The sequence below is a fragment of the Schistocerca cancellata genome, chromosome 1 (genome assembly GCF_023864275.1).
Source record: "Schistocerca cancellata isolate TAMUIC-IGC-003103 chromosome 1, iqSchCanc2.1, whole genome shotgun sequence".
NCBI lineage: Eukaryota > Metazoa > Arthropoda > Insecta > Orthoptera > Acrididae > Schistocerca > Schistocerca cancellata.
In genome coordinates, this window is record NC_064626.1 from 432,142,464 (window position 1) to 432,214,552 (window position 72,089).

Sequence of the window (72,089 nt, forward strand, 5' to 3'; positions counted from 1 at the left end):
TCTTCCAGAATATTTACGTATATTGTCTGTATTTAATTTTTACGTAATTTTGATTTATCTGGTATATTTTGATTTAAGCAATATTTGAGCAGGAAGACTTCGAGGATAGGGTTTGTAAGTTTTTGAAGAAGAAAAATGCTTGCGATGAATGCTTCACATGGACTCATGTTAAACGGACTTTTTTGGTTACCTTTGGACAAATCCCTGCTTCTGCAACTTCCTGTTGTCAGAAGTTGTTGTAGTGGTCCTTTCTTCTGCATTTCTGTGATATGAAGACTTATCTTGACATGCTAGTCTATTTGAAACATTTTTTTGTACTAAACGTTTTTCTCGCAAACTCGACAATATAAAACAAATCCGCCATATGTAAATGTTCCAGGATGATCAGCTATCCACGAAACGACTTTTCTTTTTTCAGGTGGCATGGCGCGCTGCAAGTTACACATTACACGTCGTAAACACTTTCGACTGTGTACAAGTAAATAGAAAACTAAACTGAAACAATGGACGTGCGACTGAAACCTTTAATTTAATTGTAGTCGACGGGTACAGTATGACAGCGAAGGGGACTAACCAGGGGTGCGGGCGCAGGAGCATTGCCTCTGCGTACCTCGGCAGCTGTCCTAGCTTTTGAAAATGTAGGCTGACACACTAATACCGAATCGCTTTTGACGACCACAAGCTCTAGTAACTTGTGGATTCACATGTGCCCAAATAGGCGAACTGTGGATATTTGAATGTCACTACACATTCCTTCTCCTTTGAGCAACCACACACGTATATGTCAACTGCAATGCTGCACTCAGAACTGGGTTTTGCAATGTCTTGGTGGCACTCTTGTGGGCAATGTTTTCGTTGGCCGTAGTGCTGTCGCCGCATGTCTTTATGCTGCTGCATCAAGGGACCCACAATAACGTTCATCGTGTTGACACTCCGTAGGCCTCAGACCTCATCGCACTGTTCACATGGATACTTGTTTTACTGTGCTGCCTTGTCATTCGCATGGCAGTCCTGACACTCTCACTATCGAGAGCAGTAATACGGTGGAATGGTAAGCCCCAGTCACGATAGAGCACGAATCTGCTGCTTCCGAATCTCGACACGGACTGGAACATGTTACCTACTCTTACACGAGACATCACACGATCTTCCCACAAGCAACCAACAAACAGTTCGGATTTCTCAATGTGGAACGCACTATGTAATCTTTCCTGGTATGCGAACTTGCTTTTTATCCACAGCGTCATGTGTTTTTCCTTCATTATTTTCTATTTTTGAGTGTTCAGTCACCTGACTGGCTTGATACTGCCCGCCACGAATTCCTCTCCTGTGCTAACCTTTTCTTCACAGAGTAGCAACTGCACCCTACACCCTCAAGCATTTGCTGGATGTATTCCAATCTCTGTCTTCCTCTACATTTTTTCCCCTCTGCCGTTCCCTCTAGCGCCATAGAAGTTATCTCCCGATGTCTTAACAGATCTCCTGTCATCTTGCCCCTTCTTCTTGTCTGTCTTATCCATATGTTCCTATCCTCACCGTTTCTGTGAGGAACTTTCTCATTACTTCCATTATCAGTCCACCTAATTTTCAACATTCTCCTGTAGCACCATATTTCAGATGCTTAGATTCCCTTCCCTTTCAGTTTTACACACTACCATACAATGCTGTACTCCAAACGTACATTCTCAAAAATTTCTTCCTCAAATGAAAGTGTATGTTTTATATTAGCAGCCTTCTCTTGGCCAGAAGAGTCCTCTTTGCTTGTCATAATCTGCTTTTTATGTCCACCTTGCTCTGTCCATCATGCGTTATTTTGCCGCCTAGATAGCAGAATTCCGTAAATTCATCTACTTCGTGATCCACTATTCTGACGTTAAGTTTGCCGCTGTTCTCATTTCTGGCACTTCTCATTACTTTCGTGTTTCTTCGATTTACTCTTAATCCGTATCCTGTGCTCGTCAAACTGTTCATTCCATTCAACAAACCCTGTAATTCTTCTTCACTTTCGCTGAGGATAGCAATGTCATCAGCGAATCTTATCACTGATATCCTTTCACATTCAATTTTAATTCCTATCTTGATATTTTCTGTTATTTCCGGCATCATTTCTTGGATGTACAGATTGAACAGTAGGGGCGAAAACCGCATCTCTGTGTTAGTCCCTTTTTAATCCGAGCACTTCGTTCTCGGTCTCCCACTATTATTGATCCCTCTTGTTTCTTGTACGTATTGTATATTACCCGTCTTTCCCTAAAGCTTACCTCTATTTTTCTCAAAATTTCGAATCTTTTGCTCCATTTGACATTGTCGCACACATCTAGCAGGTCCACGAATCCTATGAAAGTGTCTTGATCTTCTTCAGTCTTCCATCCATTATCAATCGCAACGTCAGAACCGCATCTCTGTTACCTTTACCCCTCCTAAAGCCAAATTGATCGTCATCTAACAGATCCTCAGTTTTCTTTTCAACTCTTCTGTACATTTTTCTTGTCAGCAACTTGGATGCTTGAGCTGTTAAACTGATTGTGCGATTATTCACGCACTTGTCGGCTCTTGATATCTTCGGAATTATGTGGATGATGTTTCTCCGGAAGTGTGATGGTATATCGCCAGTCTCGTACATTTTGCACATAAAAGAGAGTAGACGTTTAGTTGCCACTTCTACCAATGATTTTAGAACTTCCGATGTAATGTTATCTTCGCTTCTACTTTATTTGATCTTAAGTATTCCAGAGATTTTTTAAAATTATGATTCTAATACTGCATCCCCTATCTCTTCCCTGTCGACCCCTTTTTCTTCCTTTATCACGTCACTAGACAAATCTTTCCGCTCACAAAGGTCTTTCCACCTATCCGGTGTCCGCCGCCGGTAGCTGAGTGGTAGCCGGCACGGTAGCTCAGCGTATTCGGTCAGAGCTGGTTGGCCTCTGTAATAAAAAACTGAGTGAAAGGGTCAACAACGAACTTGAATGGATGTCATGTGACGTCCGCAACGACCCAACACAACGATCAACAACGGAAAAAAAGGTGGTCAGAGTGACAGAACGTCAATCTTAGTGGCCCGGGTTCGATTCCCAGCTGGGTCGGAGATTTTCTCCGCTCAGGGACTGGGTGTTGTGTTGTCCTAATCATCGTCATTTCATCCCCATCGACGCGCAAGTCGCCGAAGTGGCGTCAAATCGAAAGACTTGCATCCGGCGAACAGTCTACCCGATGGGAAGCCCTAGTCACACGACATACATACCTATCCGCTCTCTCCTCTGCGTCTAATAGTCGAATTCCTATTGGAATCTTAATGTTATCGCCCTTGCTTTTAATTTCACCGAAGGTTGTTTTGACTTTTCATACTCCGAATCTGTCTTTCCGACAATCGTTTCTTTTACAATTTCGTCACATTTTCATGCAGTCATTTTGCCTTACCTTCCGTATACTTCCCATTTATTAGGTTTCTAAGTGACTTGTATTTCTGTATTTCTCAATTTCCCTGGACATTTTTGCACTTTCTTCTTTTAATTTGTTATCCATGGTTTCTTCGCAGTTGTCTTCCTAGTACCTAAACTTTTAATTCCAACTTCTGTGATTGTCCTCTTTAGAGATGTCTTTTCTTCTTCAACTCCACTGCCTGCTGAGCTACTCATTATTGCATTGTCTGTAGCCTCAAAGAACTTCAAGCGTATCTCTTCAGTCCTTAGTACTACCGTAACCCACTTCTTTGTGCACTGATTCTTCCTGACTAGTCTCTTAATCTTCACCTTATTCTTCATCGTTGAAAATTGTTATCCCAGTCAATATCTTCTTCTTGATACTGCTTACAATAAAATATCTGATCACGGAATCTCTGCCTGACCATGATTTGAGCTAACTGAAATCTTCCAGTATCTCCCAGTCGTTCCAAGTATCTCTCCTCCTCTTTTGATTATTGAACAGAATAATTGCTGTTATAACTGATATTTATTGCAGAACTCACTTAGCTTCCTCCACTCTCGTTAGTACTACCCAGCCCATCGTCCCTCCCTTACAACCACTTTACAATCCTCCATGACCATTAGCTTTTCAGATCCCTTTATGTAGTGAATTACCCGTTCAATATCTTCATACACTTTGTCTATCTCTTCATCCTCTGCTAGCAACGTCGGCATGTATACCTGGACTGTTGTCGTTGTTGGTCTGCTGTCTATTCTGATGAGAACAGTCTTATCACTGAATCGTTCGCAGTAACGCGCTCTGTGCTCTACCTTCCTATTCATAATAAGCCGCGCGGTGTAGCCGTGCGGTCTGAGGCGCCTTTCCACGATTCGAGCGGCTCCCCCCGTCAGAGCTTTGAGTCTTCCCTTGGGCATGGGTGTTTGTGTTGTCCATAACCTACGTTAGTTTAAGTTAGATTAAGTAGTGTGTAAGCCTAAGGGACCGATAACCTCAGCAGTTTGGTCCCATAGAACTTACCACAAACTTTCAATTTTTCATAATGAATCGTACTCCCATTATACCATTTTCTGGTGCTGTTGGTATTACCCTATACGTGTTTGACCAGACCTCCTTGCCTTTCTTCCATTTCACTTCATTGTCCCCGGCTATATCTAGATTGAGCCAGATTTTCTTGTTTCGTTACTACATTCTAACTTCTGACATACTACACCCCGACTCGTAGAATGTTATCCTTTCGTTGGTTATTCAATTTTTTCTCTTGGTCACCTCCCCCTTAACAGTCCCCTCCAGGAGATCCGAATTGGGTACTAGTCCGGAATCTTTTGCCAGTGGAGAGGTCATCATGACACTTTTTCAATTACAGACCACATTTCCTGCCGATACACATTATCTTTCCCCAATGCGATGGTTTCCATTGCCTTTCGTTTCCGCATACTGTTGATCATTCCTGAATGTTTCGCGCCGGCCGCTGTGGTCGAGTGGTTCTAGGCGCTTCAGTCTGGAACCGTGCGACCACTACGGTTGCAGGTTCGAATCCTGCCTCGGGCATGGATGTGTGTGATGTCCTTAGGTTATTTAGGTTTAAGTAGTTCTAAGTGCTAGGGGACTGATGACCATAGCTGTTAAGTCCCATAGTGCTCAGAGCCATTTGAACCATTTAAGTGCTAGCGGACTGATGACCTCAGATGATAAGTCCCATAGTGCTCAGAGCCATTGGAACCATTTGAATGTTTCGCCTTTAGTGTCAGTTTCGCACCCCAAGGGCAAGAGAGGGTACTGAACCTCTACCCACTCCTCCGCTATCTTCGACAAATCCGTTGGCTGAATGACGGTGGCTTTTTATGCCGGAAATCTTCAGTCACCTTTGCTGACGATTTTTGTTCAATATTTAAGCGATGGCCGTGTTCGATCCCGGGATCGAGGACGTTTTGATTAGTAATCAAACACACTACCCGTAGACCACAGGTGCGCACATTTATGTCACATATACTGCATACATCTCCTCGTCCCCCACCTCTCTTTCTAACTCATCCTTCCCACTCCCTCTGTCCACCTCTTCCTCCCCCTCTCTGTGTTGATCTCCTCCTCCTCTTCCTTCTTATCCTCGTCTTCCTCCTCCTCCTTCTCTCCCCCTCCTCTTCTATCACCACCCTCTCTTTCTCCTTCTGTTCATCTCCTCCTCCACTCCCTCTCTGTCCATCTCCCACTCCTTCCCTCTGTCCATCACGTCCTCCACCCCTCCACCCACTATGTCTCTCTCCTCCTGTCTTTCTTCTCGAGCCCCTGCCAACCTTCACTTCTTCCATCTCTTCCTCATCCTCTCTATGCTCATTTCCTCTTTGCCTCACTTTCCGCCTACAGTGTCACCCACAACGCAATGGGAGCTTTACCTCGCTTAACTGCTATGCTGAGCTATTTACAGTTTGTAGTGTTCAACTGCGAATGGCGATTTCACAGATGATTTTTCCAAACGTTCCAACACCTATGACTCAACCTGTTTGTAGCCTGGAATCGTCCATCAGCTAATGCGACATTATCTTCAGCCACCCCATTGCACAGAACTACATCAGTAGGTTTTCTTCCATGATATGTTACCAGAGTTGTTAGATAATCTGCACCTATTTTCTCTTCCAGACTATGTGGAGGACTCGCAAGAAGGCGCCAGTCTATTTCCATATCATGTCCTTGAGAATCCAGACAACTGATCTCCTAACCCATGACTGGAAGGCGATGGATGGCTTGTGCGATCATCGGAGCTCATTCTTGTAGATTTTATTTCTGCTTTTCTGTGCATATACATGTAGTGTTTGGTATATAAAGTTCCTCTTTAAACTGTTTAAGACGTGGTTCATAGGACACTACAAGTCTTGTCATACAACAGAAATCTGGGATACTTGACAAAGTGAAGCAACATTTTATGGCCAGTACAAACATCTACTCTTGCGCGTTATCGCTATGAAGTGAAATAGTTCAGGCAAACATGTCACCCTATATTCTTTTCTTCTTTGCATTACATGTAACTTTTGTTAAACTAAAAGTTCTTTTTGCAGTAATCTGTTTTAATTCCCGAGGGATTTTTGAATTAGCAATAGATTTAGCATCGGTATGATTCGGGCCACCAGCCGAGGTTATGCGACTAACACAATATTTTGGAGTAATGTTTTGGATTTTGTGATGTTACAAAATAAAAGTGATGTTGTTATTCAATGGAAAGTTGGAAATTGATATTTAGCTTACTGTTTTATCAATCACAATTGGCGTAAGAATCATGGATTGACCATTGTCATAAAATATTGCATTATGAGATGTGGATAGTTTTTACTTGCAGTTTCACGTGGCTTGAGGCAGTCACATTGATTAAGAAATTGCGTTATCGTCTTTCTAATTACTTCATGATCGTAGATACGATCATAGCCGGTTGTGAAGTTATTGTTATGACAAAACAATTTCCTAAGGGACCAGAAAGTTCTTAAGGGCGCAAAAACAACTGTAACATCACACAAAAGGGAAATTCAATATTAAAGCTGATGCAAGAAGACGATAAAACAGTTTTCTTTTTATAAATTTAACATGCACATTGGACTGCTGATCTTGGTGTCTGTAATATTAGCAAAATGCATAATTAAAATGAAAATAATACTGAGGAGATAATAGGAATGAGCACTGCTAAATGATTCAGTATTCCCAGAACAAATATTTATTATAACTAAAACCTATATCGGACCTTAAGCTTAGTACTACAATGACGGTAGATTTTTATGTCCGTATCATGTCCATTGAGCGCTCTTTTATATAGCCATTGTCTTCTTTGAGTCACTCGTGCGTCGTCACGGTCAGTTATAACAGTTCTTTACACTTCAATCAAACTTAGACATAACACGTTTTTATACATTTAGTAAAAATTAGATCAGACTGTCACAAATCTGCGTCCGTCTTACATGAGAAAAACAGTACAAGACTTTAGCGCTCAAGGCTTCATTTGTTCTCCAGCGAACAAAATAGTGAAGGATCGCATATCTATCCGTATTTTTCTGTTTATATTTCCGCCCAAAGACGACGAATTACATTATTTAGAAAATTCCACCGTCACCATGCAACGCCTCATTATACATTAATCATTATTTATAAACAAGTATTTGCCTTCTGGCTGAAAGTATTAACTACTCGTATTTGCTATTTTAATGAAGTCAAAAATAGCGAATATCACAATTTATAAGGTAACATTTAAATATTTTGTGGCTCTTTTTATAAAATTGTTAAACTTAAATATTAAACTAGGATTCGATTGGCTATTATTTTAAGAGTTAATTATATAGGGCGTCTGGGTTAAACATAAAATAATATAAAATATAGTAACTATGACTTAATTGATGTATTTACTAGCGATTTCCTCTTACAAGTATAGTAACACAAAATTTTTCTATGCTTGCTTGCGGTAGCGTTCACACCTCAACAGTGGAAGGTGTTCTGTGTGCTTTATCTCTCGGGGCTAAAGTCTGTTAAACTGGTATAACGTTGTTTTCCGCGTGAGTACGGCTTGCAACCAGTTGACGATGTTCCCACTTACGTAGCAATCAAGAAGTGCGACTTGCGGCTACGGGAAACTGGGGGTTAGCTTTCGATGTCGATGCCAGTGGCACCTGTACATTTAATCCGTACGCCATTCAAGCGGAGCCCTCGTAAGTCAGTCAGAAAATCAAGTGTACCAGAAAACAGTTCGTAATCTACTAAATCCGCGACATCGCATTTGTGCAGCTAACACAAATATTATGTCTACAATGCTGAAAAACACGTGGAGACAAGTGGAGTACAGATTAGTGTCTGTCGCGCCAGTAATGGTGCGCATCTCGAGGTGTATTAGGTCATCATCATCATCATCATCATCATCATTTAAGACTGATTATGCCTTTCAGCGTTCAGTCTGGAGCATAGCCCCCCTTATACAGTTCCTCCATGATCCCCTATTCAGTGCTAACATTGGTGCCTCTTCTGATGTTAAACCTATTACTTCAAAATCATTCTTAACCGAATCCAGGTACCTTCTCCTCGGTCTGCCCCGACTCCTCCTACCCTCTACTGCGGAATCCATGAGTCTCTTGGGTAACCTTGCTTCTCCCATGCGTGTAACATGACCCCACCATCTAAGCCTGTTCGCCCTGACTGCTACATCTATAGAGTTCATTCCCAGTTTTTCTTTGATTTCCTCATTGTGGACACCCTCCTGCCATTGTTCGCATCTACTAGTACCCGCAATCATCCTAGCTACTTTCATATCCGTAACCTCAACCTTGTTGATAAGGTAACCTGAATCCACCCAGCTTTCGCTCCCATACGACAAAGTTGGTCGAAAGATTGAACGGTGCACAGATAACTTAGTCTTGGTACTGACTTCCTTCTTGCAGAAGAGAGTAGATCGTAGCTGAGCGCTCACTGCATTTGCTTTGCTACACCACGCTTCCAGTTCTTTCACTATGTTGCCATCCTGTGAGAATATGCATCCTAAGTACTTGAAACCGTCCACCTGTTCTAACTTTGTTCCTCCTATTTGGCACTCAATCCGTTTATATTTCTTTCCCACTGACATTACTTTCGTTTTGGAGATGCTAATCTTCATACCATAGTCCTTACATTTCTGATCTAGCTCTGAAATATTACTTTGCAAACTTTCAATCGAATCTGCCATCACAACTAAGTCATCCGCATATGCAAGACTGCTTATTTTGTGTTCACATATCTTAATCTCACCCAGTCAGTCTATTGTTTTCAACATATGATCCATAAATAATATGAACAACAGTGGAGACAGGTTGCAGCTTTGTCTTACCCCTGAAACTACTCTGAACCATGAACTCAATTTACCGTCAACTCTAACTGCTGCCTGACTATCCATGTAAAGACATTTAATTGCTTGCAAAAGTTTGCCTCCTATTCCATAATCTTGTAGAACAGACAATAACTTCCTCCTAGGAACCCGGTCATATGCCTTTTCTAGATCTATAAAGCATCGATACAATTCCCTGTTCCACTCATAACACTTCTCCATTATTTGCCGTAAGCTAAAGATCTGGTCCTGACAACCTCTAAGAGGCCTAAACCCACACTGATTTTCATCCAATTGGTCCTCAACTAATACTCGGACTTTCCTTTCAACAATACCTGAGAAGATTTTATCCACAACGCTGATTAAAGAGCTACCTCTGTAGTTGTTACAATCTTATCTGTTTCCTTGTTTAAAGATTGGTGTGATTACTGCTTTTGTCCAGTCTGATGGAACCTGTCCCGACTCCCAGGCCATTTCAATTATCCTGTGTAGCCATTTAAGACCTGACATTCCACAGTATTTGATGAGTTCCGACTTAATTTCATCCATCTCAGCCGCTTTATTGCACTGCAATCCATTGACCATTTTTTCCACTTCCTCAAATGTGATCCTATTTCCATCATCATTCCTATCCCATTCTACCTCGAAATCTGAAACATTACTGATCGCATTTTCACCTGCATTGAGCAACTCTTCAAAATATTCCCTTGCCCAAGGCATCCACAGGATTCACCAGCAGGTTTCCTGACCTGTCCAAAATACTTGTCATTTCCTTCTTACCTCCATTTCGAAGACTGCTAATTACACTCCAGAATGGTTTTCCAGCAGCTTGACCCATAGTCTCCAACCTGTTTCCAAAGTCTTCCCACGATTTCTTCTTGGATGCTGCAATTATCTGTTTGGCTTTGTTTCTTTCTTCAACATAACTTTCTCTGTCTACCTGGGTTCTGGTATGTAGCCATTTTTGATACGCCTTCTTTTTCCTTTTACAGGCTGCCTTGACTGCATCATTCCACCAAGCTGTTTGCTTCATCCTACTTTTACACACTACTGTTCCAAGACATTCTTTAGCCACTTCTAGTACTGTGTCCCTGTACCTTGTCCATTCCTTTTCCAATGACTGTAATTGACTACATTCAACTAACTGGTACCTTTCTGAGATCGCTGTTATGTACTTGTACCTGATTTCCTTATCCTGAAGTTTCTCCACTCTTATCCTCCTACATATGGACCTGACCTCCTGCACTTTCGGCCTCACAATCCCAATTTCACTGCAGATTAAATAATGATCAGTGTCATCAAAGAATCCCATGAATACACGTGTGTCCCTCACAGCCTTCCTGAATTCCTGATCTGTTATTATATAGTCAATGACAGATCTGGTTCCCCTGCCTTCCCAAGTATACCGGGGAATGTTCTTATGTTTAAAAAAGGAGTTTGTGATTACTAAGCCCATACTGGCACAGAACTCCAAGAGTTGTTTCCCGTTCCTGTTGGCCTCCATATTCTCTCCAAATTTACCCATAACCTTTTCATACCCTTCTGTTCGATTTCCAATCCTGGCGTTAAAATCACCCATGAGCAGAACACTGTCCTTGTCCTTTACTCTAACAACTACATCACTGAGTGCCTCATAAAAACTATCCATCTTATCTTGATCTGTCCCTTCACAATGCGAATATACTGACACAATCCTAATTTTCTTGCTAGACACTGTCAAATCTATCCACATCAGTCCTTCGTTTACATACCTTATTGCAACTACGCTGGGTTCCATTTCTTTCCTGATGTAAAGCCCTACACCCCATTGTGCTGTTCCTGCTTTGACTCCTGACAGGTAGACCTTGTATTCTCCCACTTCCTCTTCTTTCTCACCCCTTACCCGAATGTCACTAACAGCTAAAACGTCCAGCCCCATCTTACTTGCAGCCTCTGCCAGCTCTACCTTCTTTCCAGAGTAGCCCCCATTGACATTAATAGCGCCCCATCTCATTACCATTTGTTTGCCAAGTCGTATCTTAGGAGTGCCTGGTTTGTCAGTTAGAGGTGGGACTCCGTCACCTCCAAAGGTCAGAGGCATTTTGCTCTGATTGTTGCCAGCATCATATTTAAAGTAGGTGTGTAAAAAAAACTTTTGAATTATCATAGTTGGAGAAGCAAACCGCCAATAAATATCTCAATTACATCTCAAGTTATTGCATTTACCTGAGTGCTGTCATCTGAGGTCTTTAAACGCAAAGAACTTGGTGTTATCTCACTACTTTCCGAGGAACCTACCCCGTGATATCACCTGACTGACTCTACATAATTTATTTGTTCGTATATCTCTGCTCTCTCAACCGGGAGAGTGATGCAGTAATAAGACTTCGGGAGAATTTCTGTTCAGACACCCCTGCGGTTATCTGGATTAACAGACTTCAATCCATACCGACACCATCAATCGTTTTCTCTACAGTTTGGAGTAAGTCTACACCTGTCGTAGTCGCTTTCAAAGGCGCTAACTCCAGAACGTCTTCTGTTACACGCAGAGAATCATCGACACATCGTATGTATATCACTACCATAACCGTATCTGTAAAATCTGTTACTTCATCCAACAGAGGAAGTGACGATGTCCTTAGCCTTATTTATTAACTGCCTGTGATCATAGCCGGCCGTAACACTTATACGTCGTGTCATTGTTTGTTTGGAAAGGCCAATTTCTTAAAATCTGCTAACTTTCGTGGGATGCAAATGTTCTGCAGCATCAATGAGACAGTCTTTTACAAACACCCCTTCGCAAAACAGTTTCCCAGGTCTTGCCACTCTTGATGCAGTTACGAAAACTTGCTCGCAGTGCAGATGTAGTATGATTGTGATTCTGGTTCAAATGGTTCCAATGGCTCTAAGCACTATGGGACTTAACATCTGAGGTTATCAGTCCCCTACACTTAGAACTACTTAAACCTAACTAACCTAAGGACATCACACATCTGACCCTGCGACCGTAGCAGCAGCGCGGTTCCGGACTGAAGCGCCTAGAACAGCGGCTTGTGATTCTGAAAAACTGAAAAAGTATGATGTACAGTTAAATAGATACGAATGTACACAAGAAATGAAGATTTTAAGATGTATGCCGTCTATTATTCGGCGGCACAGCAATCACTGTGAGTTTTCACCTACAGCTGTGAAACAGAATTGCAGTTTCCAGCCGTTTTTTAAGGAGTGAGAACACAGATCATCCGTTCTTTGCTTTTTTGCAATACTCGTGATTTTCCAGTACGTCTCATGCAAGGCTAGGGTCGCCAGAGGGAAGCAAGACTGGGTGTGCTTCGGTCCTCCTGGTACCGCTTAAACAAGGAGGAGGAACCGTCGCCGCTGATTCGGTATACGTCTCTATTCACAGAGGTCGCTGTTCCGCTTTGCCCGCCGGCTGAGATGTGTGCAGCTGTGCCACATTTCCGCACTTTTGCACATTGCGCTGCTTTTGGCCAGCGCTGCCCATAGGAAAACGCAGGGCCCTTTACAGCAACATGGCGTTGCCAGCCGATTACGTTATCACTACTGGAAGTAGACTGTTGTCTGTGAGTACACTTCAAGCATGTTCCAAAGGAGTACAGTCGCCGATAATTACCTCATAGCTATTTGCCGTAGTAGTTATTTAGAACGCCCTTGTTCTTTTTCCCTCTCTTGAAAAAGGATGTTATGTAATCTGTTATGCAAGGTGAAACGAAATACGTGGAATCGGACACCACAGCGCGATTCGCTTCATACTAACAGCACATAAAAGTCTGTGATAGAATTCCGTCCCGTACAAATTTTCGGTTGAAAATGACCGTCAAGTCACTACATTCAGTTCTGCCCAGTAGGTGCAGCAGGTAGAGTTCTGCGTCATAATACTCGAGTTAGAGAGATTTCTAGACGACACGTAACTTTTCTTCTTATTTTCCAGTTTTGATCTGTGCAATAATGCTGTAGCATGCACTGTTTCTTAAACTGTACATATCCTACAGCTCAAGTTTTTTTCTGTATTGGACAAAACAATTATTTCAGAATGAAATTTTCGTTCTGCGGCGGAATGTGCGCTGATATGAAAATTCCTAGAAATTAAAACTGTATGCCGGACGGAGACTGGCACTCAGGTTGTAACCTCCCTCTCACTTAACGACCTTAATGACAGTGAAAAATTAAACCGCGTGTACCTAATGGAAATTTTGGAAAAGCAATCGTCACCGAAGTTAATCTGCCGGTAAAGAGGGAGGAAAGCGTTACATCTAAATGAAAGGAAAAATGCAAATGAAACTGGTGGAAATTAATTTTGAAAAGGAGTAAAATTAATAAAGAAAGCAAATCTGCGGTCGTTACGTTAACAATTAATTGGCGTTAATTAGATATTTGAGATTTGGAAAAAATTACGGTCGCCAGTCGTAAGGACAATTACTATAGTAACTGAAAATGAAAGATTAATGCACATATAATTAGCACCAAAAGCGTGGCAACTGAAGGTTGACACGTGTTGTGTGAAAACTGAATGTTTGTCAGAAGTAATAAATTTCGCTACGCTCTGACTTAATTGAGCAAAAGAATTAATAAAACCGGAAAATTGAAAGTTAATTTAGTGACTGAAATTTGTTTCTGAAGCACTACGAAATTCAATAAAATAAGGTTAGTCTTGGGCTACCTCAACAATCATTTCAAAAGCTACTTGAATCTACGCAATTTAGAAGTAAGAGATTTAACTTTGAACTTGTATTAAATGATTCTGAACAATTAACAATAGTAAAATTTAGTACGTACCAAGCTGCGCTGCAGTCACAGGTAAGCTAAAATATAGTAACAGAACTCGCACTCATAATTTGTGATTGTGTAATCGAAATATAATTCTCTTTGGTTATGGTAGCCAGCTATGAATACTTTAACTGAACTTTGAAACTGAAGCAGTGAAATCGAATGATATTATTTTAATGCTAGCATTTGAATTTCAACGACACGCGAGTTGATTTCGGAAAAGGAAGGGACCCTGCTTGGTAAAGCAACTGGGACAATGAGCAACAATGGTTCATGCTAAGCTGCTGTAATTTTGCGAGGCAAATGGAACAATTTTAAAAGCTGAGGTCTGCCATACAGTTCTAAAACTTTACGTGCTTCCAGTCTTCCTTGTTGGTTGATTGAAGGTTTGAAGTCGTCGGTCGAGGAGGTGGCGACAGTCACTCATTGTCAGCCGTCACTGTTGCAGAAGCTGGATATTGGCGCGCCTTTTTCTCGACACAGTCACCAGGCGAAACGGGCTCTTGATGTGCGCTAGCTAATGCTTCCCGTCCGCGACACCGTGTCAGAAACTATCATAGCAAGTTGAGCGCAATTACATGCTGCCAAACCCCGGAAACGCGGCAACTCGCGGGAGCGTCACACAACACATCTGCTCCACAGCCCTACTCCAGCCAGACTCTCTCTACCCGCGCTCCATGCGGCAGAGTTAACACTACCAAAGATCCTAAACACTTTGGTTCTCCACACGACCTATCGATGTAATCGTTCGATAGCACAGTTTTCCCTAGGCCAGACCCACCGTAAAAATACAAATATTTACAAAACAAACCAATTATACATCGACATAAATATATATATATATACACACACACATCAAATACTGACAAACCGATTCCACAGACCGAACGGGTGGAGAGGGGCTAGTGTAATTGTTTAATACAAACCATACAAAAATGCACGGAAGTATGTTTTTTACACAAACCTACTTTTTTTAAATGGAACCCCGTTAGTTTTGTTAGCACATCTGAACATATAAACAAATACGTAATCAGTGCCGTTTGTTGCAATGTAAAATGTTAATTACATCCGGAGATATTGTAACCTAAAGTTGATGCTTGAAACCTCCGACGTTCAGTTGCGTGTTGTAACAAACACGGGCCACGGTCGGCGAGCAGCATCTGCAGGGACATGTTTACGATGACGACCGTGTTTACGAGTGTGGCTGTAGTGCACTGTTGTGGTTTGGTCTAGCTGTCGCAGTGTCCGCATGTAGCGCTTGCTGCTATTGTTATTCTGCATTCGTCTCCGCACGCAGACCAACTGTAGTACACCGTGTTACCAGACCTCTGATAGTGTAGCGTTGTAGGAACTGTGACCATGGTGTATTCGAACTCTGAAAAGGCGGAGATGATACTGATCTATGGCGAGTGTCGACGAAATGCAGCTGACGCCTGCAGGGTGTATGCAGAACGGTACCCGGACAGAGAGCATCCAACGTGCCGCACATTGCAAAACATCTACCGCCAACTGTATGCAACAGGTATGGTCGTAGCACGCCAACGGGTCCGTAACAGGCCCGTCACAGGAGAAGCGGGTGCAGTTGGTGTGTTAGCTGCTGTTGCCATGAACCCACACATGAGTACACGGGACATTGCGAGAGCCGGTGGACTGAGTCAAAGTAGTGTCATGCGCATACTGCATCGTCACCGCTTTCACCCGTTTCATGTGTCGCTACATCAGCATTTACATGGTGATGACTTTAATCATCGAGTGCAATTCTGTTAATGGGCATTAACAGAGAATGCGTTGCAGTTCTACCTGTTTATCGATGAAGCGGGTTTCACAAACCACGGGGCAGTGAATCTACGGAACATGCATTACTGGTCCGTGGACAATCCTCGCTGGCTCAGATAGGTAGAGCGACAGCGACCGTGGATTGTAAATGTATGGTGCGGAATCATTGGCGACCACCTCATTGGTCCTCACTTCATTGCAGGGGCCCAAACAGCTGCAACATACATCACGTTTCTACAGAATGATCTGCCAACGTTGCTCGAAAATGTCCCACTGGAAACGCGTCGACGTATGTGGTATCAGCATGATGGTGCACCTGCACATTCCGCAATTAACACTAGGCTGACCCTTGGCAGGATGTTCGACGGGCGTTTCATAGGACGTGGAGGACGCATAAAACTGCGGCGTGTACGACATTCATTACGCCAGAGATTGCAATTGTGTGCAGCAAATGATGGCCACCACATTGAACATCTATTGGCCTGACATGTCGGGACACACTCTATTCCACTCCGTAATTGAAAACGGAAACCACGTGTGTACGTGTACCTCACCCCTCATGGTAACGTACATGTGCATCAGCGAAAAAGACCAATAAAAAGGGGTTAGGATGTGGACGTAATGTGCTGTTCCAGTCTCTTCTGTACCTAAGGTCCATCACCGTTCCCTTTGGATCCCTACGTAATTCGGTGCTCTCCGATACACACGATCGAACAGCGGAGGAGTGGTACTCAAGCGTCAACTTTAGGTTACAATATCTCCGGATTTAATTAACATTTTATAAAGCAACAAACGGCACTGATTACGTATTTGTTTATATGTTCAGATGTTCTAACAAAACTAACGGGGTTCCATTTAAAAAAACGTATGTTTGTGTTAAAAAACATACTTCCGTGCATTTTTTTATGGTTTGTATTAACCAATTACACTAGCACCTCTCCTCACGTTCGGTCTGTGGAATCGATTCGTCAGTATTTGATGTGGTTTAAGAAATATATCCAGCGGTAATGTTAGGTGACTCACCCTGTATATATATATATATATATATATATATATATATATATATATATATATATATATATATTACAATATATAAAGACACAGAAATGTCATAACTTCAGGCAACAAAATAAGGAAAAAAATTTATAGTGCAATAGATGGAAATAGGAGGATATGCATTTCCGGCATTACAAGGTCCTTTGCTTTTCATGGGCAAGTCTCGGTCCGTCACATAATTTTAATGTGTCAGGAAGCTCCATATCAGCGCACACTCAGCTGTAGAGTGAAAATTTCATTCTGGGAACATCCCCCAGTCTTTGATAAATCCTTGTCTCCGCAATATCCATTCTTCCAGGAGTGATAGACTTGCACGTTTCGCAGGAGAGCTTCTGTGAAGTTTGGAAGGTAGGAGACGAGGTACTGGCGGAAATAAAGTTGTGAGGACGGCTCGTGAGTCGTGCTTGGGTAGCTCAGTTGGTTGGGCTCCGTGATCATCGTTTACCAGCCCTCGACCTTCTGCAACGGACACAACATGTAAATGTATATTTGATGACACGTATCCCCCACGTGCCACAGATATTCTGTCATTCATAGCCCACCGCATGTTAGCAACATTGGGTTCACACGTTTGCCACAGTTTGCTGTTCAACATTCGGTATGATACCCCCACACATCAGTCGATCATGAAGACCAAAGCAAAAAGCAAATCTTCAACTTCTGGTCTAGACGGCCCTTCAGCACTGACCGACCGACCACCCGCTGTGCCGTGCTCTGACAATGATGATATCTGGATGTTGTCAGGAGGAATACTTCCGTTGTCCAGCGGTAGCGTCTTTGGTTAGCTAGCGGTCCTCGCTTCCAGCAGCGTCAGTGCCTCAGTTTTAAATAAACATTATCAGCTATGGCGGCTGAAGGCTTCTGACATCAGAAGTCACCCTCGTTCAACCAAAGTTTTTGTCAAAGAGGCCGGAGAAGCGAATAGTGGTTTAGGACACTCTCTTGCCCTTGTGGTGGGGAACTGCATCTAAAGAGCGGAAGAATCACCAATGATCAACGACATGAAGATACACAATGCAATGGAAACCACTGTACCAAAAACTTACAATGTGTATCCGCAGGACATGTGGCCTATAATTGAAAAAGTGAAATGATGATCTCTCCATTGGCAAAATATTCCGGACTAGTCCCCCCACTCGGATCTCTGGGAGCAGTTTGACGCAGTAGAAAAACTAGAATATTTGAAAAGGGAAATTCAAAGGTTCATTCTAGATATAGGTTGGGAGGGGTCAGTGTTGTGAAATGGAAAAAAGATATGGAACTCTGGCCGGAAGAGTACAGAGTAAAATCAACACCAGCAGGAAATCATACAACGGGAGTAGGATTCATTATGAATTCCAAGGTAGGGCAGAGAGTGAGTTACAGTGAACAGTTCGGTGATACAGTTGTTCTCATCAGAATCGAAAGAAAACCAACACTGACAACAATAGTTCGCTTATACATGTCGACGTCACTAGTTGAGGATGAAGAGACAGAGAAAATATACAACGAAACTGAATGGGTAATTCAGTACGTAAAGGGAGACGGTAATCTAGTAGTCATGGGGGACTGGAATGCGGTTGTAGGGCAGTAAATAGAAGAACGGTTTAAGGGAGAATATGTGTTTCCTAGTAGAAAGAGAGAGGAGAAAGACTAACTGAGTTCCGCAGTAAAAATCAGTTAGTAATAGCGAATACTCTGTTCAAGAATCACAAGACGAGTAGGTATACCTGACAAGGCCGGAGGACACGAGAAGACTTTGGTTGGATGGCATCACGGTCGGGCAGAGATTTCGAAATCAGATATTGGATTGTATGGTGTATCCAGCAACAAATATTTGTAGACTCAGATCACATTTTTGTAATTATGAAGAAAAGGCTGAAGTTGACCAGACTAGTCAGGAAGGATCAACAGACAAAGAAGTAGGATACGGAAGTACAAACGATGAAGAGATACGCTTGAACTTCTCTAAGGCTATAGATATTGCAATAATGAATAGCTCAGTGGGTAATGCAGTTGAAGAGGAATGGACATCTTCAAAAGGACAATCACAGAAGTTGGAAAGAAAACTATAGGCACAAGGAAGGCAACTGCGAAAAAACCAAGGGTAACAAGAAATGTTTGAACTCATCGGCGAAACAAGGAAGTACAGAAACGTTCAGGAAATTCGGCGACACAGAAATACAAGACACTTAGTAACGGAATAAATGAGAACTGTAGGGAAGGTCGACCAAAATGGCTGCATGAAACATGTGAAGAAACCGAACATGAAATGATTGTCCGAAGGACGACTCAGCGTATGAAAAGTCAAAACAACCTTCGGTAAAATTGTAAGCAACGCCGTAACATTAAGAGTGCAACGGGAATTTCACTGTTAAATGCAGAGGAGAGAACGGACAGATGGAAAGAATACACTGAAGACCTCTATGAGAGGAAGAACTTGTCTGGTGACGTGACAGAAGAATAAACAGGAGTCGACAAGGAACAGATAGAACATACAGTTTAAGAAAGTAAAAAAGTTGCAGATCACTTGAGATTAAATAAGTGAGAAGGCATGGATAACATTCCTAAAATCATTAGGGAAATGGCAACTAAACGACTATTCACATTTTTGTGTATAATGTATGAGACTGGCGATATACCATCAAACTTTCGGAAAGCATCATTCACACAATTCCGAATATAGCAAGAGCCGACAAGTGTGACATTCATCGTACAGTCAGTTTAACAGCTCATGCAGCCAAGCTGCTAACAAAAATAATATACAGTGGAAAAGAAATTTGAGGATGTGTTAGATGACGATTAGTTTGGGTTTAGAAAAGATAAAAGCACCAGAGAGGCAGTACTGACGTTGCGATTGATAATGGAAGCAAGTCTGAAGAAAAATCAAGACACTTTAACACGATTTGTCGACCTGGAAAAAGCATTCAGCAATGTAAAATGGTACGACATGATCTTGTAGTGCCCGCGTTGTTCTGAAATACTATGCAAAATTTCTTCAGATTGCAGTATCGTATTTGTCCACCGGAATGGGCAAGCGACTTTCAATTAAAAAGTATCCCCTGTACGTGAATACACATAATAGATATACGAGTGCACTCTGTAGATACATGGCTGATGACATATGGAAGTTTGGATATGGTCGTGAGTCGTACTCGAATAGCCTAATGGTAAAGCGACCGCTCGCGATGCGTGGGAAATAGTGGTTCGAGTCCCGTTCCAGTACAAAATTGTCTTTGTCATTCCATTAAACAGCTAATGGTTACGCATACTCGCAGTTGCGAATAGATTTTAATGTAAAATGGTGCAAAACATTTTAAATATTGAGAAAAATAGGGGTTAGCTGTAGAGAGAGATGGCTAATAGGCTAATACGCAATACGTACAAGAACCAAGAGAGAAACAACAATTGTGGGAAACCAAGAACGATGTGCTCACATTAAGAAGGGTGTAAGGCTGGGACGTAGTTTTCACCCCCACTGTTCAATCTATATAATCAAAAAGTAATGCCGGAAATAAACGAGAGTACCAAAATAGGGATTATAAGTCAAAGTGAAAAGAAATCATAGCTAAGATTCGTTGATGGCATTGCTATCCTCAGTGAAAATGAAGAAGAATTCAGGGTCTATCGAATGGAATGAACTGTTTGATGAGCACAGAATGCGGATTAAGAGTAAATCGAAGAAAGACGAAAGTAATGAGAAGTGCCAGAAATGAGAACAGCGAGAAACTTAATGCGAGAATAGTGGATCATGAAGTAGATGAATTTACGGAATTCGGCTACCTAGACTGCAAAATAACCCATGATGGACATAGCAAGGCGGACAGAAAAAGCAGATTAGCACATGCAAAGAGGACTTTCCTGGACAAGAGAAGTCTACCAGTATAAAACATAGGCTTCAATTCGAGGAAGATATTTTTGAGAATGTACATTTGGAGCATTTGACTATATTGACTGGAATACCATCTTTCAGATTCTAAAGGTGGCAGGGGTAAAATTCAGTGAGCGAAAAGTTATTTATAATTTGTACAGAAACCAGATGGCAGTTATAAGAGACGAGGGGCACGAACGGAAATCAGTGCATGCAAAGCGAGTGAGATAGGATTGTAGCCTATCCCCGATGTTATTCAATCTGTATATTGAGCAAGGAATAAAGTAAACAAAAGAAAAATTTGGAGTAGGAATTAACGTCCAGGGAGAAAAACAGAAACTTTGAGATTCGCCGATGAGATTGTAATACCGACAGAGACAGCAAAGCGCTTGGAAGGGCAGGTGAACGGAATGAACAATATGTTAAAAGGAGAATATAAGATGAACATCAACAAAAGCAAAACGAGGATAGTGGAATACAGTCGAATAAAATCAGGTGATGCTGAGGGAATTAGAGTAGGAAGCGAGACACTTAAAGTAGTAAATGAGTTTTGGCTACTTGGAAAGCAAAATAACTGATGATGGTCGAAGCAGGAAGGATATAAAATGCAGACTGGCAGTGGCAAGAATAGCGTTTCTGAAGAAGAGGAATTTGTTAACACAAGTGTAGATTTAACATCAAGAAGTCCTTTCTGAAAGTATTAAACGGAGTCTAGCCATGCACAGTAGTGAAACATGGGCGATGAACAGTTTAGACAAGAAGAGAATTGAAGCTTTCGAAATGTGGTGCTACAGAAGAATGCTGAAGATTAGATGGGTAGATCACGTAACTTACAAGCAGTACTGAATAGAAATGGGGAGAAGAGTGGTTTGTTATACAACCTGACTAAAGGCAGAGATCGGTTGGTAGAACATATTCTGAGGCCTCAAGGAATCACCAACTTAGTACTGGAGGGAAACGTGGTGGGTAAAAGTCGTAGAGGGAGGTCAAGAGATGAATACCGTAAGCAGATTGCAGTAGTTACTCGGAGATGAAGAGACTTGCACAGGATAGAGTGACGTGGAGAGTTGCAACAAACCAGCCTCTGGGGTGAAGACCACAATAACATCAACGTGTGGAGCACAGCATTGTATGGTTGCGTGGAAAAACAGGAATAAAAGGGAATGTAAGATTTTAGACATGATGCTGCAGATGAATGATGAAAATTAGGTAGACTTTATAGTGGTTTACCTTCTTTATTTCTTCTTTTGTTGTCCCTGGTGTCGAAGTACTGGCTGAGAAAAATACAGGGTGGAAGTGCAGTACTGCCTAATGAAAATGATGTAGCCAACAGGTACACATTTGGGTTTCACAGTAGTTTACTTTCACTTTTCACAACCCCCCATATATGTATTTAATATGGCTATTGCACTATTATTAATTTTTGATAAGCCTCATTGATAGTTTTCAGGCGAACATCCACATACTGCTACAACAGTTTCCTGTTGAACATCTATGAGTAGTAGAAACCTTAACACAATGTTCACTGTTCTTGAAGAATAGAAAGGTATGAATAGAGCAGACACAATCGTTGTTTTAACACACGGCCTAATGGTGTAATACTTATTTCACAGTTAAGTTGAAGCACTGTTGTTCTAACCAACACAGGTTTCTCGTCTGAAACTCGGCCATGGACTGACTATATCAGGATCAAAAAACGGGCCCCTATATAACCTCACAGTAATTGGTGCTGAAACTACACATAGTTCGAAGTTAAATTCACAGAAATTACGATTAAACTTAACTCATTAAATTAATGGAATACATCGAAAAATTGGTTCTTTTTAACAGTTTCTTCTACTACAAGAGTTAGGCCAAATTATTTGTTTAAATCATAAAATTTACAAATATCATTATGCACACAATACTTTTGACGAAACTAGAAATTACTTTGGTATTAATTAAGGGCTGGCTTTGCTAACATGTTTTCGAATAGAGCCAAACAAATACTTTAAGAATACTATTAGTTCGTCTTCCAAATGTTTATAATTAGTATAGAATTTATATTTGTTTATATGTCAACAATAGAATTTAAGTTACAAAACAATTACTGATTTCATCCTATAACATAAGATACTAACTAGAAATAGTCGAAATAAATTAGGAAATCAATTACATACATAAAACTAATCACAAAATTAGATTTGGTGCTATATTCGTTAAAACTGAGGGCCAACCTTTTTCTTTTATGGAAATGCAGATTATACTTGCATATGTTAGCTGGACAATCAATGACCACAAGTGACCCCAGAGAGTGGGTTAAAATCTACACATAGAAAAATATTATATACGAAATCTTACCAAAACTACAGTACATATATTTTTGAAATTCCAACTTAAATGAATTGGCCATACGAAAATCCCGATACAAAATATTTACATACTGTGTATTGTACATTTGAACAAAATATCTGCAAGTTATACTTTTAATAAAAATTAGGCATCTGGGTGATGTCCTTTTTGGATAAACAAGGATTACATTCAAAGATACATAACACTTTGTACAAGTCCTGTCTTGCTTTAAAAAGTTAAATAATGATAGGTTTCAAAAAGTTAAATTACACTGTGCATTGCAGTTCACTTTAGACAGACAGAATTTTAGACAGAAAATTTCACTTGTTCAACCTCTAGTAGTCTTCACAAGCACTTTCACTCGTTTAATGAGCTTTAACACACTTTCTCACCGCGTTGTTCACACCTTCAATAGATCCAAGAGGCAGTTAGTTAGGAAATACACTGCTAACAGTTCCCTTGGAGGTGGTTCTCCTCTGCCACAGTGCATGAAAAAAAGACACAAAATATCCTACTTTAGTACATTTACTTTTACTTCTAACTTACATCAAAGAAAAATGTTTAACAATAATGGCAAATAATAGTCATTACATCATAAATAAACACATTACATAGTTCTCATAACATTACAATAATTGGCACTAAAATCTACTATAGTACAAATGGTGTGGACTCTTAAAAATTTAAAATCAAGAGCACATTACACTACAAAACATTACTTTAAGTCATAACTGGTTAAACTTGAAAGAATTTGGTTTCTTTCCCATTGCAAAATAGCAAAAACTCAAGATGTGCAGTAGCACAGATTTACTAATCATTATGTAATGAAAAGAGAATAGACTCACTATTACAAAACTTAATTACTACTCATACCAAAATTAAATGGATGGAAGTTTTTCCAAATCATAGCCCTACTTCTCTACTCAACTCTGAACACTACTCTCATTCAACCAGAAAATTAAATCCTTACAAAACTAAAAAATGGTACCAAATAGTTACCTGTCAGAAATATTCACATCAGTCTAGCACTACAGTTACAGTTATCATGCAAAATTACTTTTCTTCATCACAGTATTACCAATTTCAACTCATAATTCCTCAGAACACAAATATAAGTTTTTCAGATAACCTACAGATCCAATGATGCACCATTATACAACTTGTACCTCACTAAAATATTGCTGTTAAGCTCTCATTCCCAGATGCAGTGTCATGAATTGCACAATATACACAGTACCCAATGTTGCCTAGTTCACAAAGAGATCCTCAGTACAGTTACACCACATTTGTTTACACACAGTTAACTTTTGCATTCATCATGTCTGTCAGCTCCATTATTTTACTTACCTTTATTACCCCATTAACTAGTGGAGTGCATTCTCAAAAAATATCCCTACTGCAGAGACTGGCTCCCTAGCCATTAATACCCTAACATTATTCATTGTTTTATTATTTCATTATTGCTTCATTATCTAATAAATAAACACCTGCTCTGCTTATCTAATACAAAATTGATTCTACTCAAAAACACTCCGCAATAACATATCCTTATGCTAAGGCAAACTTAGCTCTCATTACAGATGAGACAAAATTATCACTCTGAAAAACTGTATTTCACTGTATTCCATCAAATTGCTTAATATTCTAGCAGGAAGGGCGATGTACATACGAATCTTGCTTACTGTTTCCACACACATTACTCCAGGCAACTATGTTTAAAGTTGGAATTCCTTAATGTTGGAAAAGGCTGTACCATGTCACACTTCTGTGGGTAGGTAGTTATCCCGATACACTGACTGCACTGAACACAAAAATTTCTATTATACCACAAATAATATTAATACATATTATTCAATATGGTTTATACTGCATATTTCAGCTCCTGCTACACCCATGAACTGATTACTTCAGATGTTAATTATCCTCCACATATGTTGACACCTTTCATTTTCAGTTTACCTTCCCTCTTTATGGAGGAAGCATTATTGTCACATAATGAATCCAATTCAGAATGTACAACCTCGCACTTGTTAATTGCACAAGACATTAGTCCCAAATATCATGTCAATGCTGAGATTTTGGATCACCAAGAAATTGCCCTCCAATAGGTGTACTGTCAGTTCCACAGTTAATAGTATCTCTTGTTTCACACTCTTTGATAGCTTACCAGTAGCACCAATAATTTGTATTCCAGAAACACACATCACTACTATACCTTCTCTGTTCTTAATAGATTAAAAAAATGCCTGTGAAATGTCATTCACCACTGTCCAGTAAACACTTAACATGTATCCCTTGTAGTCTTGCTGTTATTGCATGGTGCCACACTTCCTTTTTACTTACCTTATGATCTTCTTCATACAATAAATCCTCATTAACTCTGTCTGTGGAAAAGCTATCATCCTGCTTATCAAAATAGTTATCAGACACACTGTCACTTTCTCTATGCTTTACATTTTGTACTACTTCCACCTTTTTCTCTATTTTAGTCAATTTTGAATCTACATTTTCATCTACTTTTACTAGTTTTTCCTCTACCACTACTGCACACTCGGTTTTGTACCTCAGTTTCTAAATCATTTTTAATCTGGTCGATTTGGTTCTCAAGTTTAGCTCTATTTTCAGTACACTGTTTATTGGAAACCTCCACCTTCATACTATTGCCATCACAAAGTTTATTTTCTCTTCCACACATTTACGACTCAATGTTAATTTCTCATTAGTATTATCATAATCTTTAACTATTGCATCAAATTTCTTATTTGATTCTGAAAGATTAGCGCTAACTTCTTTAATTTCCTTTTTAATTTCTTTCTTCAGTTAGTCTTTTAGGGTAGTCATGTCAGATTTATTACTACTAAGATTTTCTTTCGTACACATACTGCTCAAACAACTCAAACTACTCATAATTTGCCTTAACATCGCTTCCAAATTTCCGTCTACCATAAACTTCTGCTCTTGCTGACTTTCACTACTAGGTTCCTCATCCTTAACCTTAATGATCTCATCCATTTCAGTAACGTTTTCGTCCATTTCGCTCTTTACAATAAACTTTCGTCCCCATCCTTCAAAGTTACATTCTTGTTTGACTTATGATCACCATTGTCTACAGAACCAGTCCCACTTAGGTCTTTCTGTTCAGTTAATAACATATAACATAACCTCTACAGATTTGTTCACAGTCACGCTGTCTTGTTTATTAAGGCCACTCATTATGTTTTTTTTTTTTGTTTTTTTTTTTTGCCATCAGTCTACTGACTGGTTTGATGTGGCCCGCCACGAATTCCTTTCCTGTGCTAACCTCTTCATCTCAGAGTAGCACTTGCAACCTACGTCCTCAATTATTTGCTTGACGTATTCCAATCTCTGTCTTCCTCTACAGTTTTTGCCCTCTACAGCTTCCTCTAGTACCATGGAAGTCATTCCCTCATGTCTTAGCAGATGTCCTATCAACCTCTCCCTTCTCTTATGTGTTTTTCACATATTCCTTTCCTCTCCGATTCTGCATAGAACCTACTCATTCCTTACCTTATCAGTCCACCTAATTTTCAACATTCGTCTATAGCACCACATCTCAAATGCTTCGATTCTCTTCTGTTCCGGTTTTCCCACAGTCCATGTTTCACTACCATAAAATGCTGTACTCCAGACGTACATCCTCAGAAATTTCTTCCTCAAATTAAGGCCGGTATTTGATATTAGTAGACTTCTCTTGGCCAGAAATGCCTTTTTTGCCATAGCTAGTCTGCCTTTGATGTCCTCCTTGCTCCGTCCGTCATTGGTTATTTTACTGCCTAGGTAACAGAATCCCTTAACTTCATTGACTTCGTGACGATCAATCCTGATGTTAAGTTTCTCGCTGTTCTCGTTTCTACTACTTCTCATTACCTTCGTCTTTCTCCGATTTACTCTCAAACCATACTGTGTACTCATTAGACTGTTCATTCCGTTCAGCAGATCATTTAATTCTTCTTCGCTTTCACTCAGGATAGCAATGTCATCAGGGAATCGTATCATTGATATCCTTTCACCTTGTATTTTAATTCCACCTCTGAACCTTTCTTTTATTTCCATCATTGCTTCCTCGATGTACAGATTGAAGTGTAGAGGCGAAAGGCTACAGCCTTGTCTTACACCCTTCTTAATACGAGCACTTCGCTCTTGATCGTCCGCTCTTATTATTCCCTCTTGGTTGTTGTACATATTGTATATGACCCGTCTCTCCCTATAGCTTACCCCTACTTTTTTCAGAATCTCGAACAGCTTGCACCATTTTATATTGTCGAACGCTTTTCCCAGGTCGACGTCGTTTTGTTGCGACTTCCCCCAATGATTTTAGAAATTCTGATGGAATGTTATCTATCCCTTCAGCCTTATTTGACCGTAAGTCCTCCAAAGATCTTTTAAATTCCGATTCTAATATTGGATCCCATATCTCTTCTAAATCGACTCCTGTTTCTTCTTCTATCACATCAGACAAATCTTCACCCTCATAGAGGCTTTCAATGTATTCTTTCCAGCTATCTGCTCTCTCCTCTGCATTTAACAGTGGAATTCCCGTTGCACTCTTAATGTTACCACCGTTGCTTTTAATGTCACCAAAGGTTGTTTTGACTTTCCTGTATGCTGAGTCTGTCCTTCCGACAATCATATCTTTTTCGATGTCTTCACATTTTCCCTGCAGCCATTTCGTCTTAGCTTCCCTGCACTTCCTATTTATTTCATTCCTCAGCGACTTGTATTTCTCTATTCCTCATTTTCCCGCAGCATGTTTGTACATCCTCCTTTTCATCAATCAACTGAAGTATTTCTTCTGTTACCCATGGTTTCTTCGCAGCTACCTTCTTTGTACCTATGTTTCCCTTCCCAACTTCTGTGATGGCCCTTTTTAGAGATGTCCATTCCTCTTCAACCGTACTGCCTACTGCGCTATTCCTCATTGCTGTATCTGTAGCGTTAGAGATCTTCAAACGTATCTCGTCATTCCTTAGTACTTCCGTATACCACTTCCTTGCGTATTTATTCTTCCTGACTAATGTCTTGAACTTCAGCCTACTCTTCATCACTGCTATATTGTGATCTGAGTCTATATCTGCTCCTGGGTACGCCTTACAATCCAGTATCTGATTTCGGAATCTCTGTCTGACCATGATGTAATCTAATTGAAATCTTCCCGTATCTCCCGGCCTTTTCCGAGTATACCTCCTCCTCTTGTGATTCTTGAACAGGGTATTCGCTATTACTAGCTGAAACTTGTTACAGAACTCAATTAGTCTTTCTCCTCTTTCATTCCTTGTCCCAAGCCCATATTCTCCTGTAACCTTTTCTTCTACTCCTTCCCCTACAACTGCATTCCAGTCGCCCATGACTATTAAATTTTCGTCCCCCTTTACATACTGCATTACACTTTCAATATCCTCATACGCTTTCTCTATCTGTTCATCTTCAGCTTGCGACGTCGGCATGTATACCTGAACTATCGTTGTCGGTGTTGGTCTGGTGTCGATTCTGATTAGAAACACCCGGTCACTGAACTGTTCACAGTAACACACCCTCTGCCCTACCTTCCTATTCATAACGAATCCTACACCTGTTATACCATTTTCTGCTGCTGTTGATATTACCCGATACTCATCTGACCAGAAATCCTTGTCTTCCTTCCACTTCACTTCACTGACCCCTACTATATCTAGATTGAGCCTTTGCAGTTCCCTTTTCAGATTTTCTAGTTTCCCTACCACGTTCAAGCTTCTGACATTCCACGCCCCGACTCGTAGAACGTTATCCTTTCGCAGATTATTCAATCTTTTTCTCATGTAACCTCCCCCTTGGCAGTCCCCTCCCGGAGATCCGAATGGGGGACTATTTCGGAATCTTTTGCCAATGGAGAGATCATCATGACACTTCTTCAATTACAGGCCACATGTTCTGTGGATACACGTTACGTGTCTTTAGTGCAGTGGTTTCCATTGCCTTCTGCATCCTCATGTCGTTGATCATTGCTGATTCTTCCGCCTTTAGGGGCAATTTCCCACCCCTAGGACAAGAGAGTGCCCTGAACCTCTATCAGCTCCTCCGCCCTCTTTGACAAGGCCGTTGGCAGAATGAGACTGATTTCTTATGCCGGAAGTCTTCGGCGCCAACGCTGATTATTTATCAAAATTTAGGCAGTGGCGGGGATCGAACCCGGGACCGAAAACGTTTTTGATTATGAATCAAAGACGCTACCCCTAGACCACGGGTGGAATATTACTCATTATGTACTAGTTAAAATAAAACCACTTTATGCTATGAAATTAACTTATTCTCTTTTACTCTTCTTCTGCTGCTCTACTACTTTCATCTCGATCTCTACGGCTGTGGCAAGTTGTAATTCTCTTGGTGAGGTGTCTTGTTTATCTCCGGTCAGCTGTGTCCACCTGCGTGCTGATTGGCTGCTCCTGTACTCTGTGGCTGCTTCCACAGAACCCCCTCGCTGATTTGTTACTGTTATACTGCGGCCATGAAACCCATGCGCTGATCAGCTGTTGCAAAACTACACTGTAAACCACTGTTGATTTCACTGTTCAAAGTTTGCAAGTCCTATTTTATTGTGGTTGCGTACAATATTCCTCACGTCGGGGCAACAACTGTAGCGGTTCGCCTTCTTTGTTTCTTCGTTTGTTATCCCTGGTGTTGACGTACTGGCTGAAACAATAGAGGGTGGAAGTGCAGTACTGTCTACTGTAAATGATGTAGCCAACAGGTAGACATTTGCATTTCACAGTTGTTAACTTTCATTTTTCACAACCCATCAGATACACATTTAATATGGCCAGTGCACTATTATTTAATTTTCCTTTAAGCTTCATTACTAGTCTTCAGGCGATCATCCACATATTGCTACAATAATTTCCTGTTGAACATCTACGAGCAGTAAAAACTTAACCATAAAGTTCACAATTCTTGAAAAATAGAAAGGTACTTATGGAATAGCCACTGTGTGTTTTAACACATGGCCTAATTGTGTAATACTTATTTCACAGTTAAGTTGAAGCATTGTTGTTGTTCTAACCAACACAGGTTTCTCGTCTGAAATTCGGCCGTGGATTGACTGTATCCGGACCAAAAATCGGGCCCTTATATAGCCTCACAGTAATAGGTGCTGAAACTACACATAGTTCGAAGTTAAATTCACAGAAATTACAATTAAACTTAACACATTCGATTAAAGGAATACATCGAAAAATTGGTTCTTTTTAACAGTTTCTTCTACTACAAGAGTTACGCCGAATTATTTGGTTAAATCATGAAATTAACAAATATCGATATGCACACAATACTTTTGACGAAACTGGAAATTACTTTGGTATTAATTAAGGGCTGGCTTTGCTAACTTAATTCCGAATAGAGCCAAACAAATACTTTAAGAATACTATTAGTTCGTCTTCCAAATGTTTATAATTAGTATAGAATTTATATTTGTTTATATGTCAACAATAGAATTTAAGTTACGAAACAATTACTGATTTCACCCTATAACAAAAGATACTAACTACGAATAGTCGAATTAAATTAGAAAATCAATTACATACATAAAACTAAGCATAAAATTAGATCTAGTGTAATATTTGTTAAAACTGAGGGCCGACCTTCCTCTTTTATGAAAATGCAGGTTATACTCACATATGTTAAAGGTAACAAGTCAGAATTTTAAGGAGGAAAATGGCAATACAAGATCACTCCGTCTTCAGGCCACAAGTGGCCCATCGGGACCATCCGAAAGCCGGGTCACCCTCAGATGAGGATGTGGAGAGTAGGAGCATGTGGTCAGCACACCGCTCTCTCGGTCGTTATGATGGTTTTCCTTGACCGGAGCCGCTACTGTTCTGTCGTGTAGCTCCTCAGTTGGCATCATGGAGCTGAGTGCACCTCGAAAAATAGCAACAGCTCATGGCGGCCCGGATGGTCACCCATGCAAATGCCGGCCACGCCCGACAGCGATTAACTTCGGTGATCTAACGGGAACCGGTGTATCCACTGCGGCAAGCCCTTTGTCTTGGCAATACAAGAGGCGGAATAAAATTATCCCGGCCTGCTTCGTCACAACTAATAACGCAGTAAATGATGAGGTACTCTGTAGAATCGGCGAGGAAAGGAATATATGGAAAATACTGACCCGACGAAGGGACAGCATGATAAGACATCTGTTCAGATATCAGGATATAACTGCCATAATACTAGATGGAACTGTAGAGGCTAAAATATGTAGAGGAAGACAGAGGTTCAGGGCACTCTCTTGTCCTTGTGGTGGAAAGCTGCCCCTATATAACGTGTATCCACAGAAGATGTGGCCTGTAACTGAAAAAGTGTCATGATGCTCTCTCCATTGGCAAAAGATTCTTGAATAATTCCCCATTCGAATCTCTGGGAGTGGACTGCCAAGCAGGAAGTGACAATAAGAAGAAGGCTGAATGACCAACGAAATGGTAACGTTCTACGAGTCTGAATGTGGAATGTCAGAGCTTGAACTTGCTAGGAAAGCTAGAAAATCTGAAAAGGGAAATGCAAAGGCTCAGTCTACATATACTAAGGGTCAGTGAAGTGAAATGGAAAGAAGAAAAGGATATCTGGTCAGATCGATATACAGTAATATCAACAGCGGTTGAAAATGGTATAACAGGATGGGATTCGTGATGAATAGCAAGGTAGGGCCGAGAGTGAGTTTCTGTGAACAGTTCGGTGATACAGTTGTTCTCATCAGAATCTACAGAAAACCAACACCGACAACATCAGTTCGCTTATATGCGCCGACGTCACAAGTTGAAGATGAAGAGACAGAGAAAATATACGAGCATACTGAATTCAGTACGTAAAGAGAGACGAAAATCTAATAGTCATGATGGACTGGAATGCGACTGTAGGGCAGTAAATAGAAGAAAGGGTTAAAGGAGAATATGGGTTTCGTAGAAGAAACGAGAGAGGAGAAAGACTAATTGAGTTCTGCAATAAAAATCAATTATTAATAGCGAATACTTTGTTCAAGAATCACAGGAGGAGGAGGAATACTTGACAAGGCCAGGGAATACGAGAACTCTTTCATTGGATTGCATCACGGTCAGGCAGAGATTTCAAAATCCAATATTGGATCGTAAAATGTACCCAGCAGCAAATACAGACACAGGTCACAATGTGGTAGTGATGAAGAGTAGGCTGAAGTTTAAGAGATTAGTTAGGCAGAATCAATACGCAAACAAGTGGATACAGAAGTAATAACGAATGACTAGATACGCTTGAAGTCCTCTAAGGTTATAAGGCTATAGATACAGCTATAAGGAGTAACCCAGTAGACAGTAAAATTGAAGAGGAGTGGACATCTCTAAAAAGGGCAATCACAGAAGTTGGAAAAAAAACATATGTACAAAGAAGTTAACTGCGAAGATACCATGGCCAGCAGAAGAAATATTTCAGTTGATCGGTGAAAGAAGAAAGTACAAAAGTGTTCAGCTAAATAAATACAAGTCGCTGAGGGATGAAATAAATAGGAAGAACAGGGAGGCTAAGACGAAATAGCTGTATTAAAAATGTGAATAAATCGAAAAAGAAATGATTGTCGGAAAGACTTACTCAACATATATCACAGTCAAAAAAAACCTTCGGTGAAATTAAAAGCAAGGGTGGTAACATGAAGAGTGCAGACGGAATTTGACTGTAAAATGCAGAGGAGAGAGCGAATAGGTGGAAAAAGTACATTGAAGGCCTCTATGAGGGGGAAGATTTGTCTGATGCGATAGAAGAAGAAACAGGAGTCGACCAGGAACAGATAGAACATACAGTATAAGAAATTAAAAGAGTTACAGATCACTTAAGATTAATTAAGTGAGAAAGGATGGATAACATTCCTAAAATCATTAGGGAAGAAGAGATTGGGGATCCAGTAATAAAATCGAAATATAAGAGAGCCTTGGAGGACTTAAGTTCAAATAAGGTAGAAAGGATAGATAAAATTCCATCGTAATTTCTAAAATCATTGGGGGAAGTGGCAACAACACGACTATTAACGTTGGTGTGTAGAGTGTATGAATATTGCGACCTACAGTCTGACTTTCGGGAAAATATCATCCGCACAATTCCGAAGTCTGCAAAAGCTAAGAAGAGCGGGAATTATGGCACAATCAGCTTAACAGCTCATGCATCCAAGCTGCTGACAAGAATTATATGCAGAAGAGTGGAAAAGAAAGTTGAGGATGTGTTAGATGACGAAAAGTTTCGCTTTAGGAAAGGTAACGACGCCAGAGAGGAAACTCTGACGTTGCGGTTAATAATGGAAGCAAGACTAAAGAAACCTCAAGACACGTTCATAGGATCTGTCGACCTGGAAAAAGCGTTTGACAATGTAAAATGGTGCAATATGTTCGAAATTCTGAGGAAAACAGCTGTACGGACAGACAGATAATACACAAAACGTACAAGAGCCAAGAGGGAAGCGCTCGGATTAAAAAGGATGTAAGACCGGGGTGCTGTCTTCCACCTCCACTGTGAAATTTGCATATCGAAGAAGCAGTGAGGCAAATAAAAGAAATGTTCAGGAGTGGGATTAAAATTCAAGGCGAAAGCATATCAATGATACGATTCGCTGATGACATTGCTATCGTCAGTGAAAGTGAAGAAGGAATTGCCGAATGTAATGATCAGTCTAATGGATTAAGAGTAAGTCGAAGAAAGGCGAAAGTAATGTCTCTCCTTGTCGAAAATCATCATCAGAAGTTGGAATCGAACCCAGAGCATAAGTATATGAACCTAGCATCAATCCAAGAGACCACCCGCATCTCGTGGTCGTGCGGTAGCGTTCTCGCTTCTCACGCCTGGGTTCCCCGGTTCGATTCCCGGGGGGGTCAGGGATTTTCTCTGCCTCGTGATGGCTGGGTGTTGTGTGCTGTCCTTAGGTTAGTTAGATTTAAGTAGTTCTAAGTTCTAGGGGACTGATGACCGTAGATGTTAAGTCCCATAGTGCTCAGAGCCATTTGAACCATTTTGAACCAAGAGACCACCAAATTCTCTTCTCTGTCACGCATTTTTCTATCATAACACTGTTGCGCCACACTGGATGAGAATTCTGACACACAGGCTCCCTTTAGTGGTTTGCACCATGTTTAGTACATTCATTTACTTGGTTGACCGAATCGCCATGAACTAGCTGCCTCGGCTTTCCAGTGCATACAATCTACTCTGTTTTGTAATCACCGAAATAAAATCACGTAACTGACACCTACACAGAACTGCCAATAGTGAACGATGAAGAAATTTAAACAGGAAGTGTTCCTTTCGACTTGAGCCACTCTATTGTGCTATCTGTTTGTTAAAAACGTCGTGCAGTGCAAAAGAAAAGCTGAACTGTCTGTCTCTCAGAAGTATAGATCCGGCTATATGCATTATCTCACAGCACTGAGCAATGCGCAAGTTCTGGAGGAATTTTTGAGTTCTGGAGGTGTTGTAGCTATGTGGCAGTTAGTAGCGTAACGGTAAGCGTCGCGCACTGTTGAAAAGACGTCGCGAGTTTGCGTACGTTCACTGCTACATATTCTAAAAGGCCATACTGCTGTCTGCTGAAGTTATCGATCTAATGGAACTTTGAACATAATTCCCTTCACTTCTCAACCTAAAATAGTCGCATGTGGAAAAAGGGCTAACTTCTGCGACATTTTGTTGTTTTCAGGTTTAATAGATGGCCAGGTTGCAGATGCATCTCGAAACTTTTGTATTGTGTATGGGGAGAGCGCATCGTGCCAAAATACGTCAGAAAAGTATTTTCTACATTATCTGTCGTGTGGCAGTGGCATTTTATTCTCCATAAAACCTTGTTTGACAGCTTTAACTCAGAACAAGTTTTCTACATGCATGTAATCAATAAACTGCATGTGCATTGTCAGAGAATTATAGATAACATCAGAGAATTCGCATTTATCGTTGATGATTAATTTCTCTCTCATGTTAACTAATGTTTTAACAACACTAAAAGAAACCGTATGAAAATTGTGCACTGTATTATAAGAAATGAAATAAAACTACCCACGATGACCCTACGACGAAAGTCCGTTTCAATAAAACTGAGTATCTGTACACAAGCGCGCCTCTATCGTCAACGAATTAGTAAAATACTACTCACTGTGTTTCATTGGTATGCTGTGTCATACTCAAGTGGTATGCAAATGTGGAATTTCATAAATAAAGTTGTGTATTCCTAGAAACCGAAAATTTGTTTGTCAGCAGCGGAAAGAGGCGTTATCTGTTGTGCAGCGTTGTATGTTTTTCACCATTGCACTATGAGCCCAAAGTATTTTCTTGTGATTTCCTTATCGATGTGTGATCTGACTGCTTGTAGATCTTTCACAGAAGGGATAAAAACGTTACAGTCAGCAGTAATGGACCGCAAACCATAACACACAGTTTCTCACAGGTTAGCACGTTTCCGCAGAGCTAGGGAAGACGCATGCGCCTATGGCTCCTCTTACGAGACCAGTAGTGGCTAGAACTCGTAAATCGCTATTTAAAGGACGACATTAGATGCGATTTCCACGTGCAACGACTTTCCTGGGCTGAAAACCGAAAATTTACAATCTTTTGTTACAGCTCAAGCGTTAATAATAACTCAGATTAATCAATGGAAATGACAGGAAAAATCAAGTGAATTTTGAGCTTAATTCCGTGCACACCAGGAAGTAACTCGTCGATCACAGAGTTGCCAAATATACCTTGCCTTGTTGCCAAATCTCAGTTACATTACCAGCAGGAAGAAGACGAACCGATGTTGTCCTACAGAGGGCTGGGAAGTGACCATAGCTGACGTCTCAAAGCCGCGGCTGCTACGGCCTGGAATACGTAATCCGTCTGATTCATATTTCTGTAACAGGGTTTAGGGACTGGAGCGTAGTTACTAATAATACTCAGAACTGACTGCAAACTAAGCTTCAAAAATCAGTAACTCTCAGAGTTGTTTTTACATATCTATCGTAAGTGTACTTAAAACTAAGAAAATCATTGACGAACGTTTTCGTGCCTGGCCGATAGTCGAGCACAACAAACAAATAAAAATAAAAAGAGACTGTGTGGGTGTGTGTGTGTGTGTAGGTGTGTGTGGGTGTGTGTGTGTGTGTGTGTGTGAGAGAGAGAGAGAGAGAGAGAGAGAGAGAGAGAGAGAGAGAGAGTGAGTGAGGGAGAGAGATATAAATAAAAAAAAATGAGAGAGAGTAAAACATTGTTGCAAAGAAACTGAATCATGGTATGTAAAGAAATCTTTCATTAAAATGACACGTTCCACATCATTACGAAATGTGTATTCATGATCTATGGAACAAGTATTAATCTAATCTAATCTAATCTAATCATATTGCTGACTAGTCACGAAGAAGCACGAATTACAGAAATTTTCGTCAATGTCAGTAACCAAATCTAAACTTGAAAATAAAAGGCGATAGTTTTTCTAATAAACCGGGACTCCTGTAAAGACACTTTCGTCCCTGTTAACTAACCACGAAGGATGTGTGATATGCCTCCATTCAGAAGGAACTAAGTGTTCATGCATTTAAAGATGAAGCGCATGATGTGAAGTTCTGTGACGGAGATACGAACCCAACACGCAATCGGATTGTTAACTAAGTGAAATCAAATGTTCTTACTGTTGGTGAGTAAGCAAGTGTTACTTAAGCTATGTTCGTGGATTATAAAGAAGGACAGTAGGTGTGCGGTTCGATTGTCGCTCAGGGACAAAAATTTGTATCCTTATTTTAGATTCAAACATGTAGCAACTGGTACGAAAAACCGATACGTAACATTTGATTTCACTTAGTTAACAATCCGTTTGCGTGTTGGTTTCGTATCTCCGTCACAGAACTTCACAATATGCGCTTCATCTTTAAATGCATGAACATTTTGTTCCTTCTGAATGGAGGCATATCACACATCTTTCGTGGTTAGTTAACAGGGACGAAAGTGTCTTTACAGGAGTCCCGGTTTATTAGAAAAACTATCATCTTTTATTTTCAAGTTTAGATTTGGTTACTGATATTGACGAAAATTTCTGTAATTCGTGCCTCTTCATGACTAGTCAGCAATATGATATGATTAGATTAGATAAGATTAATACTTGTTCCATAGATCATGAATACGACATTTCGTAATGATGTGGAACGTGTTATTTTAATGAAAGATTTCTTTACATACCATGATTCAGTTTCTTTCCAACAATTTTTTACTCTCTCTCTCATTCTTTTTTATTTATATCTCTCTCCCTCACTCTCTCTCTCTCTTCTCTCTCTCTTCTCTCCCTCCCTCTCTCTCTCTCTCTCTCTCTCTCTCTCTCTCTCTCACACACACACACACACACACACACACACACACACACACACACATACAAACAGTTTTTTTTATTTTATTTGTTTGTTGTGCTCTACTATCGGCGAGGCACGAAAACGTTCGTCAATGATTTCCTTAGTTTTGAGTACACTTACGAAAGATATATAAAAACAACTATCAGAGTTACTGATTTATGAAGCTTAGTTTGCAGTCAGTTCTGAGTATTATTATTAACTACGCTCCAGTCGCTAAACCCAGTTACAGAAATGTGAATCAGACGGATTACGTATTCCAGGCCGTAGCAGCCACGGCTTTGAGACGTCAGCTATGGTCACTACCCAGCCCACTGTAGGGTCACATCGGTTCGTCATCTTCCTGCTGGTAATGTAACTGAGATTTGGCAACAAGACAAGGTATATTTGCTAACTCTGTGATCGACGAGTTACTTCCTGTTGTGCACGGAATTAAGCTCAAAGTTCACTTGATTTTTCCTGTCATTTCCATTGATTAATCTGAGTTATTATTAACGCTTGAGCTGTAACAAAAGATTGTAAATTTTCGGTTTTCAGCCCAGGAAAGTCGTTGAACGTGAAAATCGCATCTAATGTCGTGCTTTAAATAGCGATTTACGACTTCTAGCAACTACTGATCTCGTAAGAGAAAACCTAGCTTTGCGGAAACGTGCTAACCTGTGAGAAACTGTGTGTTATGGTTTGCGGTCCATTACTGCTGACTGTAACGTTTTTATCCCTTCTGTGAAAGATCTACAAGCAGTCAGATCACACATCGATAAATAAATCGCAAGAAAATACTTTGGGCTCATAGTGCAATGGTGTAAAACTTACAATGCTGCACAACAGGTAACGCCTCTTTCCGCTGCTGACAAGCAAATTTTGGGTTTCTAAGAATACATAACATTATTTATGAAATACCACATTTGCATACCACTTGAGAATGACACAGCCTACCAATCAAACGCAGACCCAATCAAAATCTAAGTGATTAGTATTTTACTAATTCGTGCCAATAGAGACACGATTGTGTACAGATACTCAGTTTTATTGAATCAGACTTTCGTCGTAAGGTTATCGTGGGTAGTTTTATTTCATTTCTTATAATACAGTGCACAATTTTCATACGGTTTCTTTTAGTGTTGTTAAAACATTAGTTAACATGAGATAGAAATTAATCATCAACGATAAATGCGAATTCTCTGATGTTATCTATAACTGTCTGACAATGCACATGCAGTTTATTGATTACATGCATATGGAAAACTTGTTCTGAGTTAAAGCTGTCAAACAAGGTTTTATGGAGAATAAAATGACACTGCCACACGACAGCTGATGTAGAAAATACTTTTATGACGTATTTTGGCACGATGCGCTCTCCCCATACATAATACAAAAGTTTCGAGATGCATCTGCAGCCTGGCCATCTATTAAACCTGAAAAGAACAAAATGTCGCAGAAGTTAGCCCTTTTTTCACATGCGACTATTTTAGGTTGAGAAGTGAAGGGAATTATGTTCAAAGTTCCATTAGATCGATAACTTCAGCAGACAGCAGTATGGCCTTTTAGAATATGTAGCAGTGCACGTACCCAAACTCGCGACGTCTTTTCAACAGTGCGCGAAGCTTACCGTTACGCTACTAGCCGCCACATAGCTACAACACCTCCAGAACTCAAAAATTCCTCCAGAACTTGCGCATTGCCCAGTGCTGTGAGATAATGCATATAGCCGGATCTACACTTCTGAGAGACAGACAGTTCAGCTTTTCTTTTGCACTGCACGACGTTTTTAACAAACAGATAGCACAATAGAGTGGCTCAAGTCGAAAGGAACACTTCCTGTTTAAATTTCTTCATCCTACACTGTTGGCAGTTCTGTGTAGGTGTCAGTTACGTGATTTTATTTCGGTGATTACAAAATAGAATAGAATGTATGCACTGGAAAGCCGAGGCAGCTAGTTCATGGCGATTCGGTCAACCAAGTAAATGAATGTACTAAACATGCTGCAAACCACTAAAGGGAGCCTGTGTGTCAGAATTTTCATCCAGTGTGGCGCAACAGTGTTATGATATAAAAATGCGTGACAGAGGAGAGAATTTGGTGGTCTCTTGGATTGATGCTAGGTTCATATACTTATGCTCTGGGTTCGATTCCAACTTCTGATGAGGATTTTCGACAAGGAGAGACAGATTCTGTTCTCCTCTGGCTACGCCAAGTGAAGAAGGTATAATGGCATTGTGGTCTGTCATTCCTGTTAAACATGATATTCCATCTCTATCAAGTAGACGTTAGGTTGAACCACAATAAAGTCAGGAGTCGCGACACGTAGAAACTCTATCAACAGTAACCTTTCTTATACTAGTTATTTATTTCTAGTGACGAAAAAAACGCTATGTATGGTCACAGGACACTTATTCCATCTTCTATTTGAGCTTCTGTATGTCGATAAAACTGGTTCTGAAATGGGAATGCAACTCAGACCGCCCTTAACGCGGAATTTGATCCCTTCGTGACAATACAGTTCGACTGCAATTTGTTGTTTGTTCAAAATTGCAGATTCCTCAACATCTTCACATATTGCGCGTGAAAGGGTTCGAATCCTGGCCCGGCACTAAAGCTTTCATTATGTATTATCAAGCTCTAGCATCAGAACACCTATCTGCTGGTGGGTAATATATTTTGATTTTTAATGTATTTTCATTCGTTCTCAACACTAACGATATCTGAAGTTTTTGAGTCCCAGTGAGACACAGAACTGTTTGCGAAATCATTGTAAATTCAAGGATGTTATTCCAAGCTGCTGGTGGAGAACAATTCGGTAGCGGATGTCTCTTTGTGTGCACTCAACAACGATACGGGAGGGATTCGATTCCCAGTCATCACTGAACTCTTCGTCATATTATTTCTAGGTCAAACACGCTCACGTGTCGCTGGGTGTAACAAACCCATTTTGAACGTTACAGAATATAACAGTGATAGGTGCCAGTTTGGAGTCCTGGGAAAGAAAAAATTAATGTTTCGTCTCGTCATTTCAGTTAAAACTGCCGAGAAAATCCGATATGTCACACTTGATTGATGACAATCCAGTTATGTTCTGGGTTCTAATCCCTGTCCAACACAAAGCTTTACCTCACGGCATTTCAAGTAAGTTACTTGTGAAGAAGCAATATTTAACATCTCTCGTAGTTCGTTAACAAGGACAATAGATGCGGGTAGGAATTCGCGTCCGTTAAAAATGTTTACGCTATATAATTTAAAGTTGAGATTTGCTGACGGATACTGTCTAAAGTCGAGGTATATCACTCTCTGTATGCCTAGTCAGGAATGACTGTTAGTTTCCGTCACTCACGAAGTCTTTGCGTAACCTGCATGACCTGGGTTTGAATCCATATGCAGAACGAGGCGGTTCGTCGTGTCATTTGAAGTTCATACATATTCTCAACTAGCTGCTCGTGAATAACTTAAATTTTTAATGTCATTTTGTGTTAAATAATAAGTACGGTATGTCATTTTAAAGAGGAAATCATGTATACGACGAACTTACTACGTAAATTACCTATCTGACGTAATAATGAGAGTGGTAACATTTCATGTATGTCATCTATTGTAGTAAATGTGAGCTTACAAGCCTTAAGAACCGTCTTATCTGTGATAAGATGTTCCCTGATATTTGTAGTACCTTGGTATTACTTTATATCTTGAGTTATTGCGATACAGATCAGTGTTTTCTAGTGGTGACTTGTTGGAACCACTTTCAATAGTCAAACGGCTGTACCGAGGGGCGATTAGAGGACCTGCTAGACAGCTGCGCTATGTGGGTTGCATTCGAATCAGGCGAAATGCAATTCAGGTCGTTCGGATACTTCTGAGCACGACTGTACGTTTGGTAGTGAAACATGGATTGTGGGTAAACCGGAACAGAAAAAATCGTAGCATTTAAGATGTGGTGATACAGACGACTGCTGAAAATTAGGTGGGCTGACTGGGTAAGGAATGAGAAGGTTCTCCGCAGAATCTAAGAGGAAAGGAATATATGGAAAACAATGACAAGGAGAACGGATAGGATGATAGGACATCCGTTAAGACATGAGGGAATGACTTACATGATATTAGAGGGAGCCGTAGAGGACAGAAAGCGTAGAGGAAGGCAGAGATTGGATTACATCCAGCATAAAATAGAGGACGTAGGTTGCAAGAGCTAGAGGACAAAAATCGTAGAGGAAGGCAGAGATTGGAATACATCAAGCATATAATCGAGGACGTAGGTTGCAAGTGCCACTGTGTGATGAAGAGGTTGGCACAGGAGAAGAATTTGTGGTGGGTTGCATCAAACCAGTCAGCAGACTGATGACTTAAAAAAAAAAAAAAAAGAAAAAGACACGAAAAACTTAAAGTCTCCGAGAGACGTGGTCTGTGAGTCATGGCCGAAACGATGTTGGCACTGCGGGCGGCAAGAACTGGTTTCGCCGACATCATGTGGCCCTATGACCATGGGTTGGCTCCAGTTCCTTAAATGTAAATGCTAGGTAGGTTCCTGAGAAAAAGACACAGCCTATTTCTCGTCCAGTCTTTCCGCAATGCGACCTTGTAATCCATCACTAATGAGCTATTTTTGATACGGCGTTAACCTTTTCATATTATTTACTTGAAAAGCAATTCGCATTTTTCCTGAACAAAATGCCGTATCTCCAAACTTACATGAACTCTTAACGCCTAAAACAAATTTTAGTCCTCAATAACAATCAAAAACGGGGCTAAAAATTAATAAATTTTGTGTCACATCTACATTCTGTTCCAGAGGTTTGATTTCGATAATACTCACAAACGCAGTAGCACATAAACAAATTTGTATTACAATAACTTTGATACACAGTACACATTTCACTTTCAGCAATCCTCTCAATACGCCCACTCTAAAAAAATCTGCATGTCCGTATCTCCTTCAATCACGCAGCACAATCTCCGAGCCGACTGATGCTCCGAACACTGTAAGTACTGCTGCAATGCATTACATACGTCGAAGTACCTCTGTGTATCACTAGAGGTCTTGCAATAGCGTCGATTGTTTCATGCAAAAGGCACTGGTACTTCAAAAAATTAATAAAAAGAACGTTTCAGGCAGAAACCACAGGGCCTAAAGGTTTAAAAGATAAGCTCGCTTCAAGAAATCTTGCCCAAGTTTTAACCACAGGAAGCCTAATTTAAAAACATTAAATTTCTCACCACATGCCGTGCGGAAATTGCAATAGTGATGATGATCGTTCGGAGTAAAATAAACTTAACACCACAGATTCGTTGCAGAACTATGAATGGAGATAAGGCATACAGAATTATACATGATTTCGGACAGTTATTTCTGTATGATCTCAAGTCTTGACGTATTCAATCAGAAACTGCCGGAGTTGTGATGTACGCTAGAGAGCCGAAGTCTGTCCACAATGAGGCTCAAATCCGCCTGGCAGTGTTAGGTGTATGTGACGGATGAGGAAAGTGAGTAAATGTGGTAACATTTTAGTGACAATACGGGCGGCATGGATGTCTTTTAAAGAGCAGACTTCTATGGACCAGCGCCTCAGAAAGAGTATCTCGGAAACGGTGTAGCTGGTCGGCTGTTCGCTTGCTAGTGTCTTGAGCGTATTTGTAAAGCGGTTGGAGGACGTTGAAATGACGAGTTGGCGCCTTACCTTCGTTGAAGGGATGATCAGCCCTTTCCCAAAACCAAAAGGATTTACTTATTAATTGTGACGTGAAAATATTCACCATCCTCTTGACAGCATTAATCCGCTGGACTCTGTCTGTTATCACATACGACCAGGGGTCTCTAGGAGGACCAAATAATATCCACACTGCTTTGTGCAGATATTGCGACATAATAACCCTGGTGAGGACAGACTAGGTCCTCTTGTATCCCTGGACTTTAGTCAAGCCTTCAAGTGAGTCAGCCACACTTACTTCATGCACACTCTCCTGAGCATGGTGTATCCACAGCCCTTCATTACCATGGCCATACACCTTCTCTGAAGGCGACCTGCAAGGTCTTGGTCAAAGGCCATTCCCTATTCCCATCAATTTTCAGTGCAGAAGGGATGCCCGTTATTTCGGAGTCTGTGCCCCCCCCCCCCCCTCCTGCAACTTTGTGACACAATGAAGCGCACACAGAGGCCCTTATCTATCTGCTCCTTTTGCAACACGCCACGGCTCTCATTGTGGATCAACGATTGTGAGCCACACTTCGTCAACAGCTGTCTGGTTTCTATTTTCCATCACCTAGCCCAGGATTTACCTGTGCCGACCAATATTGTGCAACATTTGTTAGCAGCCTTCGGATATTTCATCACCACTGGTAAGTTATTCAAGGTCAATTACAGATCTGCCCCCTTAATCGAGAGGGAACTTCAGCTTATTCACGTCCATGGCAGGGTGGTGGCCGGAAGTTTATCGTGTTCTCCAAAGCGGTCGACCCCCAAACTTCATAGAGGCGAAAAAGCCACGCATCCAATGGAAGGTCATATGGAAGACGATACAGAGAACCCTGATGGACACTGACGCTCAGTCCATGTGTTATGTAAAATTGCAAACTAGTGACCCAATCTAAACTTTACTGGGTCAACATGACAGACTCATCCAATTGCACTGTCTGCAGAATGCCGAATAGAGATGCACATCGTTTTTGCTGTGGATATGCGGCGACATCTGGCGCCTGGTCTTGGAGAGACGCTCACAGATATTGTCCTACACGCCCTCCTTTTCCTGGACGACACGTACTACCCTCGTACGAAAACCAACGCAGTCACGTGGATCAAAGGACAAGTTGTTCATCACCTATTTCAGAATGATACCAAAGATGTCCTGGACTTCTGGAATTACTTGCAAGAAAGGCACACCAAAATTGTTTGCAACCTGAAGCATCAACAATTCTTTCAAACTAACTAGACAATGATTTCCACGGGCCTCCATGCAGCTAGAACTTACCAACCTCCAGGCTAGGAGACTAGCCCCTTCCATGAACTGAGGACTCCAACCATACAGAACCACACAATGGGGAACTAAGACATCTTTCCGCGAAGATATACTTGATAGGTGCAGCACCAGACATGCGATGCAGCAGGAACCACTAAGCACTGCTGCTTTCCCCACCCCTCCTCCCCCCACACCCAATCCCACCCCGCTGGTGAGGCTTTCTTTGTTTATTTCTACTTCTTTCTTTTTTTTGTCGATTTACACAGATTTTCGTTGTTAAAAAAATACTCTGTATTTTCAATACGCTTTACCCTCCCTTCGTTCCCAACGTCAGTCCCGGCAGTTGGGGGCGCGGGGAACACCGTGTCCAACCCATGAGATTCGACCCCTGCCCACTTTGCCCGAAACCCACAGCGACCCCTGATTTAATAAAAAAAGTGATGCTGAAAAAGTATACTTCTACATCTACATCCATACTCCGCAAGCCACCTGACGGTGTGTGGCGGAGGGTACCTTGAGTACCTCTATCGGTTCTCCCTTCTATTCCAGTCTCGTATTGTTCGTGGAAAGAAGGATTGTCGGTATGCCTCTGTGTGGGCTCTAATCTCTCTGATTTTATCCTCATGGTCTCTTCGCAAGATATACGTAGGAGGGAGCAATATACTGCTTGACTCTTCGGTGAAGGTATGCTCTCGAAACTTTGACAAAAGCCCGTACCGAGCTACTGAGCGTCTCTCCTGCAGAGTCTTCCACTGGAGTTTATCTATCATCTCCGTAACGCTTTCGTGATTACTAAATGATCCTGTAACGAAGCGCGCTGCTCTCCGTTGGATCTTCTCTATATCTTCTATCAACCCTATCTGGTACGGATCCCACACTGCTGAGCAGTATTCAAGCAGTGGGCGAACAAGCGTACTGTAACCTACTTCCTTTGTTTTCGGATTGCATTTCCTTAGGATTCTTCCAATGAATCTCAGTCTGGCATCTGCTTTACCGACGATCAACATTATATGATCATTCCATTTTAAATCACTCCTAATGCGTACTCCCAGATAATTTATGATATTAACTGCTTCCAGTTGCTGACCTGCTATTTTGTAGCTAAATGATAAAGGATCTATCTTTCTGTGTATTCGCAACACATTACACTTGTCCACATTGAGATTCAATTGCCATTCCCTGCACCATGCGTCAATTCGCTGGAGATCCTCCTGCATTTCAGTACAATTTTCCATTGTTACAACCGCTCGATACACCACAGCATCATCTGCAAAAAGCCTCAGTGAACTTCCGATGTCATCCACCAGGTCATTTATGTATATTGTGAATAGCAACGGTCCTATGACACTCCCCTACGGCACACCTGAAATCACTCATACTTCGGAAGACTTCTCTCCATTGAGAATGACATGCTGCGTCCTGTTATCTAGGAACTCCTCAATCCAATCACACAGTTGGTCTGATAGTCCATATGCTCTTACTTTGTTCATTAAACGACTGTGGGGAAAATGTATCGAACGCCTTGCGGAAGTCAAGAAACACGGCATCTACCTGTTAACCCGTGTCTATGGCCCTCTGAGTCTCATGGACGAATAGCGCGAGCTGGGTTTCACATGACCGTCTTTTTCGAAACCCATGCTGATTCCTACAGAGTAGATTTCTAGTCTCCAGAAAAGTCATTATACTCGAACACAATACGTGTTCCAAAGTTCTACAACTGATCGACGTTAGAAATATAGGTCTATAGTTCTGCACATCTGTTCGACGTCCCTTCTTGAAAACGGGGATGACCTGTGCCCTTTTCCAATCCTTTGGAACGCTACGCTCTTCTAGAGACCTATGGTACACCGCTGCAAGAAGGGGGGGAAGTTCCTTCGCGTACTCTGTGTAAAATTGAACTGGTATCCCATCAGGTCCAGAGGCCTTTCCTCTTTTAAGCGATTTTAATTGTTTCTCTATCCCTCTGTCGTCTATTTCGATATCTACCATTTTGTCATCTGTGCGGCAATCTAGAGAAGGAACTATAGTGCAATCTTCCTATGTGAAACAACTTTGGAAAAAGACATTTAGTATTTCGGCCTTTAGTCTGTCATCGTCTGTTTCAATACCATTTTGGTCACAGAGTGTCTGGACATTTTGTTTTGATCCACCTACCGCTTTGACATACGACCAAAATTTCTTAGGATTTTCTGCCAAGTCAGTACATAGAACTTCACTTTCGAATTCATTGAACGCCTCTCGCATAGCCCTCCTCACACTACATTTCGCTTCGCGTAATTTTTGTTTGTCTGCAAGGCTTTGGCTATGTTTGTTTGCTGTGAAGTTCCCTTTGCTTCCGCAGCAGTTTTCTAACTCGGTTGTTGTACCGCGGTGGCTCTTTTCCATCTCTTACGATCTTTCTTGGCACATACTCATCTAACGCATTATGTACTACGGTTTTGAACTTTGTCCACTGATCCTCAACACCATCTGTACTTCAGTCAAAACTTTTGTGTTGAGCCAACAGGTACTCTGAAATCTGCTTATTGTCACTTTATCTAAACAGATAAATCTTCCTACCCTTTTTAATATTCCTATTTACGGCTGAAATCATCAATGCCGTAACCGCTTTATGATCGCTGATTCCCTGTTCTGCGTTAACTTTTTCAAACAGTTCGGGTCTGTTTGTCACCAGAAGGTCTAATATGTTATCCCCACGAGTCGGTTCTCTGTTTAACTGCTCAAGGTAGTTTTCAGATAAAGCACTTAAAAAAATTTCACTGGATTCTTTGCCCCTGCCACCCGTTATGAACGTCTGAGTCTCCCAGTCTCTATCCGGCAAATTAAAATCTCCACCCAGAACTATAACATGGTGGGGAAATCTACTCGAAATATTTTCCAAATTATCCTTCAGGTGCTCAGCCATAACAGCTGCTCAGCCAGTAGGCCTATAGAGACATCCAATTACCATGTCTGAGCCTCTTTAACCGTGACCTTCACCCAAATCATTTCACATTTCGGATCTCCGTCAATTTCCTTCGATACTATTGCACTTCTTATCGCTATAAACACGCCTCTCCCTTCACTGTCCAGCCTGTCTCTGCGGTATACATTCCAATCTGAGTTTAGGATTTCATTACTGTTTACGTCTGGTTTCAGCCAACTTTCTGTCCCTAGTACTATATGGGCGTTGTGACCGTTTATTAATGAGAGCAGTTCTGGGACCTTTCTGTAGACGCTCCTGCAGTTTACTATTATCACATTAATATTGTTATTCCCTGTTGCATTTTGCCTACTCCTACCTTGCCGCGTCTCAGGAGGCGTCTTGTCGGGCCTAGGGAGGGGATTCTCTAACCTAAAAAAACCCCATGTGCACTCCACACGTACTCCGCTACCCTTGTAGCCGCTTCCGGCGTGTAGTGCACGCCTGACCTAATCACAGGGGACCCTACATTTCTCCACCCGAGAGCGGAGGTCGAGAAATTTGCACCCCAGATCTCCGCAGAATCGTCTGAGCCTCTGGTTTAAGCCTTCCACTCGGCTCCAAACCAGAGGACCGGGATCGGTTCTGGGAACGATACTACAAATAGTTAGCTCTGATTTCACCCCGTGAGCGAGGCTTTCCGCCTTCACCAATTCCGCCAACCGCCTGTACGAACTGAGGATGACCTCTGAACCCAGACGGCAGGAGTCATTGGTGCCGACATGAGCAACAATTTGCAGTCGGGTGCACCCAGTGCTCTCTATCGCCGCCGGTAGGGCCTCCTCCACATCTCGGATGAGACCCCCCGGCAAGCAGACAGAGTGAACACTGGCCTTCTTCCCCGACCTTTCCGCTATTTCCCTAAGGGGCTCCATCACCTACCTAACGTTGGAGCTCCCAATAACTAATAAACCCCTCCCCCCGTGTGCCTGCTCGGACCTTGCTGAAGGAGCAGCCACATGTCCACTCACAGGCAGAGCGGGCGATGCCACACGGCCAGCCTCCACATTGATCCTCCGCCTCGTGCGCCGTGAACGCCGCTGAACCCGCCACTCCCCTTGGGGAGAGGGTGGCCCAAACGCGCCCAGTACCCGCGAAGATGTTGTCAAGAAATCTTTTTTATTTTGTGAAGAACATCGTATTTTATTTTCAAACAATAGATGACTCATAAAAATGTGGACATTCTTTAATTTTTTAAATGAATAATAACATTAAATAGTCGGTAGAGCATCGAAAAAAAGTAAGCCGGAGACCCAGGTTCGAATCCCAGTCCGCCACAAATTTTTATCTTGCAGCATTAATATAAGTCAGTGCCACTGGTAGCTAATGTCTTTAATTCCCTTGTGTCCTATCCTTGTCCACTGCTACTGCACACAACTTTCAACGCCACCGTAGAAGCAGCATGCCCTGTACGAGCCAAAATATCGTATTAAGAGAATTTCATTCCACAAAGACAGATAATCCTGCCTTGTTTATACTTGCCCATACGCAGGAATTATCGCTTTGTCAATCATAATGATATGTTTCTTCATTTGTTTTGAGCTCTTGTGAGAAAAAATTGAAAAATATCCTACTACCACCACTTTTAGTCGTCTGATCATCATCAGGTTCGTAAAAGTATGATGGTCACACGACTGAAACTGATTATATAATTAAAGTATTTTACCAGCAGTTCAAGGCGGTAATATGACATTTTTCAAATATGCAGGATCTTTCACAAATCATATAACACATTTCTAGATATTGTAGAGGGAACTTAGTAGATCAAGTTTTACATAGGTAACCATGTCCAGAAACGGTTCTTTTCAAGAAAAACAAGATGTACAGATTTCCCTCTGTTTACTGTGGTTTTAGTACAGCTGTTCGATATGACAACCACCAAGTCCGGTGTGCACATTGTATCTGCGCAATAAGTTCGTATATACTCTGTCCAACTTGTGTGATGTTTGGTGAATCATTTCTACCACAGCCATGATCCGTGCAATCACATCTACCTCCGATTAGACAAGGATGAGGCCAAGCATGTGGTCCACATCTTCCAGTCCATCTGTCCCTGTAGACTACATTCAGATGGTTTTGGACACGAACTGCAAAATGTACTGCTCGCCATCATGTTGGAAGCACAATTCGTGCTGGAAGTCCAACGATACATCAGTAGTAGGGCAACCTATGAGTCAAGACACGCTGCATTGTTGTCAAATTTATTCAAGATGGCGGCGATGACGTCATCCAAGATGTCGGCATGTAGACTTGGCAACCGTGCATGACGTCATCCAAGATGGCAGATTTTGGCGGGAAAATAGGCCAATTGTGCTATGTTCACTTACCTAACCTCAAGTTAAAATGGCGGCAGTTTTGAACTTTGGCGGGAAAATAGCCCAATTGGGCTATGTCCACTAACCTAAGCCTCCAGAAGAAAAAATGGTGGGAAGTTTGAATTCCAACAGGATAATACATGCAAAATCGTACTTATCTTTTCTATTATTATTCATTAATATTGATTATCATTTATTAACATTCATTATCATTTATTATTATTTATTATCATTTATTATTATTTATTATTATTGAGCTGCCTCCACTAGAAAATCCCCTCCAAATTCAAATTCCAACACGATAATGGCTGCAAAACCTTACTTTTGTTTATTATTATTCATTATCATTTATTAACGTTCATTATCATTCATTGTCATTTATTATCATTCATTATCATTTATTATTATAGGCCTACCTCCACTAGAAAATTGCATCAAATTCAAATTCCAGCACGATAATGTCTCGAAAACTGTACTGTTATTTATTATTATCATTTATTATTCATTCAAGATGTCTGATTTTCTTGGTGAGAAAGCCATTTTCCTTACATCCATAACAAAAATCTGTTACAAGTTCAAATCCCAACACCATAATTGATCACACGTACGAACTTTCTCCATCACTTATCTTTTTTCACTGGTAGCCTATCATAATCGCATCAAATAGTAACATATAGTAACGTAAGTCGCGTCCTTTGATTTTGCAGGGGGGAAGGGACTGAAAACTTTATTTTAACCAGTACGGTCATCACTTGTTCTCCAACACAGTCAACACACACATCTTTGATATCGTGGTGCAGTCACCACGATGTCCACACTCCAACTGAATTAGTTCTAATCCTCGCCACCCCCTGGCCAGCGCGCGGAGACACTGCCAACGCCTGTCACGTGAGGCGGCCGGCCACTCACGCTAGACTGGCGGTACGCTGGGGGCGAGCCCAGCGATCGCTCCCACGTCATAAACGTGTTTTCGCTGGACACGCTGTAACTTGCCGAGTTTGACGTCACAGTGGTCCCTTGTCCGCTCACTATGTGTATTCGTCACCTCCGAACGTTTCCCGCCAAAATTGTATGCCTCGGAGCTGAATCACGCAACGGTCGGCCATTCCCTGCCACACTTTCGGCGCCAAAGTTGTTTTCCTGGGCACATTCAAACCTGTCAATGCTGACCGCTCACCGTCCACCACGTGTCCTTGTGCGAGCGAGCGAGAATGCAGTGCTACACTTTTGGCAGCAAAGTTTGCACTACACTGGAATCTGCCGTGACTATATAACAGCACGTTTGGTCCGCACTAGAACACTCGCTAATTGACTCTGTCTCGTGCGCACGTAATAACTGTACAATCGCTGCGCCACCGTCACGCTTACGTCACACACCCTCCATACACGCGACGGACATAGTCTTCTGTAAATACCTAAGTACTTAATTCCATTTCGTTTTTAATCTTATTAAATAATTTAATTTACAATTTCATATACGTATGCTAAGATGTTCAACTACCTACTTTCAACTACTTTTCGAGGACCAGACAGCCACCTCTTCCTAGGAACCAGCGCCGAGTTTGAATTCTGGCAGTAAAGAAAGGTCACTTGTGCTTTCCCTACCAACCTAACAAAATTGTTGGAAAGAAAGGGCACTTTTACTAACCTCAGCAACCCAACCGCCACGTCCTTCTAGGAACCAACGCCAAGTTTGAAATCTGCCATTAAACAAAGTTCACTGGCGCTTCCGCCACCAACCTAAGAAAATTGCTGCAAACCAAGCTCATCACCACTAAACTAAGCCACCAGCACTCAACCTCTTTGTACGCGTTTCGGGTAAAAGGACTCACCCTGCACTAGGCCCATGGATGGAGGAACCAATTTACTTTATTTAGGAATGGAGTATATGTATCACACCATGTTCCACACCATACAGACCTGCAAAACACACCTACAGAACTCATTTATAATGCTATAGACACATGCTTGCTAATTGTAAACAGTTAAAAGTAACTCATAGCACAGCCTACAGACATGCGAACCACTAGTAAATAATGCAAAACATTTACGTCCAAATTTCCAAACAACTGCTAATTTTCGGACATAATTTCAGTGCATAGGCTGATGGAAGGAGGAACGAGTGTACTTTATTTATTTGCGACATATCTTTTTGAAACTTTTACTTTTCATAGGTTTCGATATGTAAGGCTGACCTAAGGAATGTTCTGAACTCCAGTAGTGCACTACACTTGGCAACACAACCACGCCCATCAAGATATTCATTCAAATCCACACCTGTAACTCCTCTACAAATAAATTTGTCCACTTATTTGTCGACTCACTCACAGTCTGACCAGATTGCCGTTATTGCGCAAAAACAGCTCAGACTGCGCTGTGCTGCTCGGGGAAGTAAGGAAGGACTGTACTATATTTATTTCAAGCCCTTTTATTTACTAGTGGAGTATATTTGTCACAAAACACCCACACTGATCCGACTGTGGTCATCTGACACAGCCCACAAACACGTAAACAACTCCTAATTTCACCACACAATAGCAAACAGCCCTTAAATAATGCAGTACACAATATCAGCAGACGGGTTCTGTACTCTTTAACTCTCCAAATAAAGCACCGCACAGTGCAACAGTCATGCTCGCAAAATAGTGCAACAGACGCGCCCAAACACCCACAGCTGCCAAACCGACCAAAAGTCTCTGCTCGGCCTCCCCCCAAACATGACCTCAACACAGTCGCATTCGCGCCTAACACCGGAAAAATTGATATCGCCTATGCGCCTTAGATTACGCTCCAAGGCAGGACGCGCGCGCACATGCGGTCGGCTGGGGGAGGGCGTTCCAGAGCCTTCACTCAAGTTCAGCTTCCGAGCGCTCGTGACAGCCGACCAGAAAGGGCACTCTCATCTGACACACGTGAAAGCTGCATTGTTCTTCTCATGTTTACTGCAGGCATCTCAGGTCTGGACCCGCCTTCGCACCTATTGTCAGAATAGTGCATAGCTCGTCTACACACACGAATAACGCTGCCGCGGTGTAATGATTGACAACACTCTATTTATTTTTTCAAACAACTTATTTAACCATACAGCAAATCTATCACACAATCACCCTGAGCCATGTTGCACTGCCCACAGACATGCACCCAATCATAATTTCAGTACACACTATAGCAAACTGCTACTAAATAATTCCTCACACAGATGTGTAGATACGCTCAGTACTCGTAAACTATCCTAATAACGCATAGCAGAGCCTGCAGATCTGCTCGCAAAATAACTCAGCAGACGTGCGCAGGTACTCCCCACTCTGCACCCTGCCCACAGGATCGTGAAGTTACCTATCCGTCTGATTTCAGACCTCGCACAGCCCCTGCTCGGCTTCCACAAGTGTGCGTTGTCGCGGTCAATGCACTCGTCAGCGGTCAAAGCACACACATACGTCCGTCCAGGACCGCGATCCGTCACAATTCCAAGCCGCGACCACCGAACGTAGGTGAAAGTCAACTTTATATCAGCATAGCATAATTCCAAAGCATAGCCTCCATATGCTAGACACATCGTAGCAGCACATGGCTTTACCTCCTGTGACACACTGCTCATTGCTCCTCACACAACATTACATGGCCCTTTAACTAAACATAACTACACATCCCTGCTCTCGCCTCGTCGCGTGACCAGCCATCTAAAACCATCTCAATGTTATTCTTACATTACAACATTTTTTTAAAAAAATAAGATTTAATTTACACCTCCCACCGCACCTAACCTCACACCCGTCCCACAATCAACATACGCAAACATCCTCAACCCTATCTTGACACTCATATATCACCTCACAAACCATGTCCATCAATCAATTTACCATTCTCATCCTCTCTTTTCGAATTACAAACGTAGCCTCTATCTAAACACCAATCAACTCATCTTTCTCGCACTTTCAACAGTAAAATTAATTTTACACACACTCAGAAATACCAAACGCAATTTAAGAGTCAAACTTTTATACAGAGTATCAAGCACATACGACACCCACACCAATATTCAAAGCCTGGTCCATATTTACCACCTCCACCTTGAATTAAATATTATTACCATTGCCGCAACATTCTGCCAGCGCTTGATTTGTACCTATTTTTTCCGCTCTTAACTGTTGTCACTAGCGGCCGAATATCACTATCTATAGATTGCATAAATTTCCACATAAAAATTCTCGGCCGCCGTTTAGAGACTCCTATATCCGAACACATAACATCATTCAACAACTATCACTTGCTCTTATCTAATAACTCATCCATCATGTCTGGGGGCAAGGTCACCCCTTTCTTTCTTTCTTTCTTTCTTTCAGCAGCAGACAGCTGTTTTTTTTATAGTGGTAGCTAAATTGCGCCATCACCATTCACGAAACATATCTTCAAATACGTAAACACTCTGACTCAATTACACAGCGGTCCCGCTGAGGACATGACCTTCAATATTACAGTTCTTAATCCAATAACCACCGAAACAAGTACTAAATGCTCAAACTAATCCCATAGCACCTTACAAAGCGATTGTCCGAGCGCCAGCGGCGGCATGTCAAAGCCACATAGCTGTCCATCTAAACAGCCGTCTACACAGCCCCAGGACCAGAATGCTGAAGTGGGCTCTCCCTACACCTGCTCTCCAGCTATTTTCTAACGACATACAGTGCACAAATGGATTCCTGAATAGCGCAGATCTCGATCTCCCCCTTGCATGTCCAACAAGACATGTAAACAGCGTCTCCCCCAGCCAGCGAACCCGACGTCATTCACCCCTTGCTGACAATTTCCACTTACAAATCTTAAACACTCTCATATATAAAACCATATTCACTCCTGCCAAAACTCAATAATAAAAAAGCATTCTCCTTTTCTAAGCATAGATGAGTACGCATTTATCTTCACCCATCTGATCTCTGCAATTTATGTCGGAGAAATACATATGTATTACCTTCTGCAACCTGTCTATAAACAGAACGATCTCAGTAAGTACAACAGGAACTTGTTTTGACCATTCGCCGGAAATGCGCGCAATGTTGTATGCCTCAAACTAGGTACAAGTACAACAGATCCTCAACATCCTATCATCTTTATCCTCTACCATCAAACAGTGGAAACCTCACGAAGAAACCAATGTGATCCACCTCCAGCGCGGACAAAGGGAATTCACAATACTCCCTCCGAATAACTCAGAGTGCGACCATCCAAGAATTCCTAAAAGCTCGCCAAGTCCGACACTTCAAACTACAGATGCCTATATGAACAAGATTATATTAAACATACACACGCTGCAGAGACCCCTTTAAAGTTTGATTACCCATACTCTAAGCGAATGAGAAGCTGCCTCTGGCCCTTGTTCAAAGAGTGTTTTCTAACATTCTTTTGCACACTGCCGAGCATTTCGTCTTTTTGCCGCGACTTCGAAGTCAGTGTCTGATTCTAAACAGACATTAACACAGACTGATGCATGGACTCTCACAGGAAACCACACCTTGCACCTTGTAAATCATATTCTTACAGTCGATAGCATAACATTGAATGATTTTAAATAAAGGACAGCCACAACACAAGGAAACTAGAAGAGCCTGCTGCCGTTGTAGCCACTTCCCTCGAAAGTGATTGACCACTTCTACATTTAAACTCATATGCCGCAGTGACCGAATAGTTTATAACTCTGCGTTCCATTTCTAGTGATTGGTCATTTTTGCACACAAGTACGGGATCACCGTTTTCGGTGTTAGCAACCCCGGAAGTTGCGGTCCACCAAACAAAATTTGTCCCCCAACTCAAGCAAGCATTGTCAGTCAATCATTATGTCGTACCCAATGCACAGATGCGATGGATGAGAACCACAGATCTACTGTAATATTATCCATCACAGCTGATATCGCGAAAAATTTTACAGTAAGTTTAACACTGGCCAATCATGTGACAGCTTGTTTTCTTAATTTCAGAATCATAGCTAAACCATACATCCTCTACTTTGCAAGTATCATTGCGAACATTCATAGATGACTGCTCAGCACGTCCATTCACACTTAATTCTCGAACACATAAAGACAATCAAATTATACCAGACAACGCTATACATATTTCTAAGACCTCGCGCATAGTACTCGATCAATCTCTCTGCGTATGGCGGTCACAGAGCTATCTAGTCCTCTTACGTTAAAAGACCATCCTCACCTCGGCATTGACCAACCTACCCCACAACATCGCTACCCAATTATTCCTCAACCTAGCAGACGAATACAGCTACACTCCACCTCCCTTGACTGAATAGAGCTTTCCTAGTCCTAACCCCTCCAAGTGCACCACATTTCTCGAAATGTAACCAAGTCTTGGAGCTTAGCACACCATATCGATCTATAGTGACAGATCTCAAAGTGCCCTAATTTAATAGCATACAGTTAAGAAGAACAAGAACGGAGCGATATTTATACACAGCACAGTTCGATACATTTTTAAGTAAATCATCCAATCTATCATGTGCAAAGTATTGTTCTAGAGTCCATGATCGGTGCATCGAAGGTTCCGGTAGGAGAGAGAGAGAGAGGGAGAGAACATAAACACACACACACACACACAACACACACACACACACACACACACACTCCTAAGACTAGAACGTTCAGCACTTAAAATCGGGCAATAACCTTAGATCGCTTACTTTTCCGTCCTGTCAGACATACATCCTTCTCCCCGGTCACCCTATGCTGAGCTATCTCTTCCCAATCGTAAAACTTTTCCTTTCTATGATACGAGCCCAACAGAGCCCTGCGGACACGTCTAGTGCCCAATGATCCATCACACCAGATCACGAGTCAGAAATAATACTATTACTCCATCAGGTCAATATAAAAATGATAGTTATTAGCAGCTGGTACATCCTACAAGCAAACAGATACGCTTAACAGCAGCGTTCAACATGTGAAAATTACAAGTCATCCCGTCACAGCCGGTTCGCGGTGGTTTAGCGGTTCTAGGCGCGCAGTCCGGAACGGCGCGACTGCTACAGTCGCAGGTTCGAATCCTGCCTCAGGCATGGATGTGTGTGATGTCCTTAGGTTAGTTAGGTTCAAGTAGTTCTAAGTTCTTGGGTACTGATGACCACAGATGTTAAGTCCCATAGTGCTCAGAGCCATTTGAACCATTTGAACCATCCCGTCACCAACTCTGTACCCATCTGTAGGGTAAGTGTGTACACAAATACCAACAGCTAACTTAGTTATGACGCTAAAGTCTCGATTTTACACCAAGCATGCGACAGGGTGGGGATCGCGTAAATCAAAGTGCGTTTAGAGGAATGAGTCAACTTTCATCACACATGAGATAGAAGTCTTCTGATGACCGACGGGTTCACCGTTAACGATCGAAAGTAGACAGTGCTTTAAACCACATACCAAACACGTAGCCACATACGACTAGAACGCTCACTATATCACGTGACTAAAGCATCCAAATAGAATACTGGGAAAAAATCTACCTTCAGCAACTTGTCCTTCCCTAGAATAAATGAATCAATGTTTGAATCGTACCTAGTTGCAGATCTGTCTCAATCGATCATCCCGTACACCCTCTGTTATCATTTAACACAGATGTGAGTAAGTTTAGACGTGAATGATTCTCTGTCCTCCTGAAAAGCATCAAATACATTATTCAACTCACGTGTATCACTGCTACCTCAGTAGACATACACTATAATACCAACTCAAATTGACTGCCTTCCTTATTCCGCTCGCTACGATGTCATCGTTATCCTGCATTCCTCTTGTTGCCGCATACTTGACTCCATGTACAAATTCCCCCCTGCGAACCAGAAGATAAGCAAGTACATTCTCATTTTCACCGCATTTTTATGTATATTAGGTTAGTTTATGTCTATGCGCTAATCAGTTTTCTCATTTCTTTCGATTTTATGTCAGATCCATCCATGCGACCGCGACGTAAGTTATCGTTCTGTGTTCTAAAATTGCCTCTAAATGTAACCAAGGCGTATCCAGTCACCTCCACATTCAGAGAGCGCTTGCTCTGTTTTCTGTATCTCTACGTACATGCACACCTCTCGGACGGCTCCCAGGACCGGCGGCAGAGTAGGGTTAACTTTCGAATTTGGATCCGCCGCGAGTTATATCGAGAGCGGTGTTCAGATCCACAATACGCCACGCACGGGGTGCCCTTTCAAAGGAACCATCCCGGTATTTGCCTGAAGCGATTTAAGGAAATCACGAGAAACCTAAGTGGGATGGCCGGACGCGGATTTGAACCGTCGTCCTCCCGAACTCGAGTCCAATGTGCTAACCACTGCGCCACCTCACTCAGGAGGTCCAGGAACCCGCCCTTCTCACCCTTAAGCATCAGCGTCCCATCAGACGTCAAAATCGGCAACCTACGTTTTGTTGTAAGTAAATAAGCAGCCATATTCGATCCTTTCTTTCCTACCCAATGTGTTCCTCAAATGTAATTTCCAGTCCCCTCCCATTCTCTCCAACGAAACATGCCCCACAGTCCGGTTAGCCAATTTTATAAATTCCAGAAGCATGAAATAAATTCTTTGTATCTACAGTAGGATGCAGAATACTACCTAAGTTTTTATGGTTCCAAAAGATACTCTCACACTATACTTTCTATAGATGCTCACAACTTTCTATAGATGCTCACAACAATAGCACCAGCTTCGCCGTTTTCGTGATGCTCGTGCTCAGGTGCAGTGGCATAATTATCTGCCGTTTATATCAGTGGATTTCCTCGTTTGCTTCCCATTTCGTCAGTTAGAATGATTCGTCTCTGCTCCACTTGTTCACTTCCATTATTACACAAGGAGCCCGCACTGCCACCACACGGCATTCAGGCCGCGCGGAGTGGCCGCGTGGTTTGAGGCGCCATGTCAAGGACTGCGCGGCCCCTCCCGTCGGAGGTTCGAGTCCTCCATCGGTCATGGGTGTGTGTGTTGTTCTTATCATAAGTTAGTTTAAGTAGTGTGTAAGTCTAGGGACCAATGACCTAAGCAGTTCACACACATTTGAGCATTTGAATGGCATTCATCCTCACTGTGGGCAGTGGTCCTGGTGGTTGTACATCTAAGGATCGATTAGTACCTACATCACACTTGCGCGTAGACAGTGGTCTTAAATGGGGCAAAAGCCAAATGCGCCGTCTAGTTTCTTTACAGTAACCAGGGATATTGTCTCATTTTCTTAATCGGAGGCATTTTTGAGACGATAGCGGCTGAGACATGAATTTTAAAACAGCCATAATTATTATACTTTGGGACATGCTACAACGAACAGACGTTTTCGCCTGGCCTGTACAGCAACATCATGCTTACTGTAACTTCATAGTGACCTCAACTGAAAGGACATTTATGTGTCCAACTCCTATTTCCACGGAGGTTTCATAACAAATGAGGACTTCTATTTCTAACTGACGTCTTACTTATGTACGTGAAACGTGTTCGCGGTAGCGAATATCAACAACAATCGGCTGCGTACGGGAATGACGACAGTTAAAAGTTGTGACGGACCGGACCTCGAACTCGCATTTCCCGCTTTTAGTGAGCGGCTGCCTTACCATTTTTATCCCCTCATTTTTTTTTTCGTGACATTTGGTCAGGACGGCGGCTCACAACGCCCGTTCAGATTCGTCGTTCATTCCTTCAGTCATTTTGTTTATTTTTTATTACAGAGAGCAATCAGCCCTCCGACTAAACGCGCTTAACTGCCGTGTCGGCTTCCATTAGGCTATCCGAGTACGTCTCATGGACAGAACCAAACTTCCATATGTCGTCAGTATGCATGCACGTATGAAGAAACGTTGCATGTTACTTCTGAACTACAAAGGCCCTCTAATGTCGTATTTATCCACCTACACCGGCAAGAGACTTTCAATTAAAAGCGTCTCCCCTATACGGAAATATACCTAATGAAGGCACGAGTGCTGGCTGTAGACAGAGGAAAACATCTGGAAATTTGGGTCTGGCTGTGAGTCGTGCTGGGATAACACTATGGTGAGGCGACCGCTCGTGAAAAGTGGGAAATCAGGGCTACAGTCCTGGTCCATCATTAATTTTCATTGTTGTCATTCCATTACACAGCCGACGGTTGTTCATATTCGCAACCGCCAATACCTTTCATGTATTGCTTAACGGCTCTAGTCGTCGCAGTACCTCTTTATTCGGCTATTCATGCATGTCCGAAGGAATAATGCATCGTACTTCCGAACAACACAGGCACTCCACTACAGTCTTAATTATATGTCTTTTATCACGAGCTAAAGCATTAGCTACCACGGGGTTCATGTTTCCGACTTTATAAACGGTTTGACCTTGTCTCCGCTATCGCTGGTGCAAGCTGTTCTCGCGTGTTGCGCCCCTGTGAAGGCGATCTTCCTCGCTAAGTGACAAGAAACTTCACGACGTTTCGTCTAGCTAACTCGAAATTTTGCCAACGTTCCCTCAAAATCCTAGCGGAATAACGCTGGCTAGTAGAATTACTGGCTGATGATGATGACGCTCGGTAAAGGTTAAAATTTTCATTACTTTGCTTTCGTTGTCACTCCTGTACCTCTGGGAGCTCCTTTTCTTCGCTAATGGGCTTTGTGCCGCTTGGGCTACTTCATGTGATTTCACTAACGCCCCAGTCTCATCAACGATGTGTGTTCGCCTGTTCCGAATGCGTAATACACGACAATCAGCGTTTTAATGATTCTACGTATTAACGTTTACAAGCTGGATTTCCACATAAGGATTTACAACACCATTTATCGTCCTTCCGATATGTTACTCATATACACTATCTATGATTGGTTTTCGACGCCTTAAACATATCTTTCTACCTGCTACTACATGGCTTTGTTCAGACCAGTTAACGGAAACTGCACATCTCTGTTTATGACAGTCCGCACGATTTTACTGAAATCCTTTCCATGCGATTTAGTTCTTTGGTCTTGAAGTTTGGTGACAAAAAGAGACGTGTATCGTAATGTGCATCCCGTGAAACCTCTTCTGCAGTGTCTCCTTTGTCCCGTACAAACGAATCTGTGGCGTTGTTGTGAAGCAATAAAACCCTCTTGAACAGGTACCTCGCGACCCTTCTCCTTGACAGCCACTTCTTAGCTCATCAGGAGATTTCGGTAGTATACAGCTGTGAAGGTTTCCCCATAATCTGTTAACACTACACAATAACGGTTCAAAAACCGCTCATTGTCACCATGATGGTATTGTCTTAGACTTTTAGGCTGTGGCAAATCAATGTTCCTAATGCTTGCTTTCCTCCTTTCTCTCTCTGTCATACCGATACATTCACCACTGTTCCTTGGTGATTAGACGCTTAAAGAAGGCATCTAGACAGACTGACAACCTGCAACATCTTTACTGGTGCCTCGGTTGGGCGCAAACTATCTGTTAGCGACCCCTGTCATGTTCAAAACATCGTTCAAGCTGTTGAAAACTGATCTATAACTTATTTTAACTTTTTCCAGTATACCTTCGACTGAGATATTCCCGTCTTCGGGGAACAGCCCCTCCATTTCTCAAACGATTGTCGGGTCTTGTAAGAGAGATTTTCTGACATTTCGCCATTCAAACTTGTTTGACCCCAACGGAAGCCTCTGCCCCAACTAACAACCGTGCCAAATTACGGTGTCCTTCCCACCAACTCTGCATGGATTCAGTAACATACTACTGGCTGAAAGATGATGATACCAGAGTACAAAAAATGTGAATTTGTTCCTGTTTATTTAAAGGACTCTGAGAAGTAGGGTCCCGTCTCCTTTATTCTACCTTCCTCAGAAACTTCAAAAATTTTCCAAAAAGTTTTGGCATATGAACATGTTCGCCCTTTTTTTAACATTCAACTCACCACAAACTCCCCTAACTGTAACTCTATCACACTCACTATTCCAACGCTGCAAGTCGCTCATTCCCATCCACTCTCATTTGCCCTTTCTCACTCACTCATTCAGCCCATCTCAACGTCATTTCCTCTTCGTGTATCCCTGTCACTGTCTCCTGTCCTGCAGCCACAATCCCGTTCGTTCTGTCCTACTACTATAGTCTCCTTTCACTGTCTCTGTTTTCTCTTTGCTCTTTGTTACTGCTACAGTCTCATCAATTCCTTCTCACTGCTGCTGTCTCTTCTCACCATCAATATCTCTATCTTCCTCGTTGTCACTGTCTGAGTCTGTCTCTTGTTCCCACTAGCACTCACTCACTTCCACTTTCTCTTTCTCTTTATCCCTCTCCCACTGGCACTGTCTCCTTCAACTTTTCCTCGCTGTTCTGTCACTCTCAACTACGTTCCACTGACAGTGTGTCCCTCTCTTTCTCTCACATTGCCGTTGTCTCTTTCGCTCTTTCTAAAACACAACCACTGTCTACTATCTTCCTATATTTATTACTTTTCCGCCTCTTTACCAATACCACTGTTTTCTACTCTCTCAGCATAAAAAATGGAGGATATGTTCACATGTTAAAATTTTTGGGAAAATGTTTAAAGATGCTAAGGAGGGCAGACAGAGAGCTCTGGTACTCGACTTTTCAGTCAGTCTTTTAAATAAAGGGGAACATATTCGCATTATTTGTTCTCTGATAGGAGCATTTTCCACTGGTTTACTTCTTTTCCCTGCTGCAGCAGGACATGTCATTCATATGAAAACAAATGTGCTGGTCAGTAAATTTTCGATCGTTTATCTACGTGAACTTGAAATTAAGCAAAACTCATTTCATATCTCAGATTATATTTTAAGTGCAGGAAAATTTAGCATTTGCTTCAGTAATACAACTTGGAGTTCCCGGATGATAACAGAGACACTCCACAGCATATTTCTCCGTGCTATGTCACTTGATAAACTACGTTTCGCCTCACCCCGGAATTTTCGTGCCTATATTACGTGTACAAGTAGGTAACTATGAACCTCTGAAACTCGAAAAGAGGTAAAGATATGAAGAAAATTTTCAAGGCTGTTCGAGAGCGGGATTGTAGGAATACTCGCAAAATTACAGCCATGTGCTGTGCGTAACCGTCTCGGAATCTCCGGCTGTATTTCAGTACCTAAAAAACAAGTTTTTGGCGTGTTTCTTGATAACGGATAAAGATTTTTGAAATCCGGGAGATGGCTCTTCTAGATAGATGCCTAGAGAATAGACCGTTAAAATTTAATCAAGTTTCTGCTGTTATTTATTAGTTAGATTTCGCCTCATACCGGATTTTACGGGTAGAAGTAGGGTAGATTTGAACCTCCATATCTTGGAAATGTGTAAAGATATCAAGAAAGCTTTCAAGGTTGTTTGAGACCGGGATCTTAGGAATATGTCGTAAAAATTTCAGTCATTCTCTGTGCTAGCCGTCTTGGAATTCTCGGTTGCTTTTTGGTCCGCTAGTGACAGCGAAAACACTTTTTTTCGATTTTCCGAGAAACAGCATATGCACTAAAAGTGCCTTCACAAGTCCCATCAAGCCCATATAGACCACGCCGAGCACAAAAAGAACCAACCGATTTGCTTCATTTGCCGAAGCAGGAGGATATGTGTAATATCCATACTTTGATCCTGTACAGTAGGTCAGTGACACTAAGACTATCCTTCTGTTGGGTATGCAGGTGGTCCCTAGCCCAAGGGCTGTTAAAAACACTTCTTCCTACCTTTCTATAACCAACAGAACCCGAGGTACGAGCACAGGAAAATCCGTTTTTGTGCGTGGCGTTTTGGAACATGCTGTCGCATGCATACCGATTGTCTTGACCGCTAAATTATTTTTATTATTACTCCTTACAACGCATTTAAAAAAAATGGTTCAAATGTCTCTGAGCACTATGGGGCTTAACATCTGAGGTATCAGTCCCCTAGAAATTAGAACTACTTAAACCTAACTAACCTAAGGACATCACACACATCCATGCCCGAGGCAGGATTCGAACCTGCAACCGTAACGGTCTCGTGGTTCCAGACTGAAGCGCCTAGAACCACTCAGCCACACCGGCCGGCTACAACGCATTTCACTTTACGGCATGATCACACTAGTGGTACAAAAAAAATTATAAAATAACAATGTTCAGAGTAATTGTGCTGACACGTAAGTTGCATTTCATACCTTACAAGTACACAGTAAAGCTAAACGTTTTACTCAACATCAGAAGTCAAGCTGACTCCAGCCGTGCGGCGCGTTACTAAGTAAATATTTTCGGCCGCCAGATGGTTGAAGCGAACGGCCTACATCGAATGTGATCTGCCGTATAATTTTAATGTGGAGCAGTTATTCCCTTCCATAAATATCATGATATTGCAGCCTAAACATATGACATTATAAGACGCATTATTACTTACAGTAAACGTTAAGGTGCGTCTAGAATGTGTATCTTGAATCATATGTCACTACATTTACAATACGATCTTTTAAAAGTAACCAAACCTGCAGCTGATACGTGTGTAGGAGAAAGATATGAATGCAATATTAATACTGTAAACCATAACTAACTGATTACGTATAGCCGTCCGCTGTGACCGAGCGATTCTAGGCGCTTCAGTCTAGGCGGCTGCAGTCGCAGGTTTGAATCCAGCCTCGGGCACGGATGTATGTGATGTCCTTAGGTTAGTTAGGTTTAAGTAGTTCTAAGTCTAGGGGACTGATGACCTCAGATGTTAAGTCCCATAGTGTTTTGGATTACGTATATAGAGTGAAAAGGATCTTTATTTTCAAACAGGGAGAAGAAAGAAACCCTTCACACGATATCCTAGACAGGGAATCACATAAAAAACAGTAATGACAGTAATAAAAATAATGACAGTAAACACTATTGACAATAATAATACACGATGTGACATGGCTGGAGGTATTGCTCAAAGCTTGACATTCTTGTACATAATTTATTTGTAGTAAAAAAAATATTCTTATGTGAAATTTATATGCAGCAAAAACAGTTAATAATACTTTATACATGAGGCTTGTATCGACTCGTGCTACACCTTATCGATATCTGCGTTTTTGCTTCCGGGAAACTGCTATGGAGGAAGTGAGATCTTTGACCGGTGGTGGCGCGGAAGTAGGGGTTGGCACACAGAGTGGGTGTGGTGAACACGGGAGGGCAGTGTGGCTCTCCAGCGCGAAGCAGGCATGGTCGGTTGTACCGAGTCGCCACGTGATGTATGTCGGTTGTGTGTAACGAGCGGGTCGAGTAGACGGAAGAGCTCCCCGCGTGTCGGTTGTATACAGAATCGCCCCACGAGTAGTTGCTGTTCATTTCGCCTTGGTGGGACGTTAGCAAGCTTCTTTAAATCCTCCGTTCCAACACTGGAGTTTAAAAGGAGACACCTAACATGAAGGAGCGGTCACTACCCGTCAACATTGCAGAGAAGACGTGAACTCCGGTGACAGAGCGTGTTGTCGCGTGACCGTGGCGTGTTGGGTACGCTGGCGACGCGTGCGCGGTCGGATATGTGGATCCTTGCCATCGGAGGTGGTGTGCTGCCTGTTAGAGCATAATTGCAAGTTAAGTTCGTGGAAGGTTTAATCATTAAGTAATAATTTTGTGTAACCAGCGTCTCTTTTGCCTTGTCCTCCGGCGACCGGGTTTCCTGTCCCTGGAACCGGTGTAATTGAAGACAGTGATCTTTCCTCCTCCTCTCGTTACTGTCCGGTGGGAGGAGTAGTTTTGGCAGTTTAATTGTTTCGCTATTTTGTCGTAGGTGATGAGTAAATTCATGCTTCTTGTTGGTTGATCGTGTGGTCACTTATACAGAACTGTGTGGTGTTATGTTTCTTTGCACGAGGTTAGCTCTAATTCTGTCAGGAAGTTAAGCCATCTTATAACAAGTTTTCGCTGGCTAAAAGTCGATGCAGTGACCAGCCTGAGAGTGGCTATTGTGTTTACGGACGTATTTAAATTGGTCAGTATTCTGTCTAGCCAGAGCATCCCTGAGTGGGTGATTTGTGGCCGCCTTACACGGTCCGTCATATCTGTTATGTTCTAATGATATTTCAGGACACTTTTGTTTAAAATTTTTTTAATTCCTCCAAGTTTGTAAAATCCTTTTATTGCCATTAATCGTGTGTTTGCTGAGACCTGTTTCAATTTTTTAATGGCGTTGTTGGTAGCTCCACTACCTCACCGTACTTTATTAACAAAGTTCTGTATTTACTTTAGTAGCCTGTTTACTAATGTTCTTTAAATTTTTTAAAATTGTTGTATTCGTATAAATTACTTTGATTGGCGTTAGCGACGTGTTTCTAAAGGTAGTTTATTGCCGTACTGCTAGCTTTTGTGTTTTTTTAAAAAAAGTTCTAACTGTTGTATTGCTATAAATTACTTTGATTGGCGTTAGCGGCGTGTTTTAAAAGGTAGTTTATTGCCGTACTGCTAGCTTCTGTGTTTTAAAAAAAAATTAACTGTTGTATTGCTATAAATTACTTGATTGCCGTTAGCGGCGTGTTTTAAAAGGTTGTTTATTGCCATACTGCTAGCTTCAGTGTTTTTTTAAGAAAATATTTTTTTTAATTGTTGTATTGCTATAAATTACTTGATTGCCGTTAGTAGCGTGTTTAAAAGGCTGTTTATTGACGTACTGTTAGTTTCTGTAAGATACGAATAAAACATTTATGAAAATCTCAACTCGACAGTAAACTACTAGAAATTTGGCCCCGTTTCCCAACTTGTGGTGTGTCTTGTATTAACCGGAACCACTGTGTGTGTCAATACAGATATAAGTATATTATATGTATTTCTGGCCAGAAATTTGACGAAAATAAAAACTAAGCCCAATAGTTGCGTACGATGTACAATCAAATGGTTAAATGGCTCTGAGCACTATGGGACTTAACATCTATGGTCATCAGTCCCCTAGAACTTAGAACTACTTAACCCTAACTAACCTAAGGACATCACACAACACCCAGTCATCACGAGGCAGAGAATACAATCACAGGTGCATAATTACAAGAGTGGCAAACCACAACAGACCCCTTATGACAGGCACGTCCATCACTATTTTTACATGCGAATAAAACAAATCTCGAAGCAAGTGTTACTGTATGGGAAAGTGATGCCAGTAGCAGCACCGTAAAAGTCTTCAGTTATCACTCTAAGGGTGGCTCGACGTCAAAGTTATACAAGAGCACGAATCCAATACCGCAAGCAAGCAGTTCCAATGTGCTTATTGAAAACACCGCCGTATTTGCCAGAATTTCAAAAAGATTGCTTACTCTAACACCCAGAATGATTATTTTGTGTAAATGCTTATTGGATACTGTTCACAAGTATCTGTGACAAGTGCGATTATACGTGATAAAGTAGGATAATATCCTCCACGCTGAGCATTAAGCGGCATACGTGCGGGTCGTGTAGATTCACTGGTTTCAACTTAATGAGTTTCCGAGGGGCGAGAAGGGAGGGGGTAACTTATGGGATAATGCGGAAGTCATTCCCATAGACGGCAGTGACTGCGAAATCATTCTCGAGTTTAATTTTCTGGTTGCACATTATGTTCTAGGTGCTTGGAACGGTGTATGGTAACGCCGGATGCAGTACCGTTTCATCTTGATTCTGCGGTCGGAAAACCGTTACTGTCGCAAAGAACACTCAAGAAGTTGGTTGGCCACCTAAATTATGTACAAAGTGCCTGAAAATAAATTCCCGGCGTGTTGGAAAATTAATCTGCCAGTCATCACAAGGCAGCTCTTCTGTCAGTGGATTTTTTGTGTATTGTTGAAGCTTTGTCTGAATAAGGAGAATTGGATAAAGTGAAATGTTTTGCACGACGCAGTTTATCCTACCCGGTGGAAAATTGGAGAAAGTAAGGCAGTGCTTAACAGTATTGATGACTTTAGTTCAAATGTTCAAATGTGTGTGAAATCTTATGGGACTTAACTGCTAAGGTCATCAGTCCCTAAGGTTACACATTACTTAACCTAAATTATCCTAAGGACAAACTCACACACCCATGCCCGCAGGAGGACTCGAACCTCCGCCGGGACCAGCCGCACAGTCCATGACTGCAGCGCCTTAGACCGCTCGGCGATGACTTTAGTCCTGAGTAAGTGAAGCTATCATGTGGCACCCTGATAGTTGATTTAGAAATAGTAGATGAAGACGACCTGTACAGGGATTGTACGGTAAGATATACAACATCGGGACAATCTGTCAATTTCACCCCACTAAGAGATAAAGCGTCACACATAGAGAGTCAGGACAAGGACAACATGGAGAAGCTCTCAGTTGAATACGTAGGTTCATTTAATCCTCCTGGAACATTGTCTGCCATGTCACTAGCTCTACATCGTATTCCCATTCGAAAAGAAACGCCTGTTTACAAGAAACTGTATCGGGTTCCACAACACATGCACCCTGTCAGGGAAGAATTATAAGTCAACAACTGCAAAGGCTTTAGCGACCAGTCAGTTAACATAAGAGTTTTCCGAGTACGGTACCAGGTCATAATGTAAAAGACTATACTGGAGAAACCAACATTTCGGTCACAGTTACAGTAGCATCTTCTGAGACTAGTGGTGTGTTCTGGATGTGTATTACAATATAGTTCCCACTCCCTCCTCCTTAAAAGACCAATAATGGCAACGATCTTCTTAAATATTGTGACATAATATCATGGTAAGTGAGTTGTAATAACAAAAAATAAGGGACTCTGCACAACTAAAACGAAGCAGTAGACCTGGAGGAAGGCCACTGCAATCATGGCGTGATGACTTTTTAACATACACAAGAAACTCTGTATGTCAACTTCTAAGTGGGATCATGGAAATAAATAATAACCCCTGGTCATCATCTGTTGTCACAGTACCCAAAAAAGCAGAAAAGCATATGAATTCCATTGCAACTACTGTTATTTAAAGCATAAAAGAGTATCAGACGTCTATTCAATGTCAAATATAACAGAAATCTTAGGTAATCTGAGACAGTGTTGTTATTTCACATCTATGGATCTACGAAGTTAGTACCATTAATTATTAGAGGTAATATTTGAAGATCTTCAAGACAGCATTCTTAATCCCATCTGATCATTATTAATATCTTCACATGCCTTTTGGGCTGATAAACGCACCAGCTACTTTCCAGTTACTATTAGATGGTGTACTTCCAGGATTAAAACTTAAGAGGTGTATGGTCTATTCTGATGATATGATTTTTTGCCACATAAATACCAGCAACATACAGTACAGTATGTTTATGTGAAGTTTTGGATCGTTTAGGTGTAGTATGGTTCAGCATTAGCCTGTAAATGTGTCATTTCATTTTACAAGAAGGCCAACACCTGGACCATATTATCAGTCAAAACGGTGCCCACACTAATCTGCGACTTCTTGAGGCCATTAAAAATTTTCTGGCACTCATTAGAGTAAAGAAATTACAGTCATATCTAAGCATCGCGAATTTCTGTCGAAAACTCGTTCCAAATTTCGCGGAAGTTACAAGATCCCTCACACTGTTGTTAAGAAAAGGAATAAAGTTTCTGAGCCGTGAGTGCAATCCTATTGACTTACCTAACATTTCTCAGCCACGGTTTCCTGTGGTTCAAACTTTTCATCAGCAGCTCATACAGGGGCTAAATAAAGTGTTAATGTCGTGTGACTAGGGCCTCCCATCGGGTAGACCGTTTGCGGGGTGAAGGTATTTCGATTTGACGCCACTTCGGCAACTTGAGCGCCGATGGGGATGAAATGATGATGATTAGGACAACACAACACCTACCAGCGGAGAAAATCTCCGACCCACTGGGGAAGCGAACACGGGACCTTACGATTGACGTTCCTGTCGCGTTGACCACTCAGCTGCCGAGGTCGGACACTCATGGGCTGACTGCTGGGGATCAAGTTGCTCAGCAGGTTAGTTAGTTGGCTGCGTGTTCCATTGATCAACACCACGCTATGGTAGCCGTTATGATGTGGAACGTATCAAGTGCACAAGAAATGCACATATGAAACAAAATTTATTAAAATATGTATATTACAATACAGAAATAAAAATTAATATTTCTATTATTTACCCCATTCCCTTAAATGGCACAAAATGCATATACTATATTTGAAGATTTATTTATTCCTATTCAAGAATTCATCTATGGTATAGAAGGAGTTGTCAAGGAGCTATGATTTCAATTTATTTTTGAAGCTATTACTGCTGTCTGTCAGACATGTTATTTCATCTGTTAATTTGCCGAAAATTTTTATAGCAGCATATTTTACTCCTTTCTGTGTCAAAGATAGGTTGAGCAAAGGATAGTGTAAGTCATTCTTCTTTCTGGTATTATAATCGAATGTCACTGTTGTTTTTAAACTGGTCCATGTTGTTGAGAACAAATTTCATTAGTGAGTAGAGGCATTGTGAAGCTGTTGTAACTATTCCCAATCTTTTAAAAAGATGCCTACAAGATGTGCGACTATGAACCCCACACTTCATTCCAACCACTTTCTTTTGAGCAGTGAATACTTTTTGTCTAAATGTTGAGTTCCCCAAAATATTATTCTGTATGACATCAGAAAGTGAAAGTATGCCAAGTATGTTAGCTTACTAATTTCTATATCCTCAAAATTGGCAATTATTCTGATCGCAAAAGTTGCTGAACCGAGTCGCTTTAGGAGATCCAAAATATGAATTTTCCAATTAAGATTCTCATCTATATGTACACCCAAAAACTTAGTATGCACTACGCTCTCTACTGACTTCCGTTGATGTGTTATATTTATTGAAGGAACTGTACTTTTTCAAGCAGAAAATTGGATGTACTGTGTTTTTTTTTCAAAGCTTAGAGCAAGCCCATTTGCAGAAAACCAATTAATGACTTTTCCAAAGACCTTATTTGTATCATTTTCAATTGGACTTTCTTTTACTGGATTAATAATGATGCTTGTATCATCAGCAAACAGTGTCATTTCAGCTTCCTGTTTCAGATAGGAAGGGAGGTCATTCACATGTATCAAGATCAGAAGGGGAGCCATGATTGAACCCTGTGGAACACCTAATGTAGTTTTACCCCAGTTAGATAAGTGGCAAACTTATTTAAATCACTTGACCCATACAAGGAAACTTTTTGCTTTCTGTTCTGTAGATATGACTTAAACCACTCATAAGATATTCCATTTATACCATAGAATTGTAATTTCTGTAACATAATATCATGGTTCATACAATCAAATGCTTTGGACAAGTCACAGAAAATTCCTGTTGGTGACATTTTACTATTTAAAGACTCTGTTATGTGGACAGTGAAATTGTATATTGCTGTCTCAGTGGAACAGCATTTTTGAAATGCAAACTGTGATTTAGTAAGTATCCCATTACTGTTGAGATGGCTAACCACTCTTGAGTACAGTACTGTCTCAAAGATTTTTGAGAACGCTGTAAGCAAGGATACTGGCCGATAATTGACATCTGTGGTGTTTCCCTTTTTGTAGAGAGCACTGACAATGGCATATTTTAACCTGTCTGGGAAAATACCTTAAGTTAGTGATGCATTACATATATGACTCAGAATATTAGCTGTAGTTGCTCCACATTGCTTTAATATCTTATTAGAGATGTCATCTACTCCAACAAAACATTTATTTTTCAGAGATTTAATAATTTTACTTATTTCACAATAGATTTTAGGTGAAACTTAATCTACCTAATTTGTTTCAAAATGGACTCTTCCATGTACTACCTAGCTTTTTCTTTCGAACTGTTCTCACCAATTTTTTCTCCTACACTTAAGAAATAGTTGTTAAATACATTAGTTAGTTGGGTACTGTTGGTTAGGATGGTCTCATTCTCTTTAACAGTAATGCTACCTACCCCAATGCTTACTTATCCTGTCTCCCTTTTAACAACATTCCATATTGATTTGATTTTATTGCCAGAGTTGTTAATTTCTTCTCTAACATACCTATTTCTCGATTTCCTTACAACTTTTCTTAGTATGTTACAGCAATTATTATAGTGTAAAACTGCTTCTGGATCTTTACTAGTTCTTGCTATCTCATACGGTTTTCTTTTTCTTTCTGAAGACACTTTAATACCTGTAGTAATCCATGGTTTCTTTGAAAAGTGTGTGGTGTTACACTTAGTAATTTTCTTTGGGAAACAATGTTCAAAGAGGGATATAAATTTATAAAGAAGTATGTTGCACTTATCATTAGCATTTGGCTCATTATATACATCTCCCCAATTAACATTTCTGAAGCTTTCTCTGAAGCACTGTATAGATACCAGGTTGAGCGACCTCACACTTTGACTTAATGGTTTATAAACTGTACACCCTGTTAGGTTTTGTAAGTTAATCAGTTGTGAATCATGGTCTGACAATCCATTTACCACAGGGAAAGCACGTGTTTGTTTTACATCCTTGTTCTGTACAGATACATTGTCTATTAGCGTACGACTGTCGTGAGCTATATGTGTAGGGAAATTAATCACTGATTCTAAGTTATATGTTGTCAATAACACTTCTAGTTTACTTTCCCTACCAGAATTACTTAGAAAGTT